Source organism: Aulostomus chinensis, chromosome 20, assembly GCF_037954235.1.
Source record: "Aulostomus chinensis isolate RoL2024-O1b breed Wild chromosome 20, RoL_Achi_v1.0, whole genome shotgun sequence".
NCBI lineage: Eukaryota > Metazoa > Chordata > Actinopteri > Syngnathiformes > Aulostomidae > Aulostomus > Aulostomus chinensis.
In genome coordinates, this window is record NC_141339.1 from 23,541,510 (window position 1) to 23,610,617 (window position 69,108).

The 69,108-nt window shown below is 45.1% G+C and overlaps 8 protein-coding genes, 1 long non-coding RNA gene and 7 other non-coding genes across 19 annotated transcripts in view; 9 read left to right on the forward strand and 7 right to left on the reverse strand.

Moving 5' to 3' along the window:
- The window catches only part of clvs2 (clavesin 2), a 24,783-nt gene extending 18,386 nt beyond the window's left edge, over positions 1-6,397 (reverse strand). Inside the window, exons 1-2 of the mRNA XM_086189892.1 lie at positions 4,838-6,397; positions 2,470-2,644 (exon numbers count right to left, since the gene is read on the reverse strand). Of these exons, the coding sequence (XP_086046018.1) occupies positions 2,470-2,644; positions 4,838-5,226 (564 nt within the window). The 5' untranslated portion in view covers positions 5,227-6,397. The remainder of the gene's footprint in view (positions 1-2,469; positions 2,645-4,837) is intronic.
- Positions 6,398-9,742: 3,345 nt separating this feature from the next.
- smpdl3a (sphingomyelin phosphodiesterase acid like 3A) lies at positions 9,743-25,892 on the reverse strand. Of its 3 annotated transcripts, XM_086189889.1 has the most exons (10): positions 25,675-25,892; positions 24,072-24,285; positions 22,447-22,591; positions 22,224-22,320; positions 21,771-21,934; positions 21,339-21,519; positions 20,478-20,602; positions 20,019-20,188; positions 10,628-10,713; positions 9,743-10,421 (listed from the first exon to the last, which is right to left on the reverse strand). In XM_086189889.1, the coding sequence occupies exons 1-10, from the start codon at positions 25,763-25,765 to the stop codon at positions 10,255-10,257; spliced, it is 1,440 nt and encodes a 479-aa protein (XP_086046015.1). In that variant the 5' UTR covers positions 25,766-25,892; the 3' UTR covers positions 9,743-10,254. The 3 variants fall into 3 exon arrangements, with proteins under 3 accessions (XP_086046015.1, XP_086046017.1, XP_086046016.1); XM_086189891.1 differs by lacking the exon at positions 10,628-10,713 and having other exon boundaries at positions 10,285-10,421; positions 25,675-25,882; XM_086189890.1 differs by lacking the exon at positions 10,628-10,713 and having other exon boundaries at positions 10,420-10,444; positions 25,675-25,882.
- LOC147243330 (uncharacterized) lies at positions 13,126-17,344 on the forward strand. The gene is made up of 3 exons (XR_015110668.1): positions 13,126-13,887; positions 15,953-16,362; positions 16,894-17,344. It is a non-coding gene; the product is annotated as an uncharacterized LOC147243330 (long non-coding RNA).
- Positions 25,893-26,406: 514 nt separating the features above from the next.
- LOC147243331 (fatty acid-binding protein, brain) lies at positions 26,407-28,054 on the reverse strand. The gene is made up of 4 exons (XM_086189893.1): positions 27,899-28,054; positions 27,640-27,812; positions 27,407-27,508; positions 26,407-26,671 (listed from the first exon to the last, which is right to left on the reverse strand). The coding sequence occupies exons 1-4, from the start codon at positions 27,969-27,971 to the stop codon at positions 26,621-26,623; spliced, it is 399 nt and encodes a 132-aa protein (XP_086046019.1). The 5' UTR covers positions 27,972-28,054; the 3' UTR covers positions 26,407-26,620.
- Positions 28,055-33,629: 5,575 nt separating this feature from the next.
- On the forward strand, positions 33,630-41,631 carry LOC147243332 (cysteine-rich protein 2-like). The gene is made up of 8 exons (XM_086188873.1): positions 33,630-33,693; positions 39,061-39,155; positions 39,647-39,704; positions 39,807-39,941; positions 40,497-40,565; positions 40,662-40,756; positions 40,851-40,908; positions 41,044-41,631. The coding sequence occupies exons 1-8, from the start codon at positions 33,651-33,653 to the stop codon at positions 41,106-41,108; spliced, it is 618 nt and encodes a 205-aa protein (XP_086044999.1). The 5' UTR covers positions 33,630-33,650; the 3' UTR covers positions 41,109-41,631.
- LOC147243333 (U6 spliceosomal RNA) lies at positions 35,008-35,114 on the forward strand. Its single transcript, XR_015110785.1, has one exon. It is a non-coding gene; the product is annotated as a U6 spliceosomal RNA (small nuclear RNA).
- On the reverse strand, positions 35,412-35,518 carry LOC147243334 (U6 spliceosomal RNA). Its single transcript, XR_015110792.1, has one exon. It is a non-coding gene; the product is annotated as a U6 spliceosomal RNA (small nuclear RNA).
- On the forward strand, positions 35,937-36,043 carry LOC147243335 (U6 spliceosomal RNA). Its single transcript, XR_015110777.1, has one exon. It is a non-coding gene; the product is annotated as a U6 spliceosomal RNA (small nuclear RNA).
- On the reverse strand, positions 36,434-36,540 carry LOC147243336 (U6 spliceosomal RNA). Its single transcript, XR_015110778.1, has one exon. It is a non-coding gene; the product is annotated as a U6 spliceosomal RNA (small nuclear RNA).
- On the forward strand, positions 36,959-37,065 carry LOC147243337 (U6 spliceosomal RNA). Its single transcript, XR_015110776.1, has one exon. It is a non-coding gene; the product is annotated as a U6 spliceosomal RNA (small nuclear RNA).
- On the reverse strand, positions 37,456-37,562 carry LOC147243338 (U6 spliceosomal RNA). The gene has a single exon (XR_015110793.1). It is a non-coding gene; the product is annotated as a U6 spliceosomal RNA (small nuclear RNA).
- Positions 37,981-38,087, forward strand: LOC147243339 (U6 spliceosomal RNA). The gene has a single exon (XR_015110794.1). It is a non-coding gene; the product is annotated as a U6 spliceosomal RNA (small nuclear RNA).
- A 912-nt stretch (positions 41,632-42,543) lies between the features above and the next one.
- On the forward strand, positions 42,544-47,102 carry LOC147243340 (proline-rich nuclear receptor coactivator 1-like). Its single transcript, XM_086189710.1, has 2 exons — positions 42,544-43,069; positions 44,056-47,102. The coding sequence occupies exons 1-2, from the start codon at positions 42,719-42,721 to the stop codon at positions 44,518-44,520; spliced, it is 816 nt and encodes a 271-aa protein (XP_086045836.1). The 5' UTR covers positions 42,544-42,718; the 3' UTR covers positions 44,521-47,102.
- On the reverse strand, positions 46,762-49,101 carry LOC147243341 (uncharacterized). Of its 2 annotated transcripts, none has more exons than XM_086189708.1 (3): positions 48,790-49,101; positions 48,426-48,490; positions 46,762-48,347 (listed from the first exon to the last, which is right to left on the reverse strand). In XM_086189708.1, the coding sequence occupies exons 1-3, from the start codon at positions 48,895-48,897 to the stop codon at positions 48,101-48,103; spliced, it is 420 nt and encodes a 139-aa protein (XP_086045834.1). In that variant the 5' UTR covers positions 48,898-49,101; the 3' UTR covers positions 46,762-48,100. The 2 variants fall into 2 exon arrangements, with proteins under 2 accessions (XP_086045834.1, XP_086045835.1); XM_086189709.1 differs by having other exon boundaries at positions 48,678-48,910.
- Positions 49,102-64,816: 15,715 nt separating this feature from the next.
- On the forward strand, positions 64,817-65,408 carry LOC147243342 (HLA class II histocompatibility antigen, DM beta chain-like; the record flags this gene model as incomplete). The annotated part of the gene is given in 3 exon segments (XM_086189144.1): positions 64,817-64,878; positions 64,958-65,025; positions 65,120-65,408. Coding segments are annotated over 3 exon segments (309 nt in total), but the record flags the coding sequence as incomplete, so codon positions are not given.
- Positions 65,409-68,457: 3,049 nt separating this feature from the next.
- LOC147243343 (uncharacterized) overlaps positions 68,458-69,108 on the forward strand; it is a 4,818-nt gene continuing 4,167 nt past the window's right edge. Inside the window, exon 1 of the mRNA XM_086190640.1 lies at positions 68,458-68,569. Within this exon, the coding sequence (XP_086046766.1) occupies positions 68,512-68,569 (58 nt within the window). The 5' untranslated portion in view covers positions 68,458-68,511. The remainder of the gene's footprint in view (positions 68,570-69,108) is intronic.

Genomic DNA, 69,108 nt, shown 5'->3' on the forward strand with positions numbered 1-69,108 from the left:
TCTCTGCAGCGATGCACCGTCCTCTCGTTCCCTCGGACTGAAAAATGAAGCTTTCTGAAAAACACCAGGTCCACCCTGCCGACGGAGAGGTGAATGCGTGGAGGAAGAAGAGCCAGTATGAAAACATCACGGTTCTCCAGAAATGTATTAATGAGTCGTAAAGACTGAAGAAGAAGGAAATGCTCACGCTCGTCTGTTCCTGAGGTCTCTCCATACAAGTGCACATACTTCTGGTTTGTAAAATAAAGAATCGATTAATTCTTTAATTGAGGAGGAGAGGCTTTATACTCCCGTGCGCTTACACCATTCTTCATCAGCCATGGCAGAAAAAGAGGATGGGATGATGTATTTTTTTAGGTGCGCCTGGACTTTAGCATTGCTAGCATCGTCCCCTCAACCAAAAAAAAAACCCAAACAAACCCAAAAACAACGTGCCTTGTATTTTGGATTCTAAACAATTACAAAACAATTAAATTACCTCTTTGGTAAAATGAAGACTACTTGTATGATTCTTGAAGTGTAAATGCAGTTGGAAGCTCTAAGCTAACGTTAGCCTATGAGGGAACGACACCACGTCACCACAACTGAGCTTCACTCTGATTCTGTTCTCGCTCTCGAGATGTTGTGTCTTCTGTCGTCTCTTTCAGACACTTGTTAGCCGCCCATGTTTTATCAAGATGATAAAAAGCTGTAGAAGTGTTTACTGATGTATTTTACGATAAATACAGTCGAACAAAATGTTAAAATATCCCGAGCTAGCGTGAAGCTAGGTCTGCTAAGTGGTTGTTAACCACAGATCTTGTATCAGACATTGAACCAGAAACCCACTGACTCGAGACAGGGGAACACAAGTTTAGTAATGCTACCCGATTTACAGGTTTTAGGACTCAAACCAACCAAAACATAAACGCTGCCAGAGGCTCAAACAGAACTGAAGAGCTGCGTCTGGATGACTGCTGCTTCAGAACCTCAATTTTGCCGTGAGTTAAATGCAGCAGACGTATCAAAATGATGCAGATGAAACAACATCAAGACACTAATTGGTCTTTCACATTTTTGTACACTGTACCACTTTTGTAAACCTAACAACAAGCACACAACCTTTAAAATGCCCATTATCTCAATGGAGTTTGGTTGGGGGACACGGTTGCACACACACCCCAGCATCAAAAATGTAATTGTACCAGTATGCAAAATATCAATGTAGTTATGATAACATATGCTTAAGCTAGGAAAATAAATAATAGTTTACGCAGCGCTGACACTCATCACAAACGCAGCAGATAATCTGTGTCTGACTCAACAGTTCCCTCTAGAAACACGTCCCCTCTGATTTCTCTTTGACGAATGGGGCCGAACACAAATTGGCAGATGACTCACAAGGATGTTGAGAAAGCAATAAACGCCGCCCGCCACTCACACACGCTAACGGGTTTGGCCGGTAACCAGAGGAGACCTGCGTGGCCTTTATTTCACTCCTTCATTTCAATAATGACATTAAGGTGTCCTGAATCTGAATCTACATTTATCTTTCATTTTCTACCTGCAAACGTGAGACAGACTCATTAGAAAAAACCATCCTGACAGCCTTGCTGGATCATCTCGCTGCCAAACGAGCCATGAAAGAAAAAAAAAGACACTGCGGTGTGTAATCAAAACGGAAAAGTCATTATTCCCTTCTACTGCTCTCTAATACAAGCTCACAGCTTTAACGTGCCGCTCGGCTGCTTCTTAAGTGGAACGCTTTGACTGCAGAGAGGATGACGGCGGTTTGTTCAGCTACTGTCACGAAATGTAAAATAGTTCCTCAGAGCCTTTCTGTTTCCAGGAAATTGGAATGAGCTGGAACAATCTTGTGTTGTTTTGGTTGCAAAACGAATAAAAGTGCAACATAAATTCACACTTGCGCACTCCGACATGCAGAGATTTCATCCAGCATGACCGTGGTTTTGAGTTTTTATTGAAGCGACACTTCACTCGCAAATGAGTGACTTGATTGCTTTGAGACTCCAGGATGCAGGCGAGCCAGACACGTACATCTACAGCTTGAAGCTCCAGGAGACTGACGGCGAACAACGGCAAGAACGTTACTCCAGCGCGCGCATCCAGAGTAACGGGAACCAGTTACTCGGGAACCAGAGGAACCGTAACTCGTTTATTTTGATCCCCAAGCACAGCACTGAGGGACTACTGATCATACGGCTGGATAAAGAAACTGTAGATTTTGACCAACGATGACCAGGAGGAGAGTTTGTAAAGTTACGTTACGGACAGTTTTGCTGTTGTTAGCCATCAGTCTCCGTTAGCTTTACGCTAAATACACGTTGCTGGCTTTTTCTGCGTTCTGGAGTCAAAAAGAAGAAATGCAGGAGGAAGAAAACATCCTTTTTTGCTCGAGACATCAGTTTGTGAAGTACTAAATACACTTTCGAAAAGTACACCCAGCAGAAGGAGGGTGGAGCCTCTTACCTGCAGCCCCTCGATGGCCAACCGCAGCATGCTGGGAGTCAGTTTGGACGCCTGCTTGAAGGTGAAGTTACTCCAGTCGATGATGAGGATGAAGCCATTGACTTGCAGCTCTGGATCTTCAATCATAGACTCCAAGGAGAGTAGAATTGCCCTCAATATGTCCACAAACGTGTATCTGGGAGAGAAAAATAAGAGAGTGTTTGTTACCAGGGCAGGGGAAGCTCCCTGGATGCATCGTGTCCCTGGGTAGCATTGTAGCTTCCTGAGCACAACAGGAAACACGAGTGACGGAAATGTACATTGAGAATCAAGATAACGGCCTGCACGTCCCGTTGGCCGCCTCACGTCGTCTAACTGTTGCTGCTGCGGTGCCAACAGAAACAGCGAAGAAAAAAAAAAGGAAAGAAGCCCCTACAGGAACAACAGTTGTTCCTCTAAACTGAGTTTCTACATCTCAGCTTCTGAGTGCCTTTGCTATTTTAGTGGCCCTGAAGGTGAAAGCTCAACAACGTGTTGAGTTTTGTGAAATGCTGGATTTTCTGCGAGTCGGTTCCACTGCATAACAATTTCTGATCTACCTTCTAGGGTGGCCCTGGATGGTAGAACATGAGCAGACTATTTACTGTTGTCCTCTGGAAGCTTGCTGTGGTTGTCTTCAGGGACGCTGTATTATGGACGCCTTCTGCATACGGAACCGTCTGTTTAGAGCAGCAAAGGAATGAATCCAGAAACCCAGAAAAAGGACAACAGGTCCAGTTCCCTCATCTCAAAGGTGACAGCTTTTCAGCTAATTGCCTGAAATTACACATAAAATAAAGAAAAATTGCTGGTGTCTAAAAACTTACTGGTGGTGACCTTGAAGTCATGTGACCCTGGTGTAGCTCCTTCATAGGCTACCGTTAGCTAAGTACTGCTAATGTTACATTAGCTTAGTACTGCTAACATTACATTAGCTTTGTACTGCTAACATTACGTTAGCTTTGTACTGCTAACGGTACGTACATTTGTATTTGTTTACATTTGTATCTTTCTGAAAAAAACATGTAACTCTCATGAGCTTTGGCTAACAATGATTTTCTGCCATAAGACAAAATCTCATGCAATAATCTCTTCATACTTTGGTCTAAATGATGCTAGATGCTAACTTCGTTGGACTACAAAAATCCCCACCTCCCCGCTGTACACGGTGTATTTGGGTGAATGTGTGTCTGCCTCATGATCCCTCAGATACTTCACATCTAATTCAACCACCTTTGTTACCCGTCAACTGCATTTCCTTGATTCTTTGGTCCTTTCTTCTGCCAGGTTCTCCAGTGTGATTCTTGCTAGCTTAACAGACGAAAGCCCAATGACAAACCAGTCAGGCCCAAATGTCGCCTTGCTACTTCTCTTCTTTTGTTTTCTCGTCTGGAGCCGTTTCTCCCGGTTTGACCTGCTATTATTTGACGAGTTTGGCCCTCCTGCTTCAACATATCCAACAAATCTGGGATGACCTAGAATCCCGACCCCCTTCCCAAACCTCAGCGAGGCTCCTTCCTAATGATCTAGCAGCCTGGTTCTAAGACGTCATCTGGAGAGTGGAGCCTGTGACTGCGGCGGCGTGTTGCTCATGTATCTTCTACGAGTGCATTTGAGGGATCGAGTACTTCAGCGCTTCCCGGTGGATCGCTACGTTCGTTATCAACACATTTCTTATGACAGTAATTAAAAATCACAAGAGTTCTGGAGGTTTAGTGAGCGTTCCAGATGAATGGAAATGAGTGAGGTGCTGAAAGGAGAGCTCCACAAACCAGAGGCTTGATCCTAACTGTCGGTTCTACAGAAGCCCATGAGGGTCACCGTGAGGTTTACTGGTGTGTGCGTGCGATCCCTCGCTTTGCAATACGTTCTATCTAATATCTTATATTCCATCACAAGTACATCTTGCTTCCTTGCAATATGTTCCGTGTTCTCTGACAATAACTTTTGTTTCTAGTCAATAAATAGTGTTCTCCTGATAAACCTTTGCGTTCCCTCACATTTCTTTTCCTTACAGAATAAATCTTCTTCCTTGGTGACCAATATTTTTGTTCCCTCACGATAATTTTTTGGGTTCTCTTGCAATACTTTTGCACTCTCCTGCGATGCATTAGCAATATGTTCCGTATTTGCTAAACTCCCTCGCAGTATATTTGCATTTCCACTGCGTTCATCACTCATGCATACAAATACAACAGACGTGGTGCAGCTCAGAAGGAGCGAAGGAAGAACGTAGCTGAGGGAGGGTAAAAACCCATCTCCTTGTGACCTTTAGGACGCTCCATACGACGCAACATGTGACCTCTTGAGTCGTCAGACGTCAGCAGCTGCCCCCCTCCCTTCCCTTTACCTGCTCTGGTCCCAGTTGGCTGCAAACAGCACCAGTATTTTCCTGCCGTATCGGTCCAGATTGGAGAGCACACCAGGGAAGCCATCCTTCAGGGCCTGCTTGATACCCGGGTCTGTGGCCTTCAGGTTCTTGAACATGTCCAGGTTCTGCTGTCGGTACTCAAAGTACTGAGCCAGCAGCCGGAACGCCTCAAAGTGGTTGAACTTCCTCGCGCGGAGGAATCTAAGGATGAAGGCGTCGTCTGTCCTGAGGAAGCCGATGTCCGGCCGGGTGATGATCATATCCCGGACCTCCTGGATGTCCTGGTGTAGAGTCTCTGGGTTTTCTTTCAGCTCCACCTTGGCCTTCTCCAGGGTCTCTGGAGAGAGGCCAGCCTGCAAGTGAGTCATCCTTTGCAACAGCTGCGCCTCCACGAGGGGCCAGACCAGAGCCAGTGACAGCAAAGCGAAAGGTTTCCTCCAGCAACAGGGTGAAGCAAATATTCTGTGAGGCTCCCTGATCAGATGGAGGCCTGCTGCAGCTGCCGCCGCCGCTGCTGCTGTGTAGACGCTAATCCACCCTGAACTGGCACAGATGCTGTGACGCTCCGATGGTACATTGTGGGTCAGTCACTTTTACGCACAGAAACATTTCTATCATTCCACAGTCAAGAATTCAACTTTTACACCATATTTCCTCCACGTTTGAATCAGGTGAAGGATGAGCTGCAGGCTTCAGACAGCCGCGTCCCTCCATGTCAAACCTCCCCTCCTCTCTTTCTCTCTGTGGCACAATGACGACGACAGCAGCATCACCCACCGTCTCCGCGGCGTCGCTCGCGGCGGCCAAGCAATGCGGCACGACCCTGCAGCACCTGCTATATCATCATCATCATCATCATCATCATCATCATGCCTCCGCCTTCATCTTCATCCGCCCGGGATGATGGTGCCGCCTCCGTCAACAGATTCAGCCGCTCGTTAACGCGTCCACGTCGCCGTTTGGAGCATCACCTCCTCTGATCACGTCCGTGAAGCCCAAACTGGGCTCCGGCAGCACAGGTGTCCGGGGAGGTTCTGCTCCCCTCCCGTCTGCCTCGGTGCCTGTGTTTAGGAGAGGGGTGGGGTGGCTGAGGGGGATTACCGTCTCTGCTCCTCCTGCTGCCGCCGCCGCCGCCGCCGCCGCGTTGCCGCTGCTGCTGCCGTCTGTTGGGAAAGTGACTGACAACCAGAGTCTGGGGAGGGAGGAGGGAGGTGGAGGGACATGAAAGGATGCAGGGCGAGGTGGATGGAGGGATGCACGGAAATGAGAGGACGGAGGAGAGAGAGGAAGAGCGCGGATTAGGAGAAAGGAGGGACGATGAGAAGCATCTCTCCGCGTTAAAGTGATACTTCACCCAGAAACCTGACTTTACCTTTTAAGTAGCGCTGGAAAGAACTAGTTTTACTCAAGTACTTTACTTGATTGAGAGTAATGTACTTGCGTACTCACACGCCCTGAAGAAAAAGACACAACCTGATAAAGTATTTTCAAGTTAAACTCTTGGACACGATTCTCCGTGTAGGAGCTGTAGAAGACCACGCTCGGAGGACTGGATGCTCTTCAGTCCTGGAGTACACCAACATCACGTAGAAGGTGTACTTTTACTTTGTAACCCTGTAGAATTGAGAGACCTGTATTTTAACTGGTATGGAAGGAAGCGGGTACTTCTTCCCCCTCTGCTTAGACGTTCTTTCCCCTTTTGCGTCACTGCTTTTAGACTCCAGGACGCAGAAAGAGCCAGCAACGTGTGTTTAGCTTGATGCTAACTGAGCCCAACGGTCCACGGCAGCAGTGAAACGTCTGTTTACAAACTCTCCAGTGCATTGTGGGAGATTTAAGCTTGCTAAGTGCCGTCAGAGTACCAACTAGTTGTGATTGCTGCTAGGCTGACTCCCATTTCCTGTTTTTGTCCAGGCCAGCGCCAGGTCTCCCCTGAGAGCTCTCCTCAGGTGAACCTCTTATTTACTGTATCTTCACACATCTTCACAGTTTGTGGAGTAAGAATGAACCAGTCGATGCCCCACTTGCTGTCTTTCCACCGCCCTGAATCCTCTCTGTAGGGTGGGGGCACCTGCTCAGTGCTGCAGAGCCAGCTGCACTTTAACATGCTGAATTAATTCCTATTGTGTCTGGCTACTTATCTCTGCTCCGGTCACCCGTGTGCTTCCATTCACTCGTCCCCCCCCCCAGCACCAGATCGGCCTGATCACATGACACAGAGAACATCCTGAGAGTTTGGCTGACACGTGAATATCCTGCATGAACAGAAGCACCAAGTGTCCTGCGTCCTTGTAAAAAATAAATGACCTCTTCACTTTCACTTGTGACAGCATCCACCCTGACAGTTACGGAGCTTTCTTCTTCCTGGGAAGTCACTTTTTTTTTTTTTTTTTTTACAGAGTTCCTAAATGTAAATGTCTTTAATTCACTTCCCCCCTGGAGAACAGAGGCTTGAAAAAGTACGCAAAAAAAACAACTTGTGTTTGAAATCTGCTGGTGTCGTATCAGCAGGGGTGAAAGTGAGCCGGAACGCAGTCCCTGTAAAATATTCACGGCCGGAACGCAGTTCCGTTAAAAAAAGGAGGAGAAGGGAGCTGTCAAAATCCCATATGAAATAAAGAAAACGACGTCTGAAGGTGGTTTCACACTGAACGCGGCAGACGCGGTGGCTGCGCGGGGTGGGGCGCAAGCACGCGCTGCGCTACAGAGTTGCTGGGCTTGGTTTGCGCTCATGTGACGTCACAGCGCGCCCACATACACAATGAAGGGACTTCCCCCGCGCAGCCTGCGCCTTGCTCGTTCTGTGTGAAACCGCCTTGACGCGGAGTCGTGCCCATGAGCGCATCTCCGCTTGCGAGGCGTTTCTGGTCGGCTGACAGACGGACACGTGGGTCACGTTACCAGCATCGTTAGTTTTGATTGGTTAAAACCACACGCGTTCTGCTTTCACGGAACGAAAAAAGAGAAAGAAAACAAAACAGAGGGCAAAATCAAATTCGTGATCGTTCTTGAAATTCTCCACGTTCTGTGTGGTGTCACTCACTGCAGAGTGTGAACTGACACTTTGCTAATAAATCATTGAGTGACGGTGACCTGTGTTTCCATGTCTGCCTGCTCCCTGTTGTCAGCGCTGTGGAGGGCAGTGACTGTAGAAAGCAGTTTTCAAAGCATTTCCAGGGGGAAGGGTGGGGCTCTGAGGGCTGCAGTTGTGTGGGGAACAGACACCCGAAAACGGTAATGAAAATCACGCAAAACCGATTAAAAGCTGTAAAACTTCGGTGTTTTTTTTTTACGCACACCCTTTAGGCGTACAGTTCCGGCAAGACTTATAAGCCACTTTCACCCCTGAGTATAAGTATTAATTCAACTTCTTTACTGGAGTAATATTGAAGAAAACCGCACCTCATCATCGTGTGATGTAATCGTGAAATCATCGAAACTTTAAATCCAGAATCAAACAAATCAGTTTTGCCAGCAACGGAACTCAAAGTGTTCTTTGAGGTTATTAGGAGTCGACTGATTTATCAAAAGGATTTTTTTTTTTGTGGCGAAGGATGAATATCGCCGTGTTGACCATATGTCCTCAGCGTGCCGGGATTATTGGGGAGGGGGAGGGGAGCGGCTGAATGGATGGGGGTGGAGAGCGAGCCCCCAGGGAGGCAGGGGGTGGTAATAACTGCCCTCAGCTCCGGTGGGCCGGTGTTGCAGTGAATTAAATAAATTGTCGCCGTGCATTAGAAATGAGCTGAGTGGCACAGCTGCCGTGCTGAAGGGCTGCTTTGATTTGCTGGCTGGTGTCAGACGACTGAACGGCTGATCAGCAGCTGAACGTGTTGGGGCCTGTTTAGAACTGCTCGGACGCGTCACAGATGTTTTACTCTCGATTCCGCTGCTCAGTTATGGTCTGATGCTCGTTTCAAGTCCAGTAAAAACGTCACATCATGAATCAGAACATTGTCAGACTGTGGCAGTTAGTGATTGCCCAAGCCAACATTTACAAGATGAACACCAGCTATTGGAATGAAATTGAATGAATTAGACCGTTAGCTCCGATGCTACGCGCAAGTGGGCCGAAGAGTCAAAGGAAAGTTGTCATGATATTGCAGGAGTAGTAGTATTGTATAGTGTTGTAAGTTAATCTAGTTCAGTCAAATATTACCACAAAATGTTTTGTTGAAAGTTTCAACAGTCACAGACTTTGACCAGAAAACCCTCGTGGGCGGTTCAGTTTTAACCTGAAAGGCGACATTTCACGAAACCTAAATTCTCTCTGTCAGAAATCTTTCAGGGCAAACTTCCCCCTTGAGTGTATGGTGGATGGAGTTGAAGTCCTGGTGAACTTGATGATCGGTAAAAACTGAGTTCATGGAGGAGCTGATGAGTCTGTAACCAGTCGGGGGAGGTTTGCCACCTCCTGCTGGTCGGTGTGAGGGCGCCTCAGGCTGACAGAGCGGCGCCGTACAGAGGGCACGTGCAGCCAGACTATGTCTCCCCTCTTTATCTTTTTATTTCCATTGTTTGTTATTTCAACACCTCACTGGAAAGGCGGCTGTAGAGGAAGTCTTCTCTTCTTCTTCTGTGGTTAGATATCAACTGTAGCGCAGTACTTGGCAGTAGAAGTTCGTTGTGAGCTGAACCTTCCTCCATTTTACTGCGACATTTATTCTACCTACACGTTCCAAATACTGTATCATACTGTATCAATGTGATGTTTAGCACCTTAGTCTGCAATAATTGTAATATTTTATAATCTAAAACTACAGTTGATGACTGCTGTAACGCCTTTTATGGCAAATATCATGTGAACTGTCAAACTTGAAGCTTCTCGTGCTCACATCGTGACAACGGACATCTGGTGAAGTGAACAGTTTCCACACTCTTACAAGTTTTTATTGAGTGGGAAGTAGTTCAACATTTACATTCGTCGTGATTCCCAGCCAATACATAAACACAGCAGTTATCCATGGCACTCGTTATGGAGAGACATTTTTCATTCATGTGGAGTCTTTTTTTGTGGAGTTATCCATCAAATGTCATGGACAGACCATCAGACTGGGACACCGCAGGTGGTGTTTTCAGCTCCATTGTAGATTTCCCAGTAAACCATGTGGAGCTTCACAATACGCATCATATGATCACATGACACTGTGACACAAGGGCGTCGTGGCCAAGGTATCATCAGACATATTGTTTCGTGGTTTCCTCACTAATACCAAACTGTTTTATATGTAATAAAATATGGTCACAAACATTAAAATATATAAAAGATGGAATATTCCTTACCCTGTACAGCAAATACTGTTCTTCTGAATATCATTCATATTCTAGTTTAGTAAAATGAAGCATTCCTAAATGACCCTGTGAGAAATTCAGCCGTCGCACATTGAACTTTGAACTTAGCGTTGCCTGCTGTGACCTCTCAGCCAAACCCGGAACCAGTCACTACTCCATGGCGACCAGCAGATGGCGGCACCGGTGCAGCTGGTGCAGCAGCCCGCAGACCGGGGGGGGTCAGGAGCCTCAGGGTTCTGGTTCACGGACTCCACGGGTGTTTCAGTGTCACCTGGAATCGGATTCTAGAAAGAGCTAAAGTCACATGACAAAGTCAGTTAAAAAAAAAACAACAACTAAAGAGTAAAAGATGTATTTATTATTTACAGAAATACATTTACGTATTCAAGAAAGTATAAAATAAAAGCTTTTCCAGTGCAGTCGATTCATCTGTTCTCAATATAGAACACAAGATAAGTAGAACAAGATGGAACGTACTTGCAGGGGTGTCTTTGTTAGCTTCCGTCGCGTCTGCAGACCACAGAAATGAAACGACGACGGAATGAAAGCATCTCTCCCTGCCTCTGAGAGAGGAACTCTACGTTTATAAATGAAGGATAGAATGTTGCAGGACAAGCGTTTCTTTGTTCAACACAAATGTCGCGATGTAGGAGATGCCACTAATCAGCCTGATTTGCCATGAATTTTAACAAATAACACTTAAAAACAGAGCTTTTTCTGTGTTTTCAGGTTTTCTTGTCATCATCATGATTAAAAATGGATTCATATATCAGTGCTTGCCGCCTCACTGCGTGGCCGGTCCAGTCTCTTATGCTAATTTATCTGAAACTAGGTTACAACAGTAACTGGAGTATTTCCAGGTCCGAAAGACGGCAAGCTTGTGTGGACCGGTTCCCCCGCTCACCTCCCCGGAGCCCCAGATGCAGCCGTATCTCTGCTGGGAGTCGGACCACAAGGTCAGCGCGATGTTGATCAGGTGGAATAAACGGGTCCGAGACCCCCGCGGTGATCAAAGACACTGGTCCACAGGCCACGCCCCTCCACCCCTCTCCTCCTGTACATCTGAGGGCAAACCCACTGACCCTGCAAACGCTGCAGACGGGGACAGAGGGGGCTGGAGGATCCAGTCTGGGATGGAGGAGTGGCTGGATGGGTGGATGGATTGAGGAAGGAATGAGGATTAAGTATTAACAGCAAGCTTAACCTCCTCCCCCTCAGAGAATTATTGCTTGTTGCACGTCCTCGCAATATGGCGAGGAAAAGGAGCGATGAGGAAATGAGAAGCTTTGGTACGCGGGGAGATAAACGGGCTTTATCTCCATTACAGGCTGGATCGAGCGAATTAAACTGTCGTGGAAATACAGACGAACCGAGATTCGCCATGTGACGACCACGTACATGAGGCTAACGTACACGATCAAAGAATGGCGATCAAGGTGTTTACCATATTTCATCAACGCACTGAAAATAAATCAAGGATGCAAAGCAAACAGCAGTTTGTCACATGTTGTGAAATGCTGACTACTTCCCTCTTAGCGATTGCTAAGAACGTTAGCATCCTCTAGTTGAACTGAGAACGTTGACCACCCATCGGTGACGTTTCAAAACAAGAAGGAAGTCGTGTTTCCCGATTTAACCAGTGAGAAGGTGAATAGGATAAACACATCTTTGGGTGCGGTTCTTGATAAAAGTCTCAGCCAACAGCCATCGAAACCAGAAGAGTCTCAGCAGAACAGATATTTTTGCTGTTTTGTCATGCGGATTGACTGAGGAAGCTCGTCCGTCCAGGTTTGTGGTTCTAGAATGGAGGGATCTAGATCAGCTCTACTTCTGAGCTTGTGGGATCAGGGACTTTCTCACTGGGGTTTCTGGAATGAGTCCCGCGCCGATAACGTTGGCTAGCACAGTTGATAACCGGTTCCCTCGTCTCAAGGGTCGATCTCAAGTCAGGCCTGTGGCTCACACAAGCTTCAGATATCGTGTTCTATGGTGTGGAACGTGTCAGCGATACCATGCGTGTTAAGTGTCTTATAAAGAGCAAGAAGTAACTTTTGTAGTTTAATTTCAATTGAAGCTCATATTAGAAGTTCTTTTTGTTATATTTCACCTTTGCCCAAACGGTCATTTCCAGTGCGGAGAACCGACTCCTACAGTGCCAGTTAATGCACGGCTTCATTTTAAACAGTTCTCTGAAATGTAGTCGCTCTCACACACACACACACATTCCACAACAGTCTCATACAATGAGAGACTTTTTTTTCCCTCTCTCTCTCTCTCTCTCTCTCTCTCTCTCCAGTGACCGCCATCTTTTGTGACCACAAATTCATCAGCCCCTCAATAATCCAAGCTTTGTGTTTGGGTACAATAGCTCTACTCCAGTGGGAAATGTACGACTTCGTTTCTGGGTGAAACTTTAATTGGAAGTGGAGACTGGACCGTGCAGCCGGGACGTCAGAGTCTGGCCCGAGTCCAGCTCATTCATACTGGGATCACGCACAGGGAGTCAGTTTCACCTGCGATAGACACCGGTCATACATGTTGGGTGTTCCAATCCCTCGGTTTTCATCTTAAACCATCTCCTTCCATACAAGCGTTTCAGCACAATTTCAGAACCGGTTCTAGAACTAGTGACATCCATTACGAGGGTCCAGTTCATCTCATCACTAATGCAACGGTCAGTAAAGCACATCGGTGGACGCCCTCGTTTTTATTCCTTCGAAATGTTGATCACGCAGTTCCTACTCTCGTCTATGGTCGTGAAATACGGGTCATGACCAGAAGAACCAGATCACCAACACCAGCAGCCACACGGCTTTCCTCAGGAGGGTCACCGCCGTCTCCCTCAGGGGTCGAGAGGTTCAGTTGTCTGTGTTGGACTCAAAGAGGGGATGCTGATCCTTTGTGTTGAGTCAGCTGAGGTCCTTTGGGGTCTAGTTCTGATGCCTAAGTAGGTGTTCCAGGCAGGTCCAGCTGGGAGGAGGCCAGATGGCAGACCCAGGACCAGGTGGAGGGACAACTACATCTCCATGCTGGATGGGGAATCCCCTGGGATCCCCCAGTGGGAGATGCTCAATGTGGCCAAGAAAAGAGAAGTAGAGTAACACTTCAATGAAAAAGCAGTTGAAGATGGATGGATCTGGACGTAGGGTTTCACTGAGGTTGAACTGGGATTTCTCCACATCCCTCTGGCTCAACCACTCCCACGATAAAGAAACCCCAGGGGGCAGCAGCTCGTCCCGGTCGCAGCCAAAATCAGAACCGCGAGCGGCCAGATGAAGAGAAGTTTGGGGTTCGTACAGAGATGCGCAGCAAAGGAAGTCAGTGAGCGCAAGTAGGATTTCCCTTACACGTCTTAAATCAAGTCCTTGTTTCACAAAACATCCTAACGTTTTTCTCTATGAAATAAAACATGACAATGAACGCCACACCGGCGAATTTGGAAGCCTTTGGGTTTTACAAGTTTGCTGACAAATACAACTCCTCATTTCCAGAATCAGTGAGGATATAAGATCTAAACTGTTTGTTTACAGAATTCCTTTGTTTCTTTCAAATTAACCTTGGTTTTTTGGGGGGAGGGGGGTGTCCAACTAGGCTGAACCACCATCAGAGAGTGAAGTAATGTGCTCGGCGGAGTCTGATTGGCCGACGTGGAACTGCCTATGGTGGGCCCATTCAAAGGAGCAACTGGGCTACAAGAGGCTTAGAGCAAACTTCAATCTGAGACCGGACCCCCAATGGTGCACGCACACACACACCATCACTGATGAAGGAGTCCATTCATACCCACTGACAAATTACTACTGAAGCATGAGGCTAAAGACACCCCCCCCCCCCCCATCTCTCGCTCTCTCTCTCCATTATGGAGTGTGTGAGACTTGGGTGTGAGAGAATATCACACGGGAGGCAGGAGCTATGAAAGGAGCTTTCTGTTTCCCTGCTCCAACCAACGGCGGAATACTGAATCACATACCGTTCATGTAAATATAAACATGAATACAATCAAAATGCTAACGCTACGTCACATCAGAGCCGATAATTGTACGGAACGTGCATGTTGGGTTCTTGGCCATGATGGCTTGGTCTGGAAAAGGCAATGATTGTGTGGACATGCAGCCAAAGTGTTTTAATCTTGTGGCCTAATTTTCAGTCTCGCTTTAACAAAACACAAAGAGGACAGATTAAGACTTTTCTTCGCCCTACTGGATCTTTTAATAAGATCAGCATTACTGCGGTTGGCAAGCACCGCGAACACATGATGAAGGCTGGTGAGGGAACTGGGTTTACTTGAGAAATGCCCCCATGATGAGGGCCTGTCCCAGTCACCTCCACCTTTGCCCACCAAAATTCTTGAGATCATCTTGAAGTCCCTGCAGACATTTATGGCAAATCTGGAAAAACCAACCGTGAGCCGCATGGACCTCCCACCAACACTACGGTCTCATAATCGGTCAAAATATTTGAGACTGAAAGCAAATCAAACATTTTGAGCCGTAAGCAGGTTGTTTGACTAAACCCACCCAGTTTGTTGCCTAAATTTGACAAATCAAAGCTCATGTTCAATTTTACAAGCCGACGTCTGAGACCAGCAGTATTTCTCCTGGCCAGCAGGAGAAGACTTCCCTGGTTGAAACAAGAAATGAGCCTGCAATGAAGTCGACGAGAAAAACGTCAAGTTCCATTTTGAATTCTTGCTTCAATGAATGGATTCAGTTACTATTTTAGTCTATCGTGTCTACTTAAATACAATATGTTGTTATGGTCCCATTTTGAGAATAAAATACGATAACACAGGTTATCCTCCAAAGACAGGTCCCTACACTCGGACACAAGTTAACGTTGTTGTTCGTGCAGGTTTTTGGGTTATTACCTGAATAAAAGTCTGACTCGCTCGCTGAAAATATTTCCCTTTTTTGTGCCGCAGCAAAAAATACGTTAAGTACAACACTCGTGATTTTGTCACCTTCTGTTGCGTCTTACCAAAGGCAGATGCAAACAAGTCACGAAACAAGTCCTCAGAGACATTCAACACCCTCATGTCGAAAACAGAGGAAGCCTGAAGCTGAGTTGTGGTGGCGTGGAAGTCATGTGACCCTGGTGAAGTTCCTTCATAGGCTTACGTTAGCTTAGTCCGACTAACCATCGCATTTGCGTCATCAAAGTGGTTCATGAGTGAAGATGATCTTGATGAACTAAACCTGTAAGTCTTGTCAACACTTGTTCACTACAGAGATTTATCCAAAATCAAACGTCATTATCCCATTGGCTTCTGCGGCTACAGGTTGGCGAACAAAAATAAACGTCATTCCTGCGGAGCTCTACTCTAAAGGGGTTGAAGCAGAGGGTGTTTCACCCCAGCTCCACTCTCTCCACCACATACGGCCACTTCCTATTGTGAAGAGGTCCAGATGATGACGGCCAAAAAGCCACACTTTAGGCTTGACAACTGTAGTCCAGGGTGACGGCGTGGTGGCTTTGTCCACTCTTTATACGGTCTAGGCTGCAGAAATGGCTACTCAGCAACAACAGCACTAATCACTTTTGGTGTAGTCCACACAAGACAAAGTCTGTTTTACATAAAGGGATTAACCAGGGTCCAGAGGGAGGAGGTAACGCTCGGTCAGAGGCACTGGTGACCTTACATACGAGGTAAAAAGGTCCTCCAGACTGACTGGAGTCAGTAACACTGGTTGAAGAGGGGCCCTCTGGTGCCCGTATTCTTGCATCTGTAGTCTCAACCCGTCAGAACTCATTCCGTTTCTAAACAGCAAAATTCACAATTTAATTTCTGCCCCTTCACAGCAGATCAACATGGAAACAAACCAGGACTTCTGAAAAAGACAAAAAACAAACAAAAACGTAACCTTTAAGGGGTTCCCTCTAGCTGATATTTCCAAAACTACGGTCTCAAGTTCCTTGTCAGACCATAGACAATGACCAGCCAATGGAACAGCAAGTCTCGGTGTGGATGTCCGACACCGGAAGCCCTCAAAGAGTAGCTGTTGCACACAAAGGCTCAATATAACCGCTCGTGCACAGGTCGTGACTCATCGAACCCAACCAGCAGTGGTCCAGTGAGAGATGGGGAGATGGAGAGGAGAGTAACTGTAAAACCCCAAGAACAGAATAAAAAGAATGGACACATTTCTGAGGGATCACCTGAGTGGATGGATGATGGATAAGAGAGCTGGAAACTACCATTTAGGAGTGTAATGGTACTACAAATTACACACACACACACACACACACACAGATTCCAGCTCCCCAGGAGAGGGCACATTGGATGGCTGTACTGTCCTGACAGTAATCCTCAGATTAACTGGTTGTGGGGCACCACCAGTCAACCACCAGTCCACCAGCCAGGCAGCCAACTGGAACAAAAGCAGAAATGTACCCTGAACATGTGGGTCAGTCAGCCAAACAGCGAGAGAGTCCGTCTAGAAGCCAACCAACCAGGCGCACTGGTTTCAGAGGGCTTTCAGCTCCCGGTCCCGGCTCTCCTCTCAGTAACCCTGCAGCTTGTTAGTGTATAGCCTCTTATTCTAGCGAGCTGTTACGTAACTACGGACATTTACAATGAAACTGTAGTGAGTTCATACTTCATCACGTTAATTATCATCCTTTTTACCCACATTTATTTTTAACCCTGCAGTCACTTCAAACATTATTTCAATCATCTTAAAATTCAAAGCCTTCAAATGAAATGACGGATAAAACTTACGTGTCCTAAACTTTTCTTTCTGCAGGTCCAACTTAATTAAAATGACAAACCAAGATCACAATAATGCTGGGGACCAATAAAACAAGTTTAAAGTTTATACATCTACAGGCCAGTCGGTGGTGACATGAACAGCCCAAGACATTTCAGAGCGCTGCAGGATGTCACTGTTCAAGTCCACAAACATGGAGGTTTACTGAAATAAAGACAATGTTTCCACCCCTCGCTGGCCTGACGAAGACCCAGCAGCAAAAGAACGTTGTTTAGTCAGTAAACTATGGAATACGTGACATCCTGAACAAATGAGACCAAATAAACGCATTTCAGTTTACAGGCGACCTGGTTTGTGTTCCATCGATACACCTTCAGAGAAGTTATGCAATACGGAAGCAATGTCCTGATCCAATACGTTTCAAAAATAAATCCGTCAAAATTTACCGCTGACCTTCCAAATCATTTTCAACAATACGGCGTTTCAACTGGACTGTTAAACATTTAGAGTTCCAACCTTGAGAACAGACTGAGTGGAACAAGAGGAACCACTGGATCTGTTCCAGTCCTGTGATTCAAACTTGAGCTTCGTTTGCTGTGTCTGACCGTCAGATCAGCAGGCACATCGAAACTGCAAACAGTGACCTCAGAGATGGATTTCACAAGACTGGGAGCTCTACTGCTGTTACCGTGGCGATGGGGTCCTGTCCATAGCCATGCTCGCCACCGACCTCGTCTCCACAGTTACACTCTGTCAGGCACTGAGCGAAGGGAGGCCCGGCTGGGTCTGGAATAATTCCAGCGAAGGAGGCACACAAGGGGAAAGACCAACAAAAGCACAAAGTCCAGGTTCACTCATCGACACTTGTCTCCATCTGGTCTGGGATATTGAAGCAGTTTGTGCGAAAACGTTTCCAACACGTGCAAATTTCTCTCAACGTGTTTGTGACTTCATTTCACTCTGACATGTATTTTCATGCAAACATGTCTGCTCTGTAACATGTGGGTGAAGGTAATGTTCGTTGGAGCTGCTTTCACTGGTTCCAGGTTTCCATCTTCAGGTTTTCTGTTGTTGTTTTTTTTTACAAAGAGACCCTCCAGATTTTAATTGAAGCTAAACAGGTTCGGTTCGCGGCTTCGTGGGGCTTCTGTCTGATGCATTTTCACATCAAAAGCAGCTGTGAGCGGAGCCTGAAGAGAAGTGGGACACAAAAGAAGCGGGAGGGGAAGAGGAGATGGACGAATGCTTGAAGTGGTGGCTGAGAAACGAGGCGTTTCTGGAAAGTTTGAACAGGAGAAGAATAAGATAGGGGGGCTGCTGGTGGGTGGGAGGGAAACTGAAATGAGAGGGTCAGATGAGGGCAGCCACTGCTCGCTTACTCCCCTGTCGCAGCAAACTGGCCAAAGCAAGACAGTCAGTGTTTTTATGTTAGCAACTCAAAAAGTTCCTTCATATACTCCTGAAAATTCAACAAAATCAAACCAGAGGAGGCGACTAAAAGGAAAAGTTCACCCAAAATCTACAATTCAGCCATTATCTACTCACCGTGGTGCTGATAGAGGGTAGTCTCACAGCTACACTGTGACATATCCAAGCTTTTTCAAACAGGTTTACAAACCAGCGTGTGCACAAGTATGGGCAGAGGGAGACGCTGTGTTGAACACATTCCTTGAAAAAACATCTTTATTGTGAGGAAAATAAACAGCAAGATGAGCAGCAGTTCCTTCACTGTGACGTGTTTTTGTAAGTGGGAGCTCCGCTCGCGCTGGTACCACCATCCTCAACCTACCATTCTTATACATGTTTCAAACTCTGCTAGGGAGATTTTTAGATTCAACCAACATGCTGATGCTATATCAGCACTGCAAATCCACCAAACAAAAGGGTAGCTGTATTCTTACTGACATGAATATTCATCACACACACTCCGATCCAGAGCCATTTTTATTCCATGAAGTATTTTACGGTTAATGAACACCATCAGGCTTAGTGAGGCTGATCGCCATTTGGCAGCAATTAGATCATCCCCAAGATTAGGTGTAATCCATTAGTGCAACAGGGGGTATACAAACGTGTGTAATGGGCTAAGGAGTTTTAATTCATTCTGTTTGGAAGATTTCTGCTGAGGAAATGTGACTCACCTTTTTTAAGTTTACTTTTTGTTTGTGAAGTATGAAGCATGAAATTCAAGTCGTCACACAGACGTGCAAATTTGCATGTGTGATTTCTATCCGCACAGACACACTTCTTCCAGCGAGAGCAATGTTACATGACGTTAGCTTTCCAATTGAATCGCATAACAAAATAACTGGCAACGTTAGCTTGGATGCTAACGTTATCTGTTCAAGGTAACTCATAGATTTTCAATATGTTTGTCCTTCCTTCAAAATTGGATGGATGTCCTCCCGGATTTTTACAATGCATTGTTTTTTTTAGTTGATAGTCAACCAGGAAGCAATAAAATCATAATTGTTTGTCAAACATTTATACAAGTTGCAGCTTGGAACACAGCAATACAATATTATGTAGCATTCTAACTTCCCACCCTGAGAGTGATGCCAAAAGAAAATGGCCACCATGTGAATACAGCCTATTGCACCATCTGTAGTCTGGATTTCACAAGGAACAGGTTTCCAAAATGTAAAATCTTATTATCTAAAAAGACAGCCTTTAGAAAGGTGAGAAGGTTTCTTTTTTAAAATCCCTTCCATTTGAGTGCAGCAGAGGCATCTTTTCAGGATTCCCAGCATCTTTTAAGAAATACAGACATGACCCTGAAGAAGTTCATTTAAAAATTCATGCTAAAATTTTCACTAAAAATAGGACAGTTTTTTGGTTTAAGGGTAAAATAATTACATTCTATAAAGTGATTTCCTCTGAAAATGTGCTGTTAATCCCAAAATTCATGAGTATGATTTGAAGGCAGCATAAGCAGCATGTGATATTCCCCTTCATACCATTCAAGAAAATAATATTATCTCATAAACTCGACAGCTGAGACATTTTCCTTCAGTCCATGGTCATGCTACCGTTCAAGATTTGAGATACATTTGGAGTAGGACAGTTGGTCAAGGTAAAGCACAGCACACACCTGGATGAGCTTACACTTTCCTGTACAGGTGATGCTGTTGTTATAGTTGACCATGTAGTGACTGAAATACCTGTCGAAGGCTTTGGTCTGGGGCAGCCAGAAGCTAAGACCCAGCTGGAGCAGACTCTGTGGTTGGAGGTCAGTCAGTCCAAAAGCCTCAGTCATGATGTATTCCAGCTCCCAATCAGATCTTTGTTTCTCGTTGGCTTCCGTTAGATTCAAATAGTACTGCCAGATATCCTTCAGAGAGAGAGAAACACCAAAAGAAAGAGGGAGGGAGTCTCTTTGAATGACAGAAACTGCCTTTGTGTGCTGATTGGCACCATGATTAATCACCAAGTGAAGAAGAAAAGTTAGAGTTGATGTTTTGGGTGCAGGACATTTTTAGTTTGGCCTGAATTCATCACTGTGCTTTCTAGGTTTTCAGCCACCTCGTACCCTTTCAGACTTGTTTAGTCCCATACTGAGTGTGTGAAAACATGGTCAGTGATGAAAATTCGAGCTGGTTGTGTAACAGCAGGCAACTTACCAGCAGAGCATAGTCGTTGGTGTTGTACAAGTACACACGAAAAGCTGGGTTGTTTGAGTAGGACTCCAAAAGACTTCTGATTGGTGTAACAGCCGGTGACACAAAAAGAGAATTCACTGGTTTACCTACAGAACAAGGAAACATTAAATATATATAAGTAATACAAAAAAACATGATTGACTCTTAGTTGTTGAGGCTCTACAGAATGAATACCTTCAAAAAAACTAGAGGCTCCAGTCTGTGTTTGATGGTATACTTCCAGTTTAGATACACAAATTTTTTTTTTTTTTTTTAAATCAATGATTACCTGCAGTTGTCTGGCAAAATCGATGAGCCTATGAGCACATGACAGACAACTACAAAATATTAACCTAATACTTTTTCCACCCTTAATCCATCAAATTGTATCTGAAAGATTAAACAATCGATATGGAGTGCCACAAGGTCCTACCTAGGGCCCACTTCTTTTCAATTGTTCAGGTTATTCCCTCTAGAAGTCATCATCTGCAAGCAAAATGATTTTCAGTGCTTTGCTGATGACGTCCCACATCAACGACTGCTTCTGGTGAAAATGGATCAATATGTGGACAAAAAATGGAAAAATGTCCCTCTGCTGAATCAGGACCGTGTTTTCTTCCGGGAGAGAGAGAGGAGAAAACGTGTTCGTGTGACAGGAAAAAAGAATCTGGTTTGTTTTTCCTTGTAACTGCTAAAATTACATTGTTTGCACTTTGCTTTTAGCTGATATTTTCTTGGTCCGCCATTTTGTAGCATACACCTTAATTCAATTTAGTTTATAAATGGAACGGTGTCTTTCATATCATATTCACAACAATAACTACTTCAAATTTGTGGTATCACCTTCCTGGTCCAGGAGCACCATGATGCTGTCACGGTGGGTGTGACCGTAGAAGTGTCCTGCGATGACGTGACTGAACTCCCTGAAGATGGCGACCAGCCTCTCATTGTGGATCCGTCTGATAGCCGTGGTGTTTCTGGCATAGGGCAGGAAACCCACCGGCACATGGGCTATGATGTAAACCTGGAACAAGAAGTAAGGCAGACAGGCATAAAGCTTTCAAGACTTTTGGCAAATCTTAAAAGAGATTTCATGTACGAATGTTGACAATTCTGATTTGTTTCAGACAAATAACATTTGAACCATCACCTTGAGGACTTGAGGCGCACATCTTGGATATCAAGGTATAATCTCATAAATTACATTTATTCTGAAGCCAACATAAGCCAATTACAAACTCTGGTTTGAGAATCAGAAGCCAGAATAGTTGAGACCTTTTCCATGTTCTGAGCGGCTCCCTCCAGGGTTCTCTCCAACCATTCAAACTGTCCAGCAGGGTCGCTCATGTTCACGGTGACTTTGTCGGGACCGTAGTAGAGGATAGTGTTGAGACTCACCAGACGCAAACCAGGTTTGACCAGCTGATGGTAGAACCCACCTGGAGAACACAGACCAGGACCAAGCCTGACATGTATGAGGTGCTAGTAACCTCACAGCAGCCACACGGCGCTACGTGGGCACTTCTAACAGTTAACACGGTTTTGGAGCAACAGTTTCATTAATAGTCCAGCACAGTGTTTAGAGTAGACACCTAGAATGGAAATGACAACTGTTATTGATAAACTGTTGGCCATGATATATTCCTATGTTATGCAAAGCCACCCAAACTAAACGCAATGATGTCAAATGCCTTGTGTATCTCTGGGGACCAGGATACACCATGATACCTTGTGAGAGGGTGAGCAGGGCCTCGGTCTGCAGCCAGGGGGCCCACAGCTGGGCAACCGCCTTGTAGATGGCATTGGTGGTGGTGGGCATCTGATCCTGGGAACAAACATGTGAAACCATTTCTGTCTATGTCTTTACAAACATGCAACTCACACACAATTACACCTGCCAGTGCGATTCATTATGATATTCATGAATGTGAGTCCTGTGGGACGGTAGTACCTGTGGCCAGTAGTCGTGGTTTCCCAGAGCTGGATAGACTGTCAGGTTTGGGAAATGTTGTTTGATGGTCTGCGTCATGTTACTGATCACCTGGATCACCAGTTCTGTGGAGAGTTCATCTGCGGGGACGTGTGGCGGGCTGTCCCTGAGGGAGGAGGGAACAATTGTGAGCACAATAACGATAATTATGATAATATTCCTAATAAAAAATAGAAGTAAAGGCCCCCTTCAAAGTACTCAAGGACACTTTACACCACAAAAAGGTTAAAATCAAATAATTTACGTTGTAGTGACTCAACTGCCATTCAGAAACCTGACTGTCATCTCAGTCTGCCACCTGACTGTCATCTCAGTCTGCCACCTGACTGTCATCTCAGTCTGCCACCTGACTGTCATCTCAGTCTGCCACCTGGCTGCCATTCAGAATCCCGACTGTCATCCTAGTCACTGTATAAAGTCTCTTGAGTTAACAGCATCATAGCCATGAATGTTGTAACCGTAGATACGAGGGAAAACCCTGATTTCTTAACAGCAGTTCTGGTTCTTTAAATCACTTCCCCAGAAGCTGGATTCTGAGAACTCAGCTCTCCAGAACTACACGAATCATGTGAATTCCACTCTACAGTACAATGGGCTTCCCCTTGAGCCACACTTGCATGATAAAGCCATTAACAATAGAATAAAGTAAGAATTTGCTCCAACAGTCCCTTAATCCCCCCCGAGAGGCTCCTGAAGTGGCAGCTTTCTCTTGACCGTGTTTAATAAGTCGATGAATTCTCTGCTAGGCTGATTAGCAGCAGATTACTAGAGAGCAGAATGCAGGTGACTGACACTCGCACTTACAGGAGGGCCAACATTCGCCTCCACCTCCAACAACGGCTCCTTCAGCTCCATGCCACAGCCAGTGGATGACGCCACTCTGTACGGCTTTGATTACTTCTCCTACAGTGAAACGAGAGGTGTTCCTCAACCGTTCCTTCCGGATACTGATTCTGATGTCCGAACTTGTGCAACCGCTGACCCTGCTATGTTAAAGTGCTACTTCCCCCAAAACCAGTGTGTACGAGTACGGACGGACAGCCAGTGTCACCTCAACGTGATGCTGGGATGTTGGACTCTTTCAGAGTTGAGAATTCACAACTCAGCCTAATAAATCGGTGACAATAAAACGAGCAGGAAGTCAAAGATCTCACAAGATGATTTCCTAACTACCAGCGAAGAATCCAGAACGACAACATGGTTGCTGCAAATCTTGGGACACCCCCCCCCCCATCGTATTTTCACAACTGGACACGCCCACCTTTAATTGGTTGGATTTTGCAAAGTAAATATTGTACTGAACCCGCCCACTACTCATGCACAACTGATTCCCAAACAACAAACACCCTGTGACAGAGGTCACATGACTTCCTTTACAGTGCTGGAGCCTGCGGGTGCGTGCTGTTGCCTCCTGTGAGAGTCACAGCTGTGGCTGTCCGCGATGGTGGCGTAGCACACGACAAATCAAGCCCCAGGCAACTGTTTAAGGCCGCAGGAACTGTGAAGAAGCACAGACTTCCTGTGTGTGATAACCTAGACTAAGATGAAAATCTCAAATCACTACAGAAGAAGAAAACGTCACGCACCCCGTCCATATGATGAAGTCCTGCGGCTGCGTGAGCTGAGCCATGCAGGTGAAGGCCGACTGGATGAGGCTGTAGGGGGAGTCACACCGGAAGTCTCCATACACACCGGCGTGGGAGGCAGGGATTCCTTTGGAGGAGAAGCACACCTTGGTGGGATCTGGAACCAGGTGGTAGGTGGGGTCCAGGTGGAGGTCCGTGATGTGCCAGAACCTGCCTGAGAGAGACGAAACGTTGAAATAAACACTAGCACTTGATGTGTCGCTGTAAATTGAAAGAAATGGTAGACTAAAGCTCATGAAAATGTTGTCGTCATGGTCATCGTCCTCCTCTTATCTGGTTGGTCCGGGTCACAGGGGCCGCAGCCTCAGCAAGGAAGCCCAGACTGTCCTCATCGCAGCCACTTCCACCTGCTCTTCCGGGGGAATCCTGAGGCGTTCCCAGGCCAGCTGAGAGATATGATCCCTCCATCGTGTCCTGGGTCGGCCTCGAGGCCTCCTCCCAGTTGGACGCGCCTGGAACACCTCCTGAGGGAGGTGTCCTCACCAGATGCCTGAACCACCTCAGCTGACTTCTCTACATGGAGGAGCAGCAGCTGAAGGACTGAGCTCCTCACCCTGTCTCTGAGGGAGAGCCCAGCCTCCCTGAGGAGGAAACTCATTTCGCCCGCTTGTATTTGTGGTCTTGCTCTTTCGGTCATTACCCAGAGCTCATGACCACAGGTGAGGGTTGGAACCTAGATCAACCGGTAAATTGAGAGCCTCTCCTTTTGGCTAAGCTCCCTCTTCACCACAACGGACTGGTTTAGCACCCCCATCACTGCAGATGCTGCCCCAATCCACCCGTCAATCTCCTGCTCCATCCTACCCTCACTCGTGAACAAGACTCCAAGATACTGAAACTCCTCCACCTGATGCTGAAAAATGTAATATATATATATATATATATATATATATATATATATAGATAGATAGATAGATAGATAGATAGATAGATAGATAGATAGATAGATAGATAGATAGATAGATAGATAGATGGATAGATAGAGAGAGCAAAATGAAACACACCTCCATTTCTGACATATATGCAACAAAATAATGACCAGAAAATCCTCCAAATGTTCAGGTTTATTCCTGTCTTAAGTGGCAGTTGATGAGGTCTGACCTCATCTCACACACAGAAAAAGTTCTTTAAACTTTTGCTTTTTATTTGTTTTCACAGTTTAGCTTTTAAATCACCATAAAACCCCAATGTGTGGCTGAAATGTGCGCGGGAACAGGGATTTTATGATACATTGGGAATTCGCTCCAGGAACGCGTCAATTCTGAGTCTGGAGTCGAAGCGCTTGCTTCCGCACAGAAAAGGTCTCTTTGGCAATGAATCGAAACCTGCAACTTGTGTGGACGAGTTCGGCGTGAGGGACATCGACCTGTGGGCTATAATTGGATAATTAACAGCTTTTAGGGTCTGACTGCTCCTGCTTAAGCATAAAAAGCACAAGCTGGTCCTGCATGCTACGTTTTAATATGTGTCAGTACCGGAGACCCGAACCCGAGCAGACCAGCTCCCGTCAAGTATGGCACAACCCCGCGGTGGTTCAACTCACCTATGGCCGGCAGGTAGCCACTTCCTGCGGGCGCCGCCACCAGCGGAGCAGCGCCGCACAGCAGGAGGACGAGACACCGCAGCGGCAGCATCGTTTGTGGGCTAAAGCAGACAGTGAGTCGCTATCAGTCCACACATGAAGAAGGAAGCTGACGGCGGAGGGACATTCTCCCATGGAAGAAACAGGAAGTGGAGCGGCCAGCAAGTCACGTGACTGCAGTGTTTAGGAGTCCGGGGGGGGGAGCTTCTGCAGGTTTGTCAGGTGTTTGATCAGCTGAAGCTACGGCCTTCTCACCGCCGCTGACGTCAAATAAAGATCATTTATTCACCACGAACTCACTCATGTGCCCCCGCCGACCTCAGACAAACGTTCTGCTTAATTTGAGTTCAGACGTGGATCGTGACCTGAAGCGACCTCACATCCTTAAAATGGCTTTCAGTGTCAGGAGACATTCCCTTCGCCCTCTGTTGTTATACAACTGTTGTGTCTGACTGCCCCCCCCCCCCCCCCCCATCTGCTCAGAGGTCAGAGGTCAGAGCAGACAGGAGCATGTTTTGGTGTCATCTGGGCACTTATGGCTCAGTTGTGGTGCAGGGGGCTGAAGGTGATGCGCTGGGCCTGATGGGGGCCATGCAAGGAGGAGGACATGTGGCTCAGCTCAGGCAGCTGGACCCCCCCCCCCCCAAACCCAGGACCTGATCTTTCATACACAACAACAAGAGACTTCAGCCAGAAACCAAACATTTTCTCTCTCTGTTTATTTCCTGTTTTCCACAGCGTTGCAAAGACAATCCATCCATCATGACAGAATCGTTTTCATATAAAAAAAGAATCCTTACAAAACACGAGCAGCCTGCCGGCCGTCGACGTGCACAGGAGGATGAAGTGCAAAGAGACGCTTACAGTTTTCAACAATTGTAAAATCCAGACTCGGCGGCCGGCGGCTTCACGCCTTCTCGTAGGTGCGCACTGCATGGATGTCCTCAAAGGTCAAGTTCTGCAGGACAGAGGAGAGCGTCGGTGAATCCCTCATTTCATCACTCACAAACTCTTTCAGCAGGTCGCGTGGCTGAAGGGAGACGTGAAGTCCAGAAGCCACGGCGTCTCAGTTCAGCGTCAACAACCGAGCCTTCAGCGGCGTCAGAGGCACGCCGGCGTCGCTGCCCAGGACGTTTCAGGTGAGAATTTCCCGTCTGAAACCGTTGGCTGCGTGTTGTTTCTCTTCCCAGTGCAACAACTCAGTCTCTCTGAGTGAAATTTCAAACTTTTGTAGGAATTTTTTTTTTTTTTTTTTAGTGAGCGAAAAGAGAAAAGTTGTGAAAGGAATTTGAGACATCGGCCTGTGAGGCTCACTTGCGTGAAAGATTTTACAGATTTGGACTGAAACTGAAGTTCTGTCGTCACCCTGAGCGGCCGAAGCCCGTTTCTGCCTGGAAAAGGAAGAATTAGCATCGAATAAAAACATTCCAACTCTGAATCATAACGCTGAGATTGAATGACATGAAAAAAAGTTTGAAATTTAAGAAAAGAATTCAGATTTCTCAACCCGTTTTTTTTTTGGATCAAATGATTTCTAGACTGTCATCACGTCAAGTGAGAGCGTTTTCATCATCACGGCGAAGTTTGGTCTCATCTTTCTGTTTTGCTGGCAGAAATGAACTTCCATACACTGAGCTTCACTTCAAGTGTGTGTGTGTGTGTGTGTGTGTGTGAGCCCCTCTTTTCATCTCACCATGACCATCTTGCCATCCTTGACTTCCCTGACGAACTTGGTCTCTTTGCCGTCCCACTTCTGGACGTGGACCAGCTTGTCCCCGTCCATTGTCACTGTGGACTGATGAAGAAGAGAGGAGGACTCACACAAGTGATGCTGAGCGTTAACTTCCTGCTGCTGGGACACGTCTGAGCCTCTGCTGACGCTCGTATTCATCATTTCATCACATCGCTTCCCCCCCGTCGACCTACTTTGCAGTTTCTGTCGTCCGCCGTGGTTTCGTCAAACTCTTCGCCCAGCTTGAAGGAGATCTCCGTGTTCTTGAAGGTGCTCTGGGTGCGGATCACCACCTTGTCGCCCTCCTGGCTGATGATCACCGTCGGCTTGGTAACGTTACCCACCTGCCGGGTGGCGAAGCCCACGCCTGAGCGGGGACAGCGGGGACGTATGAGTCTCAGAACAACCAGACAGGGGAGGAGAGAGGAGGGAGGGAGGGAGGGAGGGACTCACCCAGAGCTTTCATGTAGTCGTCAAAGTTCTCACTGTCCACCAGCTTCCAAGTGGCACAGAAGGCGTCGACCATGGTGAAGGTTTGCAGGGGATCTCGAACTGAGCAGCTGCAGCCTCCACAGGTTCCCTCTCTCAAGTTATCATTCTGCTGCTTATTATTATGCGTGCAGGTGGGCGGTACCCAGCCTCTGATTGGCTCAGGAGACTTTCTCTGAGACAGGATTGGGCAGCAGAATTGGGTCACGGTCTTCAGAGTAGAGAAGCAGCTAAATTAGCCCATTAGTATGCTTAATGATGTCATTACTCTCGTTCATGAGGGGCACTCGGGTTTGCTGAGGCGAGGTGAGCGCATCACCGCGGATGGATGGGAGAAAACAACTGAAAACTTCTCATTTTGTTGTGAACGGCGGACAAAGACGCCTCTGAGTTTACCGCTGAGTCGGGCGTTTGCTGAGCTGATGGACTGATCCGTCCGCAGCTAAATCACCTTTATGTTTTAATTAAATTTTGCAGACGGGTGTTGGTGACCGGCCTCCTTGTGTGTGGAATGTGTCGGGGGGGGGGGGGCTAGTGAGGCAGAATCAGTTTGTTTGACAGTCCTTTGTCCTTAACTGCATTACCACCCCTCCCAGCCCCCGCCCTCACCCATCCCCTCCCCAATTTCTTCATGGCCAGCACACACACTAATGACCGTGTCGGAGGAGGGTGTGTGTGTGTGTGTGTGTGTGTGTGTGTGTGTGTGTGTGTGTGTGTGTGTGTGTGTGTGTGTGTGTGTGTGTGTGTGTGTGTGTGTGTGCGTGCGCGCGGAGCTTCTGCTCCCTCAGGTGAATGTACGAGCAGGAGCCTCCTTCATTCAGGAGAGGGAAGCTCCACGAGTGTCTGGCTGAAGTAGGAAGAGTTGGTCATCAAAGAACCTCCAAGTTTCGTGGTTCTTGTCTGGTGACAGGAAAACAGACAGGAAGACAGACACCCCCCTCATTAGGGGGCTGAGACCCACGCTAGTTAGCTTAGTACACTGAATGGTTGCGGATGGGAAGTGCTAGCATACCTGTCCTTCTCGTGGCTGAAGAACGAGAGCACAGACACAAGCAGCTGAAGTGGGTTGGGGGGGGTGGTCTCTCCCTGAGGGAGGAGGGAGGCCGGTTCAGTCACCCGTGAGGAGAGACGCCGCTCCTACGGGAGGGTGGGCGTCTAGTCAGGGTGCCACCTGTGTTCCAGGCAGACTGGGAACCAGGTGGAGGGTTGACCCGGGAACTCTGGTTCCCCCATCAGAGGTGCTGGTTCCCTGAGGTGCTGCGGGGGAGTCAGCGCCCGTCGTCACTTTTGCTTTCATCCCTTTAGATTTAAAATTTCAAAAAACCTTAACTTAGTTCTTCGCTACATCTGCCAAGAGTGATGATTATTCTGTCCTCCACCTCGTCCTCCTCAGCCGTGTCTCGTCCTCAGGTGAGGAGGACGTGAGGGGAACGTTCCAGGAGGACGTGAGGAGTTGCATGGTTCTCCGGTTCCTGCCTCTTCCTTCCTTCCTCTGTTCTTTCGTCTGATCTTCTGGTTCTGTGAGAGTAAAACTGTCCTCTTGGTTTCCACCTCATTCAAAGTGCAGCTGTGGACCAGGGCGCAGGGACACGCTGGAAGGATCTCTGGCGCCACCCTCTGGTGAGAGGTAATAAATCTGATGAGCAAAAACCTGTAGATCTGAATTCAAGCTTGTAAAAGACATTTGTTGTGTGCTTACACCCGAAGTGTGAAGCCGTAAAAAGAAAGAAAAGTGTGACAGAATTTTTTTCATTGTCATTTTGTTTTTGTTGCCCAGAGTCCAGCCGGTCGGGAGGTTTTGACATTTTTGGGAGGACCCGTGACTTTTCAACCTGTTACTCCTCAGATATTTCAGTCTGAGCCTCAGTTCCCTGAGTGGTGGTGCCGTTCTTAAACGCAAAATATTATCTTTGAAACTTTTATCAGATAAAAAAGCAGGTTGAGCCTCCCTGCACCGCCAACATCCCGTCAGGGTTGTTTGGTGTTTGTTCAAATTAGACGCAATCTGGAGGTTTATTTTAAGATTGGTGCGTTCCCAGACCCCGATGGCTCCGGACCAAGTCCATTAACTGTGGCAGCAAAATGTTTCCATCTCTGCAGGATCTGTTTGTGTATTCAATCATGCTTGTCAGCGTGGAGGACCGCTGCTCCGCACCTCCTCCTGCATTCACACATCTCAGAAGAAGAAGAAGAAGAGCGTCAGCAAGCGTGCGAGCTGCTGGTCAAGTGCACATCAGGAAGCTGAGGTCAGCGTGGACATGAGACCGACACTTGACCTGCAAAATGTAATTTGCCTCTCAGAGAACTCAGGAAGACGCTGAACGCTTCCATGACTTCTTGATGACTCCAGAAGGCAGGAAACACCAGCCGCACATTTTAGCTTGAAGCTAACAGAGACCAGCTCCCAGCCAAAAAACCGCCTGAAATGTTGAAAAAATCCTTAGACGGATATTTACCCAGGAACATCCTCAACAATCCTCAACATCTGGATTTGAGCTGAACCTTCACAAAGTAAAACTCTTCTGGTTTGGAGCTGTGTTTGTTTTCTGAGCTCCAGGCTTCTTGTGTTTCCTCTGATGACCTTTCATGACCTCCATGACCTCTGTAGGCTCCTCCAGACTCTTGTTAGCAACCCAGGTTTTTAAGACTCCACCATCCACCAGTCTGGTGTTTACTGGTGGATCTGATGTAGAACTGAACCTGCATCACCCACCAGTCTGGTGTTTACTGGTGGATCTGATGTAGAACTGAACCTCCAACATCCACCAGTCTGGTGTTTACTGGTGGATCTGATGTAGAACTGAACCTCCAACATCCACCGGTCTGGTGTTTACTGGTGGATCTGATGTAGAACTGAACCTCCAACATCCACCGGTCTGGTGTTTACTGGTGGATCTGATGTAGAACTGAACCTCCACCATCCACCAGTCTGGTGTTTACTGGTGGATCTGATGTAGAACTGAACCTCCAACATCCACCGGTCTGGTGTTTACTGGTGGATCTGATGTAGAACTGAACCTCCACCATCCACCAGTCTGGTGTTTACTGGTGGATCTGATGTAGAACTGAACCTCCAACATCCACCGGTCTGGTGTTTACTGGTGGATCTGATGTAGAACTGAACCTCCACCATCCACCGGTCTGGTGTTTACTGGTGGATCTGATGTAGAACTGAACCTCCAACATCCACCGGTCTGGTGTTTACTGGTGGATCTGATGTAGAACTGAACCTCCAACATCCACCGGTCTGGTGTTTACTGGTGGATCTGATGTAGAACTGAACCTCCAACATCCACCGGTCTGGTGTTTACTGGTGGATCTGATGTAGAACTGAACCTCCAACATCCACCAGTCTGGTGTTTACTGGTGGATCTGATGTAGAACTGAACCTCCAACATCCACCAGTCTGGTGTTTACTGGTGGATCTGATGTAGAACTGAACCTCCAGCATCCACCGGTCTGGTGTTTACTGGGGGATCTGATGTAGAACTGAACCTCCAACATCCACCGGTCTGGTGTTTACTGGTGGATCTGATGTAGAACTGAACCTCCACCATCCACCGGTCTGGTGTTTACTGGTGGATCTGATGTAGAACTGAACCTCCACCATCCACCGGTCTGGTGTTTACTGGTGGATCTGATGTAGAACTGAACCTCCACCATTCACCGGTCTGGTGTTTACTGGTGGATCTGATGTAGAACTGAACCTCCAACATCCACCGGTCTGGTGTTTACTGGTGGATCTGATGTAGAACTGAACCTCCAACATCCACCAGTCTGGTGTTTACTGGTGGATCTGATGTAGAACTGAACCTCCAACATCCACCGGTCTGGTGTTTACTGGTGGATCTGATGTAGAACTGAACCTCCAACATCCACCAGTCTGGTGTTTACTGGTGGATTTGATGCTCTACAAGAAACTATTTTGCATTTAACTGCAAACTGTTTGACTGGAAACCAGGGAACTGGATCTACAGCAGTGGTAACTAACACAGTCCTAAGGTCCAGTTGGTTCAGGACTCATTCCCGCTTTGCTCTGTTGCTCCATTAATGGTCCAAATCTTCTTGGTCCATTTAGAGAAACGATGGGATCCGGGCGGCTCGTTGTGGCGCGTGGGGGCAGGTTTCAGACGCTACTTGGGGTATGAAGTGCAGCTCAAGACAGGACCAGCTGGTTTTCTGGTCTTCTCTTATATTTGGTTTCCTTGATTCTGTCATGAGAACCCTGCACCCCTTGGGCCCCCTTCAGTTCAGTTAAATATTTAGAAAAGGAAAACTGGGGGAGAGAACCTCGTCAGCTGTCTATTTTTAATTCCACTCAAAAGGCCATCTAGTGTCAGCTCTTCCAGTATCTCGGTGCCAAGAATGTACGGAGCAATGCTCTTTGGGAGCTGCAGAAGACCACTTAACATTCCTGGTGAGGAGGCGAGCCGCCCGGCGGCGTAGCCTAACAACCGCACACAGGAAACAAACACCATTGAACGGTGATGTGATGAACGCAGGGGAAGCAGCATCGCGGGAGGGAGGATTCATCCTACCTGCGGTGGTTGGAGGCCGTTTACATCCCAAATGCAGAGTCGGTGATGGGATCCAGGACGTCCACGCCGTTAAAACGGCGTTTAAATGAAATTAAAACCTTTAAAAATGGAGATTTGTGTGTTACTGATGTCATGGTGGAATCCATAAGTGGCCATAATGGTGCCAGTGAAAGGATGGAGTGGAACCAGCAGTGACGGCGAGTATTTATAGCCACGTCTCTGATGGTGGCTGCAGAACCATCCTGTCAGCAGGAAGTGACTCACGAGTTCCCGAGGTGAGCAAACGTGGCGTTGGAAACGTCTGTGTGATTGACGCGTGCAGGTGAGCGCCCAGGAACACCACACCTCCAGGTGGAGAACCTGCTCGTTCTTACTGGAAGTGACAAGAGAACCGGAGAACTTTGGCTGTTCTGACTCCTCCCAATTAGAACGACAACAAAAACCTGTCAAATAAATGAAATCAAATGAAAAACGTCTGACGGAGCGTCTGTCTGTATGTGCTGATCGCCACCTGTCAGATGAGATGAAATGAATCTTCATGATGAAGGAGCTGCAGGTGCAAATACAGCAGCAAAACTTGAATATCGCAGTACTGAAACCTTCTTTTAGTAAATGTACTTGTGCACACGTCGGTGTGTGGGGAGAACTTCATTTTAATTATTTTAAAACCTAAAACAAATAAAATCCCACCACTTTTCTCATTGAAATGATGGAATTTATTAAGAAACTCCTGAATTTAATGGAAAAATCAACATGGAGGAAAAACTTGGTTCCCTCAAACCGTGCGGTTCTTTTCAAAGTAAAGTCAGTATTTTCGTTTATTATTGATTTTGATGAAAATCATTGAACAAAATGCAGTCAAAGTAAAGCAGGTTGAAGGTGTCGATCACGGACGACGGAGCCAAATGTCAGAGTTCAACGAGCAAGAAGGAGAAAAAGCAGCAGGTGAGTTTTTGTTCTTTCGAATCTTCATGAACGAACACGTTCGTGGATGTGCTCAGTGTCAGGGGAGCGTGATGTCAACGGAGGGGCGGGGTTATGTAAATGAGGGTGAGAATTCAAAGGGAGGCTCGTCATCATCGGTCCCCATCATCCTCTGAGGTGTGACTCGCCTCCGGAGCCGCAGACCAGAACACGGACCGAAGCGGACCAGCAGCGTCTCCGGTACTGGAACCAACATGGCGTCCAAATGTCCCAAATGCGACAAGACGGTTTATTTCGGTAAGAACGAGCCGGATGTGTCGGGCAGGAGCGGCCCAACATGGTGCCTCTCCTCCGAGGCATCGTCGTCTCTGACTCCAGATCCTGTTGTCTGAGCATCGTCGCTGTTTCTGTCGAATTCGGTTTGAGAGGAAGAGGTTCTGGGTTGAAACCGGTTCGGTTCAGGACGAAGATGCTGCCGCCCAGAGTTCAGGGTCCTGAGATGACGTCACACTCTTGTCCTTTACTTTCATCAGCGCATTTATTTGATTGATGCACCAGAATACAAACATTGTTGGATCTCACTTTGATTTGATTTGTTAGAATTTGATGGACCGACAACAAATCAGACAAAGGAACCTGAAGTCGTGAAAATCAGGCAGATTAACGTGTTTGTGTGAAACATGAATGATCGCGTTGAAGTATTACTGCAGTACTGATCACATGTTGTGTCTTAGTACTACAACTTATTTCAAATGAAAGCTCGTAGAAACACGGCAAAGCTGCAAGAAAGGTTCTCCACCCAGTGAGGGTTCTCTGAAGGTCCTGGTTTTTGTGATCCTCCCTCATTCTTTCTCTCGATGGTCTTGAGAACTTTCCAAACTTTAGATTCGAATGTTCTGAGGTCCCAGGAGAGGCGGCGGTGTTCACCAGGATCCTGACCAGCTGGTCAAGCAGCTGGAAATCAGTTCAGCTGAGTGGTTGCCAGGTCACATGATCATGAATATCATATTATAAAGGAGAAATTCAAGTTTTCAGCGTGACCAGGAAAGTTCAGCTGATCCTCCGCCCACAGACGGCCCCGTGGTAAAGGGGGTCATCAGTGGCTGTCTGGTCTGTCTGTCAACCATGGCGCCCGCGTCCTGCCGCTGTAGATGAGCTACGTTCTTGACTGCATTCATGTGTTCTCCTCATCTAGAACACAAAAGAGTTTTGTTTTGATGTTCAACACATCTGAAAAGATGTGAAACCTCCACTGGACCTCGGCAGCACTGCTCCTGCCTGCTGTAGCCAGCAGGGGGCGCTGGAGGCAGCAGGAGGAGTTGTGGTTGATAGAAAGACCAGACAGCCACTGATGACCAACGGAAGGCTGCTTGGAGGGAGATCCTCTCACTGATCTGAGGTCTGTTCAGAGGGAAAGCAAATGTTCACTTCATGTACTTGAAGCTCTCCTCCAACATACGTTTATCATGGTCATGTGACCAGGCCATGCTGCTTCACTCTCTCTCCAGACAGCCTTCTGTTGATGCGGGCGCCGCCCACAGACGGCCCCGTGGTAAAGGGGGTCAGTCCAGTTTGGGAGGGTCAAAAGGTCATCAGCAGCCATGGGAGGATGTGCTAGCCTCGGCAGCACATCTGCAAAATTGGTTTCGATACAGAGAAGATTAGCATGGCCCCTGCGCAAGGATGACACGCACAATCGTGAAGCGGAACCATTTTTGGACCCGACTGGCCCGTCTCCTAGAGCTGGAGGATCAGCAGAACTTTCTTGGTCACGTGATCAAATGGTGAGGAGCTGAAGCAGGTTTGTCGCAGCTCAGCTAGCAGTTCTTCCATGAATTCTCAGTGGTTAAAACCTTCTGAGATCCTTCAGGTGCAGGATTTCCTCATCTACCATCTCAGCTGGGTTCCATCGTCAGCTGAGTTGCGACAAACCTGCCTCAGCTCCTCACCATGTGATCACGTGACCAGGAAAGTTCTGCTGATCCTCCAGCTCTAGGAGACGGGCCAGTCGGGTCCAAAAATGGTTCCGCCTCACGATTGTGCGTGTCATCCTTGCGCAGGGGCCATGCTAATCTTCTCTGTATCGAAACCAATTTTGCAGATGTGCTGCCGAGGCTAGCACGTCCTTTCATGGATGCTGATGACCTTTTGACCCTCCCAAACTGGACTGACCCCCTTTACCACGGGGCCGTCTGTGGGCGGCGCCCGCATCAACAGAAGGCTGTCTGGAGAGAGAGCGAAGCAGCATGGCCTGGTCACATGACCATGATAAACGTATGTTGGAGGAGAGCTTCAAGTACATGAAGTGAACATTTGCTTTCCCTCTGAACAGACCTCAGATCAGTGAGAGGATCTCCCTCCAAGCAGCCTTCCGTTGGTCATCAGTGGCTGTCACATGGTCATGTGACCAGGCCATGCTGCTTTGCTCTATCTCCGGACAGCCTTCTGTTGATGCGGGCGCCGCCCACAGACGGCCCCGTGGTAAAGGGGGTCAGTCCAGTTTGGGAGGGTCAAAAGGTCATCAGCAGCCATGGGAGGATGTGCTAGCCTCGGCAGCACATCTGCAAAATTGGTTTCGATACAGAGAAGATTAGCATGGCCCCTGTGCAAGGATGACACGCACAATCGTGAGGCGGAACCATTTTTGGACCCGACTGGCCCGTCTCCAAGAGCTGGAGGATCAGCAGAACTTTCCTGGTCACGTGATCACATGGTGAGGCGCTGAGGCAGGTTTGTCGCAGCTCAGCTAGCAGTTCTTCCATGAATTCTCAGTGGTTAAAACCTTCAGAGATCCTTCAGGTGCAGGATTTCCTCATCTACCATCTCAGCTGGGTTCCATCGTCAGCTGAGTTGCGACAAACCTGCCTCAGCTCCTCACCATGTGATCACGTGACCAGGAAAGGTTTTAACCACTGAGAATTCATGGAAGAACTGCTAGCTGAGCTGCGACAAACCTGCCTCAGCGCCTCACCATGTGATCACGTGACCAGGAAAGTTCTGCTGATCCTCCAGCTCTAGGAGACGGGCCAGTCGGGTCCAAAAATGGTTCAGCTTCACGATTGTGCGTGTCATCCTTGCGTAGGGGCCATGCTAATCTTCTCTGTATCGAAACCAATTTTGCAGATGTGCTGCCGAGGCTAGCACGTCCTTTCATGGATGCTGATGACCTTTTGACCCTCCCAAACTGGACTGACCCCCTTTACCACGGGGCCGTCTGTGGGCGGCGCCCGCATCAACAGAAGGCTGTCTGGAGAGAGAGTGAAGCAGCATGGCCTGGTCACATGACCATGATAAACGTATGTTGGAGGAGAGCTTCAAGTACATGAAGTGAACATTTGCTTTCCCTCTGAACAGACCTCAGATCAGTGAGAGGATCTCCCTCCAAGCAGCCTTCCGTTGGTCATCAGTGGCTGTCACATGGTCATGTGACCAGGCCATGCTGCTTCACTCTCTCTCCAGACAGCCTTCTGTTGATGCGGGCGCCGCCCACAGACGGCCCCGTGGTAAAGGGGGTCAGTCCAGTTTGGGAGGGTCAAAAGGTCATCAGCAGCCATGAAAGGACGTGCTAGCCTCGGCAGCACATCTGCAAAATTGGTTTCAATACAGAGAAGATTAGCATGGCCCCTGCGCAAGGATGACACGCACAATCGTGAAGCGGAACCATTTTTGGACCCGACTGGCCCGTCTCCTAGAGCTGGAGGATCAGCAGAACTTTCCTGGTCACGTGATCACATGGTGAGGCGCTGAGGCAGGTTTGTCGCAGCTCAGCTAGCAGTTCTTCCATGAATTCTCAGTGGTTAAAACCTTTCCTGGTCACGTGATCACATGGTGAGGAGCTGAGGCAGGTTTGTCGCAGCTCAGCTGACGATGGAACCCAGCTGAGATGGTAGATGAGGAAATCCTGCACCTGAAGGATCTCTGAAGGTTTTAACCACTGAGAATTCATGGAAGAACTGCTAGCTGAGCTGCGACAAACCTGCCTCAGCGCCTCACCATGTGATCACGTGACCAGGAAAGTTCTGCTGATCCTCCAGCTCTAGGAGACGGGCCAGTCGGGTCCAAAAATGGTTCCGCCTCACGATTGTGCGTGTCATCCTTGCGCAGGGGCCATGCTAATCTTCTCTGTATCGAAACCAATTTTGCAGATGTGCTGCCGAGGCTAGCACGTCCTTTCATGGCTGCTGATGACCTTTTGACCCTCCCAAACTGGACTGACCCCCTTTACCACGGGGCCGTCTGTGGGCGGCGCCCGCATCAACAGAAGGCTGTCTGGAGATAGAGCAAAGCAGCATGGCCTGGTCACATGACCATGTGACAGCCACTGATGACCAACGGAAGGCTGCTTGGAGGGAGATCCTCTCACTGATCTGAGGTCTGTTCAGAGGGAAAGCAAATGTTCACTTCATGTACTTGAAGCTCTCCTCCAACATACGTTTATCATGGTCATGTGACCAGGCCATGCTGCTTCGCTCTCTCTCCAGACAGCCTTCTGTTGATGCGGGCGCCGCCCACAGACGGCCCCGTGGTAAAGGGGGTCAGTCCAGTTTGGGAGGGTCAAAAGGTCATCAGCATCCATGAAAGGACGTGCTAGCCTCGGCAGCACATCTGCAAAATTGGTTTCGATACAGAGAAGATTAGCATGGCCCCTGCGCAAGGATGACACGCACAATCGTGAGGCGGAACCATTTTTGGACCCGACTGGCCCGTCTCCTAGAGCTGGAGGATCAGCAGAACTTTCCTGGTCACGTGATCACATGGTGAGGAGCTGAGGCAGGTTTGTCGCAACTCAGCTGACGATGGAACCCAGCTGAGATGGTAGATGAGGAAATCCTGCACCTGAAGGATCTCTGAAGGTTTTAACCACTGAGAATTCCTAAATGTGCCAAATTATTTCCATGGCCCAGGATAAGAAGCTGTTGTTCTGGTGGTTCTTTCGAGGAACCAGCATTGTAGAAAGCTCCTGGTTGGGGGACTCACGGGGAGTGAACTGCAGGTGGCGTGATTCTGACTTCTGGTTGACACCGAATCTCTATGATTCTTCAGACGCGGCTCAAACGTCCAGTGAGGCGTCACACGGGGGAGTTTGCAGGTCAAAGGTCGCATGTCACACATTGGCGGGTATTTATGTTCCTGGATCAGCAGGAGATACTGGGTCGGGTTCTGACAGAGAGCAGGTTGCTATGGTTCCAAAAGTTCTCGGTCCCAGCTGTCATCAGAACCAGCTGACCCATGAGTCCGACCAGGAAGTGACACGTCCTATCAGGTGCTTGGATATTCTGGGACGAGGACAGACAGATAGTGAACCTGTGGAGATAGTGAGTTTGTTCACGTGTGTGTGTGTGTGTGTGTGTGTGTGTGTGGTCGCTCACTAGCTATCTTTAACTGCCAAACAGATTTTTTAAAAATCATTTATCGTGTTTTTTTAGGAAGATATGAAGAAATGATGATGTTTCATTCATATTTCCAATAAATAGCCATTAAATGTGGTTACTCCCATTCACGATGATGTCAGGGAACTGAAGAAAAAGTAGAACTCTGGTTCGTCGGTTCCAGTGGAGCTAAAAGTCGCTGGGACCCATTTGAGCGCGGTGGCACTGAGGACACCGTCATGGGTGAGCGTAGTCTGGCTTCATGTCCTGATTTCTGTCTCTTCGTCCTCCACAGCGGAGAAGGTGTCCTCCCTCGGTAAAGACTGGCACAAGTTCTGCCTGAAGTGTGAACGCTGCAGCAAGACGCTGAACCCTGGAGGTCACGCTGAGGTAGGAGGAGCACCGGCGTCTGAGCTTTAACCTGCAGCCGTTTCTCACCCTCCTAACAACGGCGCTGTGTTGTCACGAGCGGCTGGTGTGAGCTGAACCGTTGAGCTGCAGCTCTGGTGAGACCTGGTCTGGTCTACAAGAATCCCGAGTATGTGGCTCCTGAGTGACAAGCTCCGCCTTTCATGTTTGGAGCTTTAGAACCCAACACCGGAGTCGTGCTCGATAAGACACCTGAATGTGCTAAAGGTTCACATCAGAACTGGTACCAGGGCCTGGAATTTGGAAACAGTACCCAACGTTCTCCTGACGTGTTCAGTATCTGGAAGAGAAGTTTCTCCACCCAGAACTGCAGCTCTCATCTTCAGCCTGTCTGAGCTCGTTTGTTCTGGTCTTATCTGAGTCCAGAGATCCTTGTTTAACTGATCTTGGGTCAGCCTCTCACACACTTTTAGAACTGAATCTCTCTGCTCACCTCTCCTCTCCTCCTGCAGCACGATGGCAAGCCGTACTGCCACAAGCCGTGCTACGCTGCCCTCTATGGGCCAAAAGGTGCGTTGTCTTCATCTTCACACCTGAGAGAAACATCAGCAGCAAAAACTCAGTCTTTGTGATTTCACGAATCAGTGAATTCAACATCTGCCTGAGTTTCAGGGGTCAACATAGGCGGAGCTGGATCCTACGTGTACGACACTCCTCCTGCCAACGAAGCCCCCGCAGCTGTTTCCGTGGGAACGGATGCCAAACCAGAGGAGGATAAGAAAGCTCCAACCAGGGGACCAGTGAAGGGTGAGAGACAAAAACAGTCCTGTGCAGGATGGGTGAGTCCTGAAGGGGACGTGCCGGGACTGGAGGAGCCCATGCGGCGCTGCGTTTCCCTCACGTTGCTCATTCTGAGGCCACAAGATCGAATTTGTTCCTGTGATTTGATGAATTCACCAGAACCAGTTCGAACATGTGGCCTCAGAATCAAAGGAATTCCTCATGTATTGTGTTGGAGGTGGGAGGAGGCACTGTTACCTATCACCTGAGCAGCAGGTGTAGCAGGTCGACTCGTCCACCTGCACTCGGAGGAAATGCGTGTCTGTGAGGGGGAGTTGAGGTGAATCTTGAAGCTGGTAAATTCAAATAAATCTGCATCAAAACAAGACAGAGACGGTGGCAGGAAACCTGTGCCGCTGTCTCTGTCTCCAGTTTCGCCGATAGCCTCACCTGCTCCACGCCCTCACACACCTTCAGTCTCTTGTCAGTCTGCGCGTGGCACTGATGGTGGCTTTGCAGGCGTGAGAGCCGTAAATGTTCCACACCGCATCTAACGCCTCTGAGCTGATGTTCCCTCTTCAGCGGCGAGCTTCTCATCCTTCTCCGGAGGACCCAACACCTGCCCCAGGTGCAACAAGACCGTGTATTTCGGTGAGCAGATTTGGTTTTTTTAATGTATCTACTGTGATGGATGTGATTGCTGGTTACCATAGTTACTGTCTCCATGGTGCGTGTGTGTGTGCGCAGCTGAGAAGGTGTCGTCTCTGGGGAAGAACTGGCACCGGCCCTGCCTCCGCTGTGAGCGCTGCAGCAAGACTCTGGCCCCCGGCAGCCACGCCGAGGTGATGCTGCATGGAACCATGCGCCGCATGCCAGAATACTTACGGTTCTTACTTCCACCACAATTGGAACGGTTCCTCTTTCTTTGTGTTCCAGCACGACGGACAGCCGTACTGCCATAAACCCTGCTACGCTGTGCTGTTCGGACCGAAAGGTAGGAAGTCACACTTCTGGTGCAGCTCTGTTCTCTCTTTGTGTTCCACGTTCGTAAGTTGGAGCTGAATATTCAGTGGGCGTCAGTGGTGTCGCTCCCCCTCTCCCTCGCTCTCCCCCTCTCTCTCCCCCTCAGGTGTCAACACCGGCGGCGTCGGCAGCTACATCTACGACGAGCCTGAGGTGGAAGCTCAGCCTTGAGACAGGAAACCCTTCCAGGAGCCTCGAGTCTCTTTGATTTGCCTTCTACAATCCTGGTGCCACGTGACTTCTACTCACAGGGATGAATGTGTTCATGTTTATGTTGAATCTGTTCATTATTTATTACCTTTTTAAAATTTTCTATCGAGACAAACCCTGAATATTTCCTCTCATGTGAGTTCCGGGTTTGTTTCTTGGTTCTCTTTGTTCCTCGCGTAGATGTTGGACCTTTGACTTTGACCCTCTAAATATTAGCAGTTCCCGTTCCGTGCTTCTTGGCCCAGTTCATCTTCTCCCTCGTAGACTGAATGTTGTGAACGTGAGTTTGGAGTCTATCACCAACACGAAGTAGCCGCCAACTCTTCACATTTTTACAGTAAAACTGTGTGATACCAGAACTGAGTTCAGTTTCTTTCATTTATCTAAGCATGACAACAAAACTGGGGTTAATCAGTTCATCGTTTCACGTGTGAAATGTGACCTGAGCTCAGGGGAGCAGCTTCACATCGCCGGTTCGGCCGAGGCTGAAAACACGACGATGTTCCGCCTGTATTGTTCGAAAACAGAAATATCAGCATGCAGCGTTCGCTGAGACCACCCCTCTGAGGAACTCACAATAAATAATGATCTTCTCTGAATGAACTCAGACACGCGTCACCTCTGACACACGGCCACTTGGTTTTGTAGCCTCCTGGCTGGTTACATGAGAGGAATGAACTACTGCAGCTCCAGCGCCCCCTAGTGCTGATTCAAAAGACTTTCATGCTTAGCAAAGAAAGTGCCGTCAAGCAGGAACACTTTAACTACACATGAATATTCTAAACATGAGAATTCTGTCCTGAACCGTCTGTGACACTTCATGGAGGATGATGATGATTTTCACCCGTTGCAACGCCTCTAGCAACGAAACTAAAGGTATGACGTCACGATCAAGCTAAATGTTGCAACCATGGTTGCAACGCCCATTCCTGGAAACAGTGGACCGGAAGAGAAGAGTTGTCAAGGTAGCGAGAGCAACGCCGGAAGAGCAGACAGCTTGATCCGGATCAGCCTTGACCTGGAGTCGTTTCTGCTCTGGACTTGAATAAATGTGCCTCCCCCGCCTTCATTATTATTATCATTATTATTATTATTGCTATTATGATTGTTATTATTATTATTATTGTTATTATTGTGGTTATTATTATTATTATGCATTTTCATGGGTCAAAGTGAAAACTCCAGACAGAAATTTAAAATTACCCAAATATAAAAGCCAGCAAAATAAATACATTGAGCGTCGTCATTAAAATAGATGAACTTTATTTTGAAGTTCACACCGGAAGAGAGTCGCTACTGCTGCATTCTTTGTAGAGCAGCTAGCCGTCTGACGTCGACGCGCCATCTCAGGTTCAGAAGTCCACTGGTCCTTCGCAGCAGAATTTATTTAATAAAACTCCCCTCGTGTTCACTCGCGGGGAGTCTGGTGCGACAACACCCGCGACACAGCCGTCCAGGCGCCGGAGACCAAGAGCGCGACACCCGCTCGCGACAAGCTAACCGGTAGCCTGCTAGCTGCGCAGTCGCGGAGGAATCTCACAGCCTGTTTATGTGTTCGCCGCCTCATAGACATGTTGGACGGATCTTCGGGCCGCAGCGACCAAGCCAACATCGGCAACGTGGAGAACAACAACCCGGCGATTGTCACCACCCCCGGGGGTCTTAACGCGGGTCACAGGGCGAGGCAGGCGATCCTGAAGAAGGGAGGAAAGAAGCTGCGCTGGACGGCGGCCCCGCTGCACCACCAGAACCCCCCGAGGAACAGCCCTAACACCCGCCTGCCGGACCACAACAACAACAACAACTACAACAGCGTGATCATTGTGTCACCCACCACGAAACCAGCAGCTCAGCCCGGTACCGACCTGCCTGCCGGGACCGTCATGACCCTCCATCACCTCAAACAAGGAACCAAGAAAGAGGTGAGTCCGTTGAGCTCCGGAAACCCGAATCTAAGATAAAATAGTCCTTCATTGGTCCCACAGCCCTGGACAAGTGTGACACTAATGAAGGTAAAAGAAAATAAATGAACATAACATAGTAAACAAGGGAATTTATATTAAATATATATACAAGTGATAAAGTATGAATACTGCTTAGACATGCTGAGATATGCTGTTAGAACACACAAGGTGACCTGGAGTTCTCTACGCATCTTGTATCTGTGTAATAATAATAATAATAAAGTTACCAGCTAACATCAAGTAGGTGGTGAGAAAATACACAAGACACATTAAACACAGTTCTGTTACAGAAATACATTAATGATACAATCATAAAAGTAAAAGTACATTAAAGAAATAACCTACAAATTTAGAAATTAATAGATACGCAGGTTACATTTTACACCTGGAGCCATTTTCAGAGTTCTTCCAGGGGCTAAAAACTACAGAATGGAATCACATTGGTAGGTGGGCGGTGGTAAAAACCCAGGCAGCCGTGGAGCTCCCTCATCGGTGTTGGCTTTGGTGTCGCTTTGCTTGTTTGTCTGTTTGTTTATTTGTTTGTTTGCTCCTCGATGATGTCATGAATCTGGTCGGTGAAACAGAAGCAGCGACTCCGCAGGGGTGCTTATGTTTTTTATGTTTTACCTCCATGTTTCTTAGTAGGCCAGGAAGTAACCAGTGTCCCCCTTGGATCAAGTAGATGGTGTTTGTGTGGGGTTTTTGGGGTCATTGAATTGTTGTTGTGTCAGACATCTCATGTGACACGTGTACTAATACATGCTGTGGGAAACGGGAAGGAGAGCAGCTGCAGACAGGAAATACAGGTTTCTGAGGTTGTTCCGTGAATCTGAAGATGCGGAAGCTGATGAAAACGCCACAGAACACAAAGATCTAGAAGAGTTGAGCGAGGCAGGGCGGAGCAGAGTCAGTCGGACTGAGTTCTCTCTCTCTGTGTTTTCTAGCTGCTGAAATCTAAAGGTGGCAGGTGTGAGCGAGGGGCCGTGCAGCCGGGAGGCCAACCGGCCCGCAACCTGCCCAGACACGATCAAACAGGCCAAAACGCCAACGTCTGGAACCACAAACAAAGCCCCGCCGCCAAAGTTTATCACGCCACAATGAAGAATGACAACAACACTCCAAACAAGGCTCAGCATGTCAACCAGTCTCCTCTCGCAGAGAAGAAGAAGACCCTCCAGGCGCCAAACACCGTGAAGATCCTCAACACGCTGAGTCCTGAAGTCACGCTTGAGAGTCTCAAAGATGGCGAGAAGGTCTACGCCGGGGCCAAGTTCAGCGAGCCGCCCTCGCCCAGTGTCTTACCTAAACCGCCAAGCCACTGGGTGGGAGAGGAGGAGCCGCGCCAGAGCAACCAGAGCCGAGAGCAAATGACTGTTCACCTAAAGTCCCTGCTGAAGGTCCAAGCGTGACCCTGGTTGGGTGGTTCGCCTCCTCCCAGGAACCAGGAACCAGGAGCACCAACTAGAACCTCCGGGTGAATCTGGTGATGCGTTTCAATCCAAGTTTTTGAGGACTTTAACACAGTTTCATACCAGAGGAAACGCTGTTGTGAACATGGTGGCGACGCCTGGCGGCTGCTGAGGATCTGGCTCTCATACTGTGTATGACATCAGGTTCTCAGCCGTCAACGATTCGCTGAGCGACTTGTTCTGGAAGGTCGCTGCGTTCAGCGGCAGCTTGTTTACGTGATGCAAAATGATGACGGCACTTTAGGAAGCAGCCTCGTGTCCCCAGACCTTTTATAGCTTTGTGTAAATGTACAGAATATATTCAAACGTGTATATTTTTCCTGCTTATGTTGAAGATTCTAGTTTTGTTACTGAGGTTTTTTCCAAAAAGAAAAAAAAAGGTGGGGCATCGAGTCCCCTGTGACCTGAGGCCCTTCCCTCCTCGGCCGGAGGTGAAGAGGAGGGAAGGGCCTGTTCTTCTGATTTGCACTGGAAACTAAACACGGGTGGGAAGCCTCGGGGGCACAGGAGAGGCCTCGCCACGGCTCAGCTGGCTGGCTGAGGAACGGTTGTCTTTTCTCCTCAGAGCACTGACGTGGAGGGGGTCCACGCGGAACCGGCTAGTCCTCTGTCTCAGGCCACATGGACTCAGGACTGAGCCCTCGAGGTGTTGAATTTCTCCGTGTAAACACGGTTGCTAATGGTGTGGCAGTCAAAGTGGTATGTTTGCATCAATGACACACATGGACACGCCCCCTGGACACACATGGACACACCCCTGTGTTTTTACCTGAAGCTGAAACCATGAACTCATCTGTCGACCATGGTTGTTACCAGACTGACCACATTTCCTGCTTTGTCTCTGTAAGATGAAGTTTGGGAGGGCGGCGTTATTGATGGTTGTGTTTTTTAAAACAATTTCCTGGCGTTTCAAAGATGAGACGAGTGCTGAATGTAGATCAGGGTTCTCAGAGTCGGACACGCGGCAGCGTCACAGTCCAAGTACACGGAACTCTCCGGAGTCATTTATTCGTTTCTGATTCCTGGCGAGAGAAGCGTCGCTCCGTCCGGTTAATTCTGGTCTGCACGACTCTGATTGCTAGAGTTGGTCCTCATCTGTTCGCTGAGCCTCCTCTGAAACCGCTGGACCCCCGCCGCAGGTCTGCCTTGCTTTTGAAACCTCTGGTCCAGAACGCGACCGTCAGATTCCTCTGTAACCATAGACTTCTCTGCCAGCGACGGTTGAAGAGTCGTGTTCAAATCCCTCTGGGAGACCTGGACAGGCGTTCCAGTCCGAGCCTGTAGACGCCCTGGTGGGGCGCCGAGTCCACAACGACAGTCAAAAACATGTCCCAGGGTTTTCGCGGGTCCCTAAAAAGCAGTAAGTCATGAAATGGATGTTGCAGCAGTTAAAGTCAGTGTTCATCATCTTCATTGATTTGATGAGGCTTCATGATCAATGAGTAACTTTGGTCTCAACAGCGCGTCGACCGGTGATGATTGACAAGTGGAACCCTTTAATTGGCTTTTGTTTACGACCGGTGATCTGACGTTGAGCCGGGGCGGGAGAGCGGAGGGCGGTGTGTGGGAACAGCGCCGTGGTTGGATGAAGAGCTGCTCTGACGCCAGAGAACCAGGAGGCGTCTTGTCTCGCATGCTTTAAAAAAACCTTTGAAACTTTGCACAGCAGGCGTCGACGCGGAGGAACCCCGCATCCCTGTTAAGTCGGCGGGAGGCAGGCGGCGATGGCAGGGCGCTCCGGTGTGTCAGCACTGCTCGTCTGCTCCTAACAACGGCGTCTCTGAACTGCGTCAGGCGATGTTTCCCAACTCTGACGTTGCTTAATCTTTCCCAGGTGGAAAGAAGGAAACAAGGTGGTAACGTTGGGCCTCGGCCCTCATTGAGAAAAGAACTGACCTCCCCTGTCGAAGCGGCGCCACGTCGACTCTGACACCTGCAAATAAACCCTGAGACTGGAAACCGACTAGAGAGCCATTGATGAATTCACTCATGAATCATGAATACCTGTGCGTACTATTAGGAGTGTGTATATACATTGGTGTGTATTACTACACACTACTGATATACACACACTAGACACACAACTGTGTGTGTGGTTGTGTGTGTGTGTGTGTGTGTGTGTCCGGACCACCTCGATGGCCGGAAGCCGCCAGCATAACATCAGTGAGTGGGAATCCAAGAGGCAGGGACACCGAATCGCTGCTGTCAGCAATAATTTATTCATGCACACTCAACACAACACGCAGGGAGCGGCGTGACTGACGCCCCGCAGACCGTGGCGGTCCCTGCTGACCACTGGACGGCCGAATGATGGGAAGAAGGTGAGCTACTGAATGAAACCACAAGGTGGCGACGAACAACAGGAAAACAAAGTGTCAAATAGTATACTAGTGTGTATATCAGCAGTGTGAGTATGATCACTGGTGTGTATCAGTACAGTGTACAAACTAGTGTGTGTATAAACACTAGAGTGTATCAGTTGTATGTGTATAAACACTAGTGTGTATCAGTAGTGCGTTTGTATAAACACTAGTGTGTCTCAGTAGTATGTGTATAAACACTAGTGTGTATCAGTAGTGCGTTTGTATAAACACTAGTGTGTCTCAGTAGTATGTGTATAAACACTAGTGTGTCTCAGTAGTATGTGTATAAACACTAGTGTGTCTCAGTAGTATGTGTATAAACACTAGTGTGTATCAGTAGTGCGTTTGTATAAACACTAGTGTGTCTCAGTACGGTGTATAAACACTAGTGTGTCTCAGTAGTGTATAAACACTCGTGTGTATCAGTAGTGTATAAACACTAGTGTGTATCAGTAGTGTATAAACACTCGTGTGTATCAGTAGTGTATAAACACTCGTGTGTCTCAGTAGTGTATAAACACTCGTGTGTCTCAGTAGTGTATAAACACTAGTGTGTCTCAGTAGTGTATAAACACTCGTGTGTATCAGTAGTGTATAAACACTCGTGTGTCTCAGTACGGTGTATAAACACTAGTGTGTCTCAGTAGTGTATAAACACTAGTGTGTCTCAGTAGTGTATAAACACTAGTGTGTATCAGTAGTGTATAAACACTAGTGTGTATCAGTAGTGTATAAACACTAGTGTGTATCAGTAGTGTATAAACACTAGTGTGTATCAGTAGTGTATAAACACTTGTGTGTCTCAGTACGGTGTATAAACACCGGTGTGTGTACACTTGTGTGTAGACACTCCCACACGATGAGCAGCATCACTGTAGCTGCAGGAGCAGGAAACACCATGTGACCTTTGACCAGGCCCATTGTAGCTGCACAGGCCCAGGTGCATGATGGGAGCAAGAGGCGGCTCAGCAGAGCTGATTCACAACCAAAAGAGTGAAGTGACTGATCAAAACGAATCGATCAGCTCAGGATCAATCACAGGTATTGATGATCATGGATCAGGTCGCTCCTGCCCCGGCAGCTGCCAGGCCCTCGGCAGCCTCTCCTCATGTCAGCGTCCACCCTGACTCTCTCTCCCTCCCCCAGCCAGTGAACACTCAGGCGGGAGCGTCTGGATGGGAGTTCACCAGGTGGAGAGGAACGATGACATCACAACTCCTCTCCAGGTTTCCTTTGCTGAAGTCTTGATTGGCCACAGCTTGTTGATGAACTCCTTCCTCCTGCCTGATGGGATCTATGAAACTGGGCTGGGGGGTGAAGTCTGCACCCCACACCTCCTCCCCATCCAGCATGTCCTCTCCATCCAAGTCCGAACAGCCGGAGATGTACGTGTCCTCCTGAGCTCTGCAAACAAAAGACGACAAAGCTCTGTCTTTCTTTCTTTCCAGTGAAAAGTTTCTCCTCCTGGACATGAAAACGTACCGTCTGCCGACGCAGGAGAGGAGGAGGAGCAGCTGCTCCATCTTCGTCACCTTCATCGCCTTCACCTGCAGGAGCAGCAGAACGATTCAGAGTTACGCCTCAGCCAATCACAGCACAAGCAGCCGGTGATGTCAAGTGTAACCAGGTAGATTCATGCACTGAAACACACAGGCGGGCAGCTGCAGGTGGACTCAATCAATAATCAATAAACACGGAGTGTTTGCAAAGCTCAAGTGGAAGTCGGGAGCGAACCTCAGCCGCTGCTGTCTCGAGAATCCAGTCACTCGTTAACTTCTACGGACAAAAACGACTTCACTCCCGTGAGGAGTCGTCGTGTTTCCGTCATGGAGGCCGAGTCACGCACCTGCAGGCAGCCACCTTTCACTGCCGCCGTTGGCGCTTTATTTGGCGGGTGTCTCCTCCCAGGAGGAGCAACTTGAGGAAGACGTTGTTGTTGGATCAATGACATCATAAAACGTCCGTTCACCAACTCTCAGCTCATCGTCTGCTGTAATCCGGGTCTCCCTGATCCTGACGTGTTGACCTGCTGACACTCGGACTGGAGACCAAAGTGACTGGAACTGGAGGTTCTGGCCCACAGGGGCCCTCAGGAACCCTGAGCTCTGAATCATTTGTCTGGAAAAGCACGTCATGACGATGCATTGAGGGCCAACTCGTAAACACAGCAGCTGAAGGCTCATCAGCTTCACATCTCAGAACTGGTCAGTCATTGATTGATTGATTGTTCGTTAATTGATCGACCTGCCCTGTTCGAGTGACTCATTGTTTGTCTGTTGAACAGAAGTTCAAGACTTCAACCCTCTGATGGGCGCTCCTCTTCCTCAAGACCAGCTTCACCGGTAGGAGCTGGACTCTGGTGATCTCTGCTCTGAGCTCTGCTCTGCTGCTCTATGCGCTGATGTTCTATGCGCTGCTGCTCTATGCACTGATGTTCTTTTCGCTGCTGCTCTATGCGCTGATGTTCTATGCGCTGCTGCTCTATGCGCTGCTGCTCTATGCGCTGATGCTCTATGCGCTGATGTTCTATGCGCTGCTGCTCTATGCGCTGATGCTCTATGCGCTGATGTTCTATGCACTGATGTTCTATGCGCTGCTGCTCTATGCGCTGATGTTCTATGCGCTGCTGCTGTTATACACTGATATGTGATCTGTACTCTAATTTTCTATACATTGATGATCTAGTCTGTGTTCAATATTCATGTTATACACTGATCTTTCCTCATGATTTATACACTGTTCTATACGCTGCTGCTCTATGCACTGATGTTCTACGCTGCTGCTCTATGCACTGATGTTGTATACGCTGCTGCTCTATGCACTGATGTTCTATACGCTGCTGCTCTATGCACTGATGTTCTATACGCTGCTGCTCTATGCACTGATGTTCTATACGCTGCTGCTCTATGCACTGATGTTGTATACGCTGCTGCTCTATGCACTGATGTTCTATACGCTGCTGCTCTATGCACTGATGTTCTATACGCTGCTGCTCTATGCACTGATGTTCTATACGCTGCTGCTCTATGCACTGATGTTCTATACGCTGCTGCTCTATGCACTGATGTTCTATACGCTGCTGCTCTATGCACTGATGTTCTATACGCTGCTGCTCTATGCACTGATGTTCTATACGCTGCTGCTCTATGCACTGATGTTCTATACGCTGCTGCTCTATGCACTGATGTTCTATACGCTGCTGCTCTATGCACTGATGTTGTATACGCTGCTGCTCTATGCACTGATGTTCTATGCGCTGCTGCTCTATGCACTGATGTTCTATACGCTGCTGCTCCATGCACTGTGCTCTGATGTGATCTATACTCTAATTTTCTGTACACTGATGATCTATACTGTGTTCAATATTCATGTTATACACTGATCTGTATGTTGCTGATCTATGCACTGATGTTCCTTTCTCTTAATTCTATACACTGATAATTTCTGTTATACACTGCGCTGTGCTCTGATGTGATCGACTCTTAATTTTCTACACACAGATGATCTATACTGTGAATATACGCTGATCTATCCTCATGATTTATACGCTGATGTACTATACACTGCTGCTGTTATACACTGATGTGTGCTCTGATGTGATCTATACTCTAATTTTCTATACATTGATGATCTAGTCTGTGTTCAATATTCATGTTATACACTGATCTTTCCTCATGATTTATACACTGTTCTATACGCTGCTGCTCTATGCGCTGATGTTCTATGCGCTGCTGCTCTATGCGCTGATGTTCTATGCGCTGCTGCTCTATGCGCTGCTGCTGTTATACACTGATGTGTGCTCTGATGTGATCTGTACTCTAATTTTCTGTACATTGATGATCTAGTCTGTGTTCAATATTCATGTTATAAACTGATCTTTCCTCATGATTTATACACTGTTCTATACGCTGCTGCTCTATGCACTGATGTTCTATACGCTGCTGCTCTATATACTGATGTTCTATACGCTGCTGCTCTATGCACTGATGTTCTATACGCTGCTGCTCTATGCACTGATGTTGTATACGCTGCTGCTCTATGCACTGATGTTCTATACGCTGCTGCTCTATATACTGATGTTCTATACGCTGCTGCTCTATGCACTGATGTTCTATACGCTGCTGCTCTATGCACTGATGTTCTATACGCTGCTGCTCTATATACTGATGTTCTATACGCTGCTGCTCTATGCACTGATGTTCTATATGCTGCTGCTCTATGCACTGTGCTCTGATGTGATCTATACTCTAATTTTCTGTACACTGATGATCTATACTGTGTTCAATATTCATGTTATACACTGATCTGTATGTTGCTGATCTATGCACTGATGTTCCTTTCTCTTAATTCTATACACTAATAATTTCTGTTATACACTGCGCTGTGCTCTGATGTGATCGATTCTTAATTTTCTACACACAGATGATCTATACTGTGAATATACGCTGATCTATCCTCATGATTTATACGCTGATGTACTATACACTGCTGCTGTTATACACTGATGTGTGCTCTGATGTGATCTATACTCTAATTTTCTATACATTGATGATCTAGTCTGTGTTCAATATTCATGTTATACACTGATCTTTCCTCATGATTTATACACTGTTCTATACGCTGCTGCTCTATGCACTGATGTTCTATACGCTGCTGCTCTATGCACTGATGTTCTATACGCTGCTGCTCTATGCACTGATGTTCTATACGCTGCTGCTCTATGCACTGATGTTCTATACGCTGCTGCTCTATATACTGATGTTCTATACGCTGCTGCTCTATGCACTGATGTTCTATACGCTGCTGCTCTATGCACTGATGTTCTATACGCTGCTGCTCTATGCACTGATGTTCTATATGCTGCTGCTCCATGCACTGTGCTCTGATGTGATCTATACTCTAATTTTCTGTACATTGATGATCTATACTGTGTTCAATATTCATGTTATACACTGATCTTTCCTCATGATTTATAGACTGTTCTATACGCTGCTGCTCTATGCACTGATGTTGTATACGCTGCTGCTCTATGCACTGATGTTCTATACGCTGCTGCTCTATGCACTGATGTTCTATATGCTGCTGCTCCATGCACTGTGCTCTGATGTGATCTATACTCTAATTTTCTGTACACTGATGATCTATACTGTGTTCAATATTCATGTTATACACTGATCTGTATGTTGCTGATCTATGCACTGATGTTCCTTTCTCTTAATTCTATACACTGATAATTTGTTATACACTGCGCTGTGCTCTGATGTGATCGACTCTTAATTTTCTATACACAGATGATCTATACTGTGAATATACGCTGATCTATCCTCATGATTTATACGCTGCTGCTCTATGCGCTGCTGCTGTTATACACTGATGTGTGCTCTGATGTGATCTATACTCTAATTTTCTGTACATTGATGATCTAGTCTGTGTTCAATATTCATGTTATACACTGATCTTTCCTCATGATTTATAGACTGTTCTATACGCTGCTGTTCTATGCACTGATGTTCTATACGCTGCTGCTCTATGCACTGATGTTCTATACGCTGCTGCTCTATGCACTGATGTTCTGTACGCTGCTGCTCCATGCACTGATGTTCTATACGCTGCTGCTCCATGCACTGTGCTCTGATGTGATCTATACTCTAATTTTCTGTACACTGATGATCTATACTGTGTTCAATATTCATGTTATACACTGATCTATATGTTGCTGATCTATGCACTGATGTTCCTTTCTCTTAATTCTATACACTGATAATTTCTGTTATACACTGCGCTGTGCTCTGATGTGATCGACTCTTAATTTTCCATACACAGATGATCTATACTGTGAATATACGCTGATCTATCCTCATGATTTATATGCTGATGTTCTATATGCTGCTGATCTGTACTTTGATGTTCCTTTCTCTGATATTCTATACACTGAATTTCTACTGTTATACATTGATCTGTGCTCTATACTGTTTTGATCTGTCATCTATATTCTAATTTTCTATACACTGAGCGAAACTGTGATGAATATTCATGTTATACACTGATCTATCCTCATGATTTATACGCTGATCTGATCTATCATCTGTGGTCTACAATCTGTTATATACTCGTGTTCTATGCACTGATATTCTATACATTGAGGATCTAAGCTCTCTGATAATCTATGCTCATTTCTCCTCTGATTATCCTATATTCTGTTTGGTTTATGATCTATACACAGATACTGAGGGTCTATCTGTTGTCTATACTCTGATTTCCACTGTTTATATACTTTTGTTCTATGCAGTGATTCATACTCATTCATGATCTAAAATATAATTATATATATATATATATATATATATATATATATATATATATATATATACACACTGATATATGCTTATGATCTATACACTGTTTTATACTATGAGGATCTGTGCTCTGATGATCCATACTTCAATTTCTCCTAATTTTATATTCTGATGGTTTATGCGCTGATCTAATCTATGTTTATGATTATACATTGATGACTCAGTTTCTACTCTGTTATATACTATGATCTATACACTGACCTGATTTCTACTCTGATGTTTGATACTCATAATCTATACACTGATTCCAACTCTCATGTTATATAATTGCGTTCTACGCACTGATCTATACCCTGTGGATCTAAGCTATACTCTGATCTATTTCTGATGGCCTATATGATTATGATCTATACACGGATTCAAACTCTGGTCGATGTTTATTATCTATACTCTGATCTAAAATATACCCTGATTCTACTGTTATGCACTTATTCATACTCTGATCTCATCTATACACTGATATATTTTCTGATTTATATTCTTATGATGTATATTCTAATGGTTTTTATGCTTATGATGTATACACTGATGACCTAAACTATACACTGATTTCTACTCTTATATACATTGAGGATCTATGCTCTGATGATTTCTCCTCTGATTATCTTATGTTCTGATGGTTTATGAGCTGATCTAATCTATATACTGAGGGTCCGTGCTTATGATCTATACACTGATGACCTGATTTCTACTCTGTTAGATACTGATAATCTATACACTGATTCAACCTCTTGATGTTATATAATTGCGTTCTATGCACTGATCTATACCCTGTTTATCTAAACTATACCCTGATTCAAACTCTGGTCGATGTTTATTATCCATACTCTGATCTAATCTATACACTGATTTCTACTCTGATGTTTGATACTCATAATCTATACACTGATTCAAACTCTGATGTTATATAATCACGTTCTACACACTGATCTATACCCTGTGGATCTAAGCTATACTCTGATCTATTTCTGATGGCCTTTATGATTATGATCTACACACTGATTCAAACTCTGGTCGATGTTTACTATCTATACTCTGATCTAAAATATACACTGATTTCTACTGTTATATACTTATTCATACTCTGATCTAATCTATTCACTGATATATTTTCTGATTTATATGCTTATGATCTATATTCTGATGGTTTTTATGCTTATGATGTATACACTGATTTCTACTCTGTTATATACATTGAGGATCTATGCTCTGATGATCCATACTTTGATGATTTCTCCTGATTATCTTACCTTCTGATGGTTTATGCGCTGATCTAATCTATATACTGAGGGTCTATGTGTTTATGATCTGTGCTTATGATCTATACACTGATGACCTTATTTCTACTCTGATGTTCTATACTCATGGTCTATACACTGATGACCTGATTTCTACTCTGTTTGATACTCATAATCTATACACTGATTCAAACTCTGATGTTATATAATTGCGTTCTACACACTGATCTATACCCTGTGGATCTAAGCTGTACTCTGATCTATTTCTGATGGTCTATATGATTATGATCTATACACGGATTCAAAATCTGGTCAATGTTTATTATCTAAACTGATCTAAAATATACCCTGATTCTACTGTTATGCACTTATTCATACTCTGATCCCATCTATACACTGATATATTTTCTGATTTATATTCTCATGATCTATATTCTGATGGGTTTTATGCTTATGATGTTTACAAACTATACACTGATTTCTACTCTGTTATATACATTGAGGATCTATGCTCTGATTATCCATACTTTGATGATTTCTACTCTGATTATCTTATGTTCTGATGGTTTATGCGCTGATCTAATCTATATACTGAGGGTCTATGTGTTTATGATCTGTGCTTATGATCTATACACTGATGACCGTATTTCTACTCTGATGTTCTATACTCATGGTCTATACACTGATGACCTGATTTCTACTCTGACGTTATATATTCGTGATCTATACACTGATGACCTGATTTCTACTCTGTTATGTACTCATGATCTATACACGGATTTCTACTCTGATGTTTGATACTCATAATCTATACACTGATTCAAACTCTGATGTTATATAATCGCGTTCTACGCACTGATCTATACCCTGTGGATCTAAGCTATACTCTGATCTATTTCTGATGGTCTATATGATTATGATCTATTCACTGATTCAAACTCTGGTCGATGTTTATTATCTAAATTCTGATCTAAAATATACCCTGATTTCGACTGTTATGCACTTATTCATACTCTGATCCCATCTATACACTGATATATTTTCTGATTTATATTCTTATGATGTATATTCTAATGGTTTTTATGCTTATGATGTATACACTGATGACCTAAACTATACACTGATTTCTACTCTTATATACATTGAGGATCTATGCTCTGATGATTTCTCCTCTGATTATCTTATGTTCTGATGGTTTATGAGCTGATCTAATCTATATACTGAGGGTCCGTGCTTATGATCTATACACTGATGACCTGATTTCTACTCTGTTAGATACTGATAATCTATACACTGATTCAACCTCTTGATGTTATATAATTGCGTTCTATGCACTGATCTATACCCTGTTTATCTAAACTATACCCTGATTCAAACTCTGGTCGATGTTTATTATCCATACTCTGATCTAATCTATACACTGATTTCTACTCTGATGTTTGATACTCATAATCTATACACTGATTCAAACTCTGATGTTATATAATCGCGTTCTACACACTGATCTATACCCTGTGGATCTAAGCTATACTCTGATCTATTTCTGATGGTCTATATGATTATGATCTATACACGGATTCAAAATCTGGTCGATGTTTATTATCTAAACTGATCTAAAATATACCCTGATTCTACTGTTATGCACTTATTCATACTCTGATCCCATCTATACACTGATATATTTTCTGATTTATATTCTCATGATCTATATTCTGATGGGTTTTATGCTTATGATGTTTACACTGATGACGTAAACTATACACTGATTTCTACTCTGTTATATACATTGAGGATCTATGCTCTGATTATCCATACTTTGATGATTTCTACTCTGATTATCTTATGTTCTGATGGTTTATGCGCTGATCTAATCTATATACTGAGGGTCTATGTGTTTATGATCTGTGCTTATGATCTATACACTGATGACCGTATTTCTACTCTGATGTTCTATACTCATGGTCTATACACTGATGACCTGATTTCTACTCTGACGTTATATATTCGTGATCTATACACTGATGACCTGATTTCTACTCTGTTATGTACTCATGATCTATACACGGATTTCTACTCTGATGTTTGATACTCATAATCTATACACTGATTCAAACTCTGATGTTATATAATCGCGTTCTACGCACTGATCTATACCCTGTGGATCTAAGCTATACTCTGATCTATTTCTGATGGTCTATATGATTATGATCTATTCACTGATTCAAACTCTGGTCGATGTTTATTATCTAAATTCTGATCTAAAATATACCCTGATTTCGACTGTTATGCACTTATTCATACTCTGATCCCATCTATACACTGATATATTTTCTGATTTATATTCTTATGATGTATATTCTAATGGTTTTTATGCTTATGATGTATACACTGATGACCTAAACTATACACTGATTTCTACTCTTATATACATTGAGGATCTATGCTCTGATGATTTCTCCTCTGATTATCTTATGTTCTGATGGTTTATGAGCTGATCTAATCTATATACTGAGGGTCCGTGCTTATGATCTATACACTGATGACCTGATTTCTACTCTGTTAGATACTGATAATCTATACACTGATTCAACCTCTTGATGTTCTATAATTGCGTTCTATGCACTGATCTATACCCTGTTTATCTAAACTATACCCTGATTCAAACTCTGGTCGATGTTTATTATCCATACTCTGATCTAATCTATACACTGATTTCTACTCTGATGTTTGATACTCATAATCTATACACTGATTCAAACTCTGATGTTATATAATCGCGTTCTACACACTGATCTATACCCTGTGGATCTAAGCTATACTCTGATCTATTTCTGATGGCCTTTATGATTATGATCTACACACTGATTCAAACTCTGGTCGATGTTTACTATCTATACTCTGATCTAAAATATACACTGATTTCTACTGTTATATACTTATTCATACTCTGATCTAATCTATTCACTGATATATTTTCTGATTTATATGCTTATGATCTATATTCTGATGGTTTTTATGCTTATGATGTATACACTGATTTCTACTCTGTTATATACATTGAGGATCTATGCTCTGATGATCCATACTTTGATGATTTCTCCTGATTATCTTACCTTCTGATGGTTTATGCGCTGATCTAATCTCTATACTGAGGGTCTATGTGTTTATGATCTGTGCTTATGATCTATACACTGATGACCTTATTTCTACTCTGATGTTCTATACTCATGGTCTATACACTGATGACCTGATTTCTACTCTGTTTGATACTCATAATCTATACACTGATTCAAACTCTGATGTTATATAATTGCGTTCTACACACTGATCTATACCCTGTGGATCTAAGCTGTACTCTGATCTATTTCTGATGGTCTATATGATTATGATCTATACACGGATTCAAACTCTGGTCGATGTTTATTATCTAAACTGATCTAAAATATACCCTGATTCTACTGTTATGCACTTATTCATACTCTGATCCCATCTATACACTGATATATTTTCTGATTTATATTCTCATGATCTATATTCTGATGGGTTTTATGCTTATGATGTTTACACTGATGACGTAAACTATACACTGATTTCTACTCTGTTATATACATTGAGGATCTATGCTCTGATTATCCATACTTTGATGATTTCTACTCTGATTATCTTATGTTCTGATGGTTTATGCGCTGATCTAATCTATATACTGAGGGTCTATGTGTTTATGATCTGTGCTTATGATCTATACACTGATGACCGTATTTCTACTCTGATGTTCTATACTCATGGTCTATACACTGATGACCTGATTTCTACTCTGACGTTATATATTCGTGATCTATACACTGATGACCTGATTTCTACTCTGTTATGTACTCATGATCTATACACGGATTTCTACTCTGATGTTTGATACTCATAATCTATACACTGATTCAAACTCTGATGTTATATAATCGCGTTCTACGCACTGATCTATACCCTGTGGATCTAAGCTATACTCTGATCTATTTCTGATGGTCTATATGATTATGATCTATTCACTGATTCAAACTCTGGTCGATGTTTATTATCTAAATTCTGATCTAAAATATACCCTGATTTCGACTGTTATGCACTTATTCATACTCTGATCCCATCTATACACTGATATATTTTCTGATTTATATGCTTATGATCTATATTCTAATGAACTAAAATATACACTGATATCTACTCTGATGTTCTATACATTGAGGATCTATGCTCTGATGAGCCATACTTTGATCATTTCTCCTCTGATTATCTTACATTCTGATGGTTTATGCACTGATCTAATCTATACCCTGATGTACATACTGAGGGTCTATGTGTTTATGATCTTTACACTGATTACCTAAACTATACACTGATTCCTACTCTAATGATCCATACTGTGATGATTTCTCCTGATTATCTTATGTTCTGATGGTTTATGCGCTGATCTAATCTATATACTGAGGGTCTATGTGTTTATGATCTGTGCTTATGATCTATACACTGATGACCGTATTTCTACTCTGATGTTCTATACTCATGGTCTATACACTGATGACCTGATTTCTACTCTGACGTTATATATTCGTGATCTATACACTGATGACCTGATTTCTACTCTGTTATGTACTCATGATCTATACACGGATTTCTACTCTGATGTTTGATACTCATAATCTATACACTGATTCAAACTCTGATGTTATATAATCGCGTTCTACGCACTGATCTATACCCTGTGGATCTAAGCTATACTCTGATCTATTTCTGATGGTCTATATGATTATGATCTATTCACTGATTCAAACTCTGGTCGATGTTTATTATCTAAATTCTGATCTAAAATATACCCTGATTTCGACTGTTATGCACTTATTCATACTCTGATCCCATCTATACACTGATATATTTTCTGATTTATATGCTTATGATCTATATTCTAATGAACTAAAATATACACTGATATCTACTCTGATGTTCTATACATTGAGGATCTATGCTCTGATGAGCCATACTTTGATCATTTCTCCTCTGATTATCTTACATTCTGATGGTTTATGCACTGATCTAATCTATACCCTGATGTACATACTGAGGGTCTATGTGTTTATGATCTTTACACTGATTACCTAAACTATACACTGATTCCTACTCTAATGATCCATACTGTGATGATTTCTCCTGATTATCTTATGTTCTGATGGTTTATGCGCTGATCTAATCTATATACTGAGGGTCTATGTGTTTATGATCTGTGCTTATGATCTATACACTGATGACCGTATTTCTACTCTGATGTTCTAAACTCATGGTCTATACACTGATGACCTGATTTCTACTCTGTTTGATACTCAATCTATACACTGATTCAAACTCTGATGTTATATAATTGCATTCTACGCACTGATCTATACCCTGTGGATCTAAGCTATACTCTGATCTATTTCTGATGGTCTATATGATTATGATCTATACACTGATGACCTTATTTCTACTCTGATGTTCTATACTCATGGTCTATACACCGATGACCTGATTTCTACTCTGTTTGATACTCAACCTATACACTGATTCAAACTCTGATGTTATATAATTGCGTTCTATGCACTGATCTATACCCTGTTTATCTAAACTATACCCTGACTCAAACTCTGGTCGATGTTTATTATCCATACTCTTACCTAAAATATACACTGATTTCTACTGTTATGCACTTACTTATACTCTGATCTAATCTATACACTGATTCAAACTGTGTTATATAATCGCGTTCTACACACTGATCTATACCCTGTGGATCTAAGCTATACTCTGATCTATTTCTGATGGTCTATATGATTATGATCTATACACTGATTCAAACTCTGGTCGATGTTTATTATCTAAACTGATCTAAAATATACCCTGATTTATACTGTTATGCACTTATTCATACTCTGATCCCATCTATACACTGATATATTTTCTGATTTATATTCTTATGATCTATATTCTGATGCTTTTTATGCTTATGATGTATACACTGATGACCTAAACTATACACTGATTTCTACTCTGATGTTATATACATTGAGGATCTATGCTCTGATGATTTCTCCTCTGATTATCTTATGTTCTGATGGTTTATTAGCTGATCTAATCTATATACTGAGGGTCTATGTGTTTATGATCTAGACACTGATCTATACACCGAGGGTCTATGTGTTTACGATCTAGACACTGATGACCTGATTTCTACTCTGACGTTATATATTCGTGATCTAGACACTGATGACCTGATTTCTACTCTGTTATGTACTCATGATCTATACACTGATTCAAACTCTGATGTTATATAATCGCGTTCTACGCACTGATCTATACCCTGTGGATCTAAGCTATACTCTGATCTATTTCTGATGGTCTATATGATTATGATCTATTCACTGATTCAAACTCTGGTCGATGTTTATTATCTAAAATATACCCTGATTTCGACTGTTATGCACTTATTCATACTCTGATCCCATCTATACACTGATATATTTTCTGATTTATATGCTTATGATCTATATTCTAATGAACTAAAATATACACTGATTTCTACTCTGATGTTCTATACATTGAGGATCTATGCTCTGATGAGCCATACTTTGATCATTTCTCCTCTGATTATCTTACATTCTGATGGTTTATGCATTGATCTAATCTATACCCTGATGTACATACTGAGGGTCTATGTGTTTATGATCTTTACACTGATGACCTAAACTATACACTGATTCCTACTCTAATGATCCATACTGTGATGATTTCTCCTGATTATCATTTTCTGATGGTCTATGCCCTGATCTGATCTATATACTGAGGGTCTATGTGTTTCTGATCTATATACTGATGACCTGATCCATACTGATTTCTACTGTTACTCATGTTCCATGTACGGATATATACCCTGATGACCTAAACTATATTCATGTTCTAATCACTGATGATATATAATCTGATGTTCTATACATTGAGGATCTATGCTCTGATGATCCATACTTTGATCATTTCTCCTCTGATTATCCTACATTCTGATGGATTATGCTCTGATCTAATCTATACACTGATCTACATACTGAGGGTCTATTTGTTTATGATCTATACACTGATGATGTGATTTTTACTCTGATGTTATGTACTCATGATCGATACTCTGATGGTCTATGTTTATTATATATACTGTGCTCTAACATATACACTGATTTCTACTCTTATATACTTATTCATACTCTGATGATCTAATCTATACACTGATCTATTTTCTGATTTATATACTTATGATCTATACACTGATGACCTAAACGATACACTGATTTATACATTGATGTTATGTACATTGAGGATCTATGCTCTTATGATCCATACTTTGATGATTTATCCTGATTATCTTATATTCTGATGGTTTATGAGCTGATCTAATCTATATACTGAGGGTCTATATGTTCACGATCTATATACTGAGGGATTGTGTTTATGATCTATGTACTGAGGGCCTGTGTGTTTATGATCCTACACACTGATCTATATACTGGGGGTCTGTGTGTTTATGATTTTATATACTGGGGGTCTGTGTGTTTATGATCCTATACACTGAACTATATACTGGGGGCCTGTGTGTTTATGATTTTATATACTGGGGGCCTGTGTATTTATGATCCTATACACTGATCTATATACTGGGGGCCTGTGTGTTTATGATCCTATATACTGGGGGCCTGTGTGTTTATGATCCTATATACTGGGGGCCTGTGTGTTTATGATCCTATACACTGATGTATATACTGGGGTTCTGTGTGTTTATGATCCTATATACTGGGGGCCTGTGTGTTTATGATCCTATACACTGATCTATATACTGGAGGCCTGTGTGTTTATGATCCTTTATACTGGGGGCCTGTGTGTTTATGATCCTATACACTGATCTATATACTGGGGGTCTGTGTGTTTTATGATCCTATAGACTGAGGGTCTGTGTGTTTATGATCCTATACACTGATCTATATACTGGGGGTCTGTGTGTTTATGATCCTATAGACTGAGGGTCTGTGTGTTTATGATCCTATAGACTGAGGGTCTGTGTGTTTATGATCCTATACACTGATCTATATACTGGGGGCCTGTGTGTTTATGATCCTATACACTGATCTATATACTGGGGGCCTGTGTGTTTATGATCCTATATACTGGGGGCCTGTGTGTTTATGATCCTATACACTGATCTATATACTGGGGTTCTGTGTGTTTATGATCCTATATACTGGGGGCCTGTGTGTTTATGATCCTATACACTGATCTATATACTGGGGGCCTGTGTGTTTATGATCCTATACACTGATCTATATACTGGGGGCCTGTGTTTATGATCCTATACACTGATCTATATACTGGGGGCCTGTGTGTTTATGATCCTGTATACTGGGGGTCTGTGTGTTTATGATTCTATACACTGATCTATATACTGAGGGCCTGTGTGTTTATGATCCTATACACTGGGGGTCTGTGTGTTTATGATCCTATACACTGGGGGTCTGTGTGTTTATGATCCTGTATACTGGGGGCCTGTGTTTATGATCCTATACACTGATCTATACACTTTCATTCTCTGATGATAAAGCGAAGACCTTATTATGTTTGATCATTTTCATTCTAATTTTCACTTATGATCTGTAAGCTGATCTATTTTATGACCTGATCTATACTCTTAACAGCTTACTTTGATCTATACACTGATTAGTACTCTGATCTGATACTTATACATTGATCTTATACTCTGATGATCCTGATCTATACACTGTTCTCATCTATGTACTGATAATTTGTACTTTATACTTATGTTTAATGAGCTCTACTCTGATGAATTCATTGATACTTTCATGTTCCATACAGTGATGATCTATATCGTGTGATCATCTGATCTATACTTGAATGTTCTATACCCTGATGTTCTATCATCTGATGACCTGACATACTGATGTTCTGCACTGATTTTCTACACATTGATGATTAATACCATAAGTATCTGTCCTGATGATGTATACTCCTATTATCTGATCTATAAACTGCTCTAATCTATAATCTGATGATCCATACTCTCTGATCTATGCTTTCTGTCTGTACCCCTGTGACTTATACCCTGATTATCTATATGCTTATTATCTATACTCTAATGTTCCACACTCTGATGTTCTATACACTGATCAACACTCTGATCAGATTAGGGATCATATCAATCATCAATACTCTGATCACTCGTCAATACTCTGATCAGTCACTCGTCAATTCTCAATACTCCGGTTCCCACTGATTTCTGTCATCTGCCTTCAGTGCTGTCCAGTTTCTTGTCTTACAGGACGACTCCTTGTCTGTTGACTCCACTGAGCTGCAGGAGGTCCAGGCTTCCACTGGGGAGTTCCTCAGCGCCACCAACCACCTGGAGGAACGCAGGAACTCAAAGATGGCTGCCAGGCTGCTCTGAGCAAGTCAGGTGAGTTCTGTGACATCATTACATCGAAGATTAAAATCACAATCCCACAATTCGTTTTTTTTACTCAGATACGATGACATCATCCTTCACACCTGCATAGGTAGTCAAAGTCGTAGTTGTAGTTGTTGTTGTTGTTGTTGTTAGGGTCTGTTAACCGCGTTCAGGGTGGGGACTTGATTCTGGCATCCTTCAGACAATTCAGAACTACAAAGGACTATAAACAGCAAGTAACATTCACCTGCAATCAGAGACGACAGGAAGTAGTACCCTGGTTCGTTTGGTCAATTGAAGACTCTAAATTCCCTGTGAGTGACAGTGAGTGTCTTTATCTCTGAACTCTGTAGCGTGGTGGGGGGAGGCTTACCTCAGTGACCCTGCCTCTCAGTGACAGCCAGGTTAGGCTCCACCCCCCAACCCTGGACTAGGATGGATGTAGAGGTCCAATATTCAGAACGTTGAAACGCCTCCAAGCGTGTGGTTTAGCAGCGCCGGCCCATTCCAGACTGAGGTCGGCTCTTTGCCGCCTCCTGGTGGTGATTAACTGTCGACTATGTAATGGGAGAAGTTTCCCTTGAATATTTCCTGCCAGGAAGTCTTTGCATGTAAGTGTGAAGATGTGTTGGTGTACCTGGGAACTGAACAGCAAACGTGAACCACTAACGGGCCCATGTGGACCAACGTGTGTTTCAGGGAAGCCCTCTGTGCCGCTGTGCCTCCTGGTCACCGTCCCGCCATGCTGGTCTGCTGCGTTGACAACTTGAGTTGGTCAGTGCCAACTGGTACTACTAGATCCACTCTCACCTTGTGTACACATCCAGGTGAGTCCAGGTCCTGGTCCAAGTCCAGGTCCAGGTCCAGCTGCGTTCAGGTATTCAGAGTCATGTGTTTGTGTTGCAGGGTTGGAGGGAAGATCTCCTGTGTGGTGGAAGACGCCGGCCTGACGGAGCCTCTCTACACGGACAGGGGTAAACACCTGTCTGTCTGTCTGTCTGTCTGTCTGTCTGTGTCTCTCTCTCTCTCTCCTGTCTCTCACTTGTCTGTCTCTCACCTGTCCACCAGACCCGTCCATGCCTGAGTCTGAGAGAAACAAAATCACCATTGGAGCTTCAGGACTGGTTCTGGGTCTCATCTTGTCTCTGGCTGGATTCATCTACTTCAAGAGGGAGGCCAGAGGTCAGACCCCGGCACTCCCACACCAGATCAAACTAGTCCACTTGGCCACGTTCAGTCCAGTTTGACACCAGTTAGAAACCATGCTCGGTCCATTTTGACACCAGTTTGGGTTCCAGCTGACCAATCAGAACCTTGAAGTTCAGCTGTTCTTTCAAAACCATGTTCCAGGAAGTAAAGAACCAAACGGCCTGATCCCAGGACCTAGAAGTCTGACAAAGCGATTTTGATTGAGGACTTAATTCCTTCCTTTCTAGAACCAGGTTCAGTCCTGGTTCTTCTGGTCCTTCTGTTGGTTTAGTTTAGTCCAGTCCAGCTTTAATAGTGTGTGTGTGTCCTGCTGACCCTGTTCCTCTCTGTTCTTTACGCAGGAGGGACTCTGGTTCCCACCAGCTAAACCTGGTCCTGGTCCTGGAGCTTCAGCCTGTGTGATGTGTTAGAAGGACTCAACACTCAGACCTCATTTCTATGAATCTCAGCTGATCCAGGACCATCAAGTCCAGGTCTACACCTGGTACAGCCCAGTTCTGACTAACAGTCCTTCAAGTTCTTGTGGCGGAGACAGTCAGCGGTCCAGGATCAAGTTTCGACCTGGATCTGGTGATCGATCTTCATAGTGTGTGTAATCAATATTCTATATCCTGTAACTCAAGTGATTGATTAATGAGTGATTGTTAGATTTCTACCCTCAATAAAGACTTTTGGACTCACAGTGTTTTTATTTGCATCGACACCCATAAACAGGAGCTGTTCTGTCCAGGCAGCCCCCCCCCCCCCCCCCACACACACACACACACACACACACTTCTTCCCATCCCAAATATATCACAGGTACAAAATGACCTTGACCTTTAGGCCAACATTTGTTATTGCTAATACTTTAGAAAAAGTATTTTGTTGGCTGGAGTCAAACGAAATTATTTATTTATTTCAGGTTTTAACTGCTACTTACTACTATTATTATTATTATTATTATTATTATTATTATTATTATTATTATAATACACTAATTCAGGATCAGACTGATATATCAAACTTTAATTCAACTACAGTTCCTTCTGTCAACAAAACCAGCAGTTCTACAGTCGGTGTCTCCTCAAAAGTTGACTTATGAACTAAATTCACCGACAGATGGCGACATTTACCTCCATTGAGTAAAATCAACGCTGATAGGCTATAAACGTGGCTAAAGCTCATCTCAGTGTAGGTCGTTTCTCCTCTCTGGGCCATCAGAGGTGAATGCGTAGGGCGTTGACAAGGCAATCAGTCAAAGAGAATCAGGACCGCTGTGGGAAAAAAATGTTCCTGTCGAGGCGGAGCCTGGAGGCGGAGCCTGGAGGCGGAGCCTGGAGGCGGAGCCTGGAGGCGGAGCCTGGAGGCGGAGCCTGGAGGCGGAGCGTCATGCCTGCTGAGGAGTAGCTCAAGTGTTTGTGCCACAAAGTTGTATTTGAACAACATCCCCGCCTGACAGTGAAGCCAAGCATTTTCTAAAGAGTTTAAGTTGATATGACTCGTATTTTAGTTTTATTTGAGTATTGTGTTTAAAACCTGTATAATTGATTTTGTACTTAGAGCAGTTCTCGCTTCTCTGGCAGTGTTAACCTGATGTTCATATGATTTGTGTGGATAAAGTTTCTTGTTTAAAAAAAAAAAGAGAAAAAGGCTCTGGCTCCTCATCTACAACTTGCAGCTCTAGAAGTGCCAGTGCTGTCAGTCGGTGCAGTGACGCAGGCGCGGTCAAATTCCTGGTGTCTCCTCTCCTTCCTCCAGCAGGGGGAGCAGGACAGGAGGCTGATTGGGTCACGTCCTCTGTGTGTGTGTGTGTGTGTATGTGTGTGTATTATGAATATATGTATTTATATATGTACATGTTTGTAGTGTATATGTGTGTGTATATATGTATGTTTGTATATGTACGTATATATGCATGTATACACATTTACACTTTCACATATATGTATATATGTGTATAAATACACATACATACATTCACACACATATATACATACGTATGTGTATGTATATATGTGTATTTATATACACATGTTTATATGTACACTGTGTATGTTAGTATATATCTGTTTTCGTATATAGTGTATATATCGTGTAAATATACACGTATATATTTATGTATGTATGTGTACATATATACATATATGTACTTTATAAATATGTACATGTATAAGTTTATATATTGATATAATGCGTATATGTATAAACATACGTGTATGTGTTTATAATTTACATACATGTATGTGTATGTATATATATGTGTACACACACACACACACACATATGTACCTGTGACCTCGTGTATAACTGTATTCATGGTGTTTTATAAAGATCTCATTCCACTCGTGAGGATGTTACACACCTCTGTGACATCATTCAGGTAGCATGGAGTCTTTAACACCCAAACCAAAGGGAACATTAAAATATTGGCCATCCCGACTCCGTGTGTCTCATCTTGACCTCTGACCAGGAGCGTTCACCAGTCCTGTGCCAGGTGGAGAACTCCAGGGACCTCAGCAGCCACAACACCTGCACGGACCGGGAGACTTGACTCCTCTGGACCAACGAGACCAGTGACCAGACCTGGAAACCTCCTCTGGTCCTGAGTGATTGACAGCTCGTCAAGGAAGTGGGTGGGACATAAACGTACATTTACTGATCAACTGGTGGCAGGAACGCCTTTGATCAGAACTTACCCCATTAAATAATACCAAAAATTATCAAAATAAACAACGGTAAAGATGACAAGAACACTAGAACCATGATCACTGGGTCACAGATGAGTAAAACTGAACTAAAAAATCTTGGAATATTCAAAAAGAAACACTGACAAATTAAAAATACGATTTGCATTTTTATGTTGAGAACAGATGAGAAGAGAAACAGAAAAATACAAACCGAGTGTTTGACCAGACGGCAGCTGACTGGAGGAACCTTGACAACTCCTGCTGTTGGTCACAAATTGATGATCGAATTGGCAAAAATGAACAAAAGAAACGACAAAATGAAGATTAGAAAATTCTCATTTAAAAAAGAAGGGAAGAAGCCAGCGTGGAAGCCCCCCCATCAGCTCTCTCCTCCCTGTCCTCTGTCGCTGTGATTCATGATTTGTCACAAACTGAAGAAAATCCAAGTTGGCAACCTGCAAACTCCTCCTCCACCACATCCTGCTCTCACTTCCTCAGTCCTCTTCTGCTTTTCAGCTCATCCAGGCTGTCGCACACTCATCAGGACACGCATCCCCACAGGCCCTGAGGCACAGACGCAGGATGGTTCCGCTCAGATGGGTTCAGGTGGTCCTGCTGGTCTTGGTGCTTCAGACTTCAGGTAGGAGCATTCAGTACTTCTGACATTTCCTAAACCGAGACAGCACAGGAAGTGGAGTTGGCATGTTTATAGAGAACTAAAAAGAGGAATAAAAAACAGACACATGTCAAATAAATAAATAAAAAATTACCAACATTTATTTTAGTGGGTTTTTTTCCATTAAAGCTTCTGAGCCTGGAGGTGCCATCGAAGATCGAGAAACAAAATTTGGTGGCCTCAAAATAATATTTTTCTCTTTTTTTTCTCACGAAAAAAACCTGTCTATCGCCACTCCAGGACCCTTTCAAAGTGGTACAACACCCAAAAAGTGTATTTTGCCCTTCAAATACTCTCAAATCGGTGCCTTGAGCTGTTTCAGTCCCTCCTGCATGACTTCTTCAGAACGCAGAAAGAGCCCGCCATGTACACTGAGCTGGAAGCAACCAGGGGTGATCGCTAATGACAACATCTGTTTACAAACTCTCCAGGCTGTCGTCTGGTTTAATCCCAGGCTTCTTAATCCAGCTGGATGACTGCTAGTCCACTTTGACTGGAGCTCA

Excerpts from the sequence above, each read along its gene's own strand:
- smpdl3a (XM_086189889.1), bottom strand. The coding sequence starts at position 25,765 with ATGCTGCCGCTGCGGTGTCTCGTCCTCCTGCTGTGCGGCGCTGCTCCG. Across the intron at positions 22,592-24,071 it reads GACTTCATCATATGGACGGG|GGACAGCCCGCCACACGTCC; the intron begins GTGCGTGACGTT and ends CTCCTCCCTCAG. Across the intron at positions 20,603-21,338 it reads GGTGCTCCTGGACCAGGAAG|GTAAACCAGTGAATTCTCTT; the intron begins GTGATACCACAA and ends CTTGTTCTGTAG.
- LOC147243331 (XM_086189893.1), bottom strand. The coding sequence starts at position 27,971 with ATGGTCGACGCCTTCTGTGCCACTTGGAAGCTGGTGGACAGTGAGAAC. Across the intron at positions 27,509-27,639 it reads CGGACGACAGAAACTGCAAA|TCCACAGTGACAATGGACGG; the intron begins GTAGGTCGACGG and ends CTTCTTCATCAG. Across the intron at positions 26,672-27,406 it reads AGGATGGCAAGATGGTCATG|AACTTGACCTTTGAGGACAT; the intron begins GTGAGATGAAAA and ends TCTGTCCTGCAG.
- LOC147243332 (XM_086188873.1), top strand. The coding sequence starts at position 33,651 with ATGGCGTCCAAATGTCCCAAATGCGACAAGACGGTTTATTTCG. Across the intron at positions 40,757-40,850 it reads CCCCCGGCAGCCACGCCGAG|CACGACGGACAGCCGTACTG; the intron begins GTGATGCTGCAT and ends TTTGTGTTCCAG. Across the intron at positions 40,909-41,043 it reads TGTGCTGTTCGGACCGAAAG|GTGTCAACACCGGCGGCGTC; the intron begins GTAGGAAGTCAC and ends TCTCCCCCTCAG.
- LOC147243340 (XM_086189710.1), top strand. The coding sequence starts at position 42,719 with ATGTTGGACGGATCTTCGGGCCGCAGCGACCAAGCCAACATCGGCAAC. Across the intron at positions 43,070-44,055 it reads AACAAGGAACCAAGAAAGAG|CTGCTGAAATCTAAAGGTGG; the intron begins GTGAGTCCGTTG and ends TGTGTTTTCTAG.
- LOC147243341 (XM_086189708.1), bottom strand. The coding sequence starts at position 48,897 with ATGATGTCATTGATCCAACAACAACGTCTTCCTCAAGTTGCTCCTCCT. Across the intron at positions 48,491-48,789 it reads TGAAAGGTGGCTGCCTGCAG|GTGAAGGCGATGAAGGTGAC; the intron begins GTGCGTGACTCG and ends CTGCTCCTGCAG. Across the intron at positions 48,348-48,425 it reads CTCTCCTGCGTCGGCAGACG|AGCTCAGGAGGACACGTACA; the intron begins GTACGTTTTCAT and ends TTTTGTTTGCAG.